This window comes from Trachypithecus francoisi, unplaced genomic scaffold, assembly GCF_009764315.1.
Source record: "Trachypithecus francoisi isolate TF-2019V2 unplaced genomic scaffold, Tfra_2.0 Lachesis_group18, whole genome shotgun sequence".
NCBI lineage: Eukaryota > Metazoa > Chordata > Mammalia > Primates > Cercopithecidae > Trachypithecus > Trachypithecus francoisi.
In genome coordinates this window covers 12,190,472-12,262,560 of record NW_022681463.1, presented here as the reverse complement: position 1 = coordinate 12,262,560, position 72,089 = coordinate 12,190,472, and the positions used below count along the sequence as shown (strand labels likewise).

The window sequence follows — 72,089 nt, the reverse complement described above, 5'->3', positions numbered from 1 at the left end:
GAAGAAACTGAAGCAAGCTGTTGAATTTACAGGTTGCTTTTTAAAATAAGTTTTACAGTACAGGGAATTGGAGTAGTTTGTCTGCTACTCATGACCACTGTTGAAACTTGGATACTTGTAAATGCTGGGAAAGGTGAGGAAATGAAGTAGTTTTTTAGGCTCAGATTCAGGAAAGAAACCTACCCAGACTCTGGATGTAATGTCTGATAGGAAACAGCATATTCCCCTGCTGCTTGTGGAAATGCCGCTTGATAATGAGTTTTGACCCAATTTCTTTCCTTTTTGCAGCATAATAATTTCAGTCGCTGGAGATACATTCTGATGCTTTAAAAAATATTCTCCTAGATTAAACAAAAATAGCCTCTTTAATCTGACCCCATCTTACACAGCACCCCATTCTCACAGTATATTTTACTCAAGATTACATAGTGGTCTGACTCACAAAATATGACACTGATCTTGAGACTAATTGTCTTTTATGGTTTTCTTGGGACTTTTTCCTGGATATATTATATGGTCATAACAATTCTATTTGCATATTATTTGTAGAATGTTTATATATGTTCACTTGGACTTATTTTTCTCCCTCAGGTTACTTTCAAATAAAACGTGATTAATATTTTTGATCAATGCTATTGTAAGGCATGATTGAAATTTGAAGTTTTCAGTCATTCATTCATTCATCTATTCTTTCTTTTTAGTCTTTTTCAAATAGAAGAAGGGAAAATAGGACAGAAACACAGCATTTACACAGCAAGAATAACTAAAAATCTTTACTGAGCTGGATTTTTCATAGGCTGCTTTCCAGAGTGTGCAATGAGGTTCCCATTTATGTGAGGGCTGAAAGGTCAAATTTCAAAAACCGTCTCCAGTTTTAATTTGGATCAATTTGGAAGAAAGAATTTGAAACTATTTTTTAAAAAGGGTGCAAATGAGGAATGTTATTAGTACCAGTAGAATATAGTGGACAATGATTCAATTTGAAGCCAGGTGAGAGTTTAATACTGGTGCTAATTCTTATTACCTGTGTGAGGGGCAAGTCTCAGCCTCTCTGAGCCTCCTTTTCCTTATTGGTAAACAAGAGGTAGTAATTAAGTAGGCCAGAAAGATCACAGAAGTCTTCTTCAGTTTGAAGATAGATTAGGGAGATGAATCAGATTGCTTTCACATCGGTTTGCTACCAAACCAGCAAAAAAGCAGAGCAAAGAATATATCAACAGTCAGGACATAAAAAGGTAGCGGTGGATCTCTGATGTTATGCCCTTGTCCCTCAGCAAGGCCTGCAAAAATCAAAGACCTCAGTTCCTACACAGAGGGAAGAATCCCTTCCTTTTCCTAAGGCTCACAATGGGACGGGTCACTTCCATGACACCATTTTTACCTTGATTCTCTGGCTTTTTTTCTGGATGGCTTCTCAACAGCTGCTGTATTCTTCTTCTATCTGCCCAGTGAATGTTGGAGTTGCCTAGAGATCTAGCATCTTTCTGCTCCCCTCCCTCTGTGGGATTTCCTTTGGATAATCTCACAGCATTTGGAAAACTTAGTGTTTCCACGGCCTCCGCTGCCACCATACATACAGAAAGTACTCACGTTTATGTCTAGCCTGTACTCATACCTAATGGACACTTCCACTATAGAAAACCTGAATCTGTTCAGCTCAAACTCAAGCAATAAACTCAATCCTCCTCAAACATATTTTAGTAAATGGAATCCTCACTGCCTCACTCTCTGAAGCCAGACATTTGGAAATCACTCTTGATTTCTCACCATTTCGGTCTTGGTTCAGATTCCCTCTGCTCCTGGACTAGCTCTTGCCTGAATTCATTCTGTATTTCTGGCTCAGTGATTTTTGTAATATTCAAATACATTACATGATTTCTTTGTCCAAAATGCGATGATGACTCTGCTTTACCTAAGGATAAAGTCCATATTTCTTGGTAGGACATATTAGACCCCCTACGGTTGGACTGGCACCTCCTCTCCTATCATTGTTTCCTGACACCTTCATGTGCAACACATGCCCCACCCACAGCAAATGAGCCTCAGTGCTCCAAACTCGCCACGTTGTCTCTTACCTATGAACCTTTTCACATTCCTCCCGCTCTTCCTCACTTAAATGCTCTTATCCCTTTTATGGCCATATCCGACTTTTTCTCCACTTCAAAATTCACTTCAGGATGTCTTTCCTAGGGAAGCTTTTCTAGACCCCCACATGGCTGGAATTTCTGTTTTTCTACAGCACTTTTGAAACGCTCCTTTTAAAACATTTGTCTCACTATCCTGTAGGGGCTTATTAATTTTTCCTTCTCCCTTGCTAGACAATAAGTGGACTCCTTGAAAGCAAGGGATCTTCTTTCATTCATTCACCGCTAGCCGCAAGCACGTTTACCTGGCACATGGTAGGAGTTAAAGAATGCTTTTTAGAAAACTGAATGCATTCTATAAAATCCAAGCAATATACCACAGGCACTGTTGTTTTGCCACTGTGTCATTATACTTTTTGTTTTTTTCTTGTGATAAGGTTTTGTACCCAACTACATTGAAAGTCTGGGTGAAAAATAACTACAGATTGTGATTATTGTGATTCTTCATATCTCCTTGTGTGATAATGTGAATTTTTCAGAGAAACAGAGTCAATAGGAGATATATATATATATATGAAGAAATGTATTGTGAGAATTGGCTCACATGCTTATGGAGACCAGGAAGTCCCATCATCTGCCACCTGCCAGGTGGAGAACCAGAAAAGCTGGTGGTGTAATTTAGTCTAAGTCTGAAGTCTTGAGTGTGAAGATATGAGAACCAGGGGGCCTGATGGTGAAAGTCCCAGTCTGAGTCCCAAGGCCCAAGAACCAGGAGTAGTGATGTCTGAGGGAAGGAGAAGATGAATGTCCCAGCTCAGAGAGTTAATTTGACCCTTTTCCACATTTTTCATCTATTCAGGCCCTCAGCAGATTGGATGGTGCAACCCACATGGGCGAGAGTGGATCTTCCTTAGTCTACTGATTCAAATGCTAATCTCTTCCGGAGACATCCTCACAGACACACCCAGACATCAGGTTTTACCAGCTGCCCTGGCATCCCTGAGCCGAGTCATGTTGGCACATAAAATTAACCATCATACCTTGTTATAAGCAAAGCAGGCCCTCAAGTTTTCTTTTCGACAAATGAATGAATGTTAGATGACTGAGAAGGAAGCAAATAGACACAATTATGAGCTTGTGGAAGCCTCACTGGGCCATTGTCCATTTTCCCTCCCATTGCCATTGCTAATGAGGCTGCTTTAGAAGGAATTTTGCCTCTATTTATTTTCTGGCTCATCTGCTGATGCTGCTGTAGTAGATGCAATAGGAGAGGGAGCATTGGAGAGGCTAACGAGGAGGATGACAAATTTAGGAGAAGGAGAAGCAAAAGTATAGGCTAGGAGAGGCTCTGGTTAATCCAGCATTGATTAACCATTGGAGCAATATCATTAACCATTGGAGCAATATCCTTTCAATAGGGTGAGCTGAGTGTAGATGAGGGGAGATGGGCCTTTGTGAGGTGTGTCAGTCGGGTTTACGAGGCTTGGTTTGAGCTAGTTGTGGAGAGGACTGTGATGGTGAGAAAAAACGCAGCCTGTTGGCGGGACCCCTGCAGGAAGCTGCTGGAGTCCTTACCCAGGGCACGGATAACACTGACAAGTCACACGGCAGGAATTGTTTTCATAGATCTTTTCAAACACAATTAAGTGGATCTAAAATAGAATTTTAAGCTCCCACAACACCTTGACATCAGAAAACCATGAATAAATAAAATTACAAAATCAAAATGCAATTCAAAGGGATTCCATGTGATAATGCCTTTTTCAATAAATGCTGCGGAAAAAAAATTGGGTGATAAAATCGTATCATTTCAATTTTCTCCTCAGGGATTTTATATCCGTATGCTTTTATGTATAAAAATGTGATTTTGTAAAAAGCCCTGCCACGGAGACTCCTGGGTCCCCAGTAGGTGTTCACAGTAGGAGCAGGCATGGAGGGGCTGGTGGCATACTGTGCCAGGCGGACTGCATTTCCTTATGACATTGCATGGGGCAGGAAAAACTCTGCTATTCACCTCCTTCAAGGGACTGCCATTTGTGTAAGATTCTCCCTCCAGGGATTGTTCCCTTGGGTTAAGGTATATTTCTAGGAAGTTCAAGTTAAATTACAAGTACATTAGCAAGGATGAGCAGCACATTAATCCAATTACAGGCATAAAGACCTTAATGCAAATTTTTCTAAAATACATTTTACAGAATATTATTTCTGAGACATATTAAGTAAACAAAGGGGGTCTGTGGACAGAATATTATTTCTGAGACATATTAAGTAAACAAAGGGGGTCTGTTGGCAAACCCTGGGTTAAATAGAAACAAAGGATTCTTTCCCTGCCTCTTCTCCTCCTCTTCTCTTTTTTCCTCTTCCTCCTCTTTCTCTTCCTTTCTCCCATCCTCCTCCTCTTTCTCTTCCTTTCTCCCATCCTCCTCCTCTTTCTCTTCCTCTCCCTCCCTGTAGCTCTTTCTTCCTTTCCTTCTCACTCTTCTTCTCCATCTCTTTCTTCTTCTTTTAACTAGAAATTTCCCAAAGGCTTTATTACGTGTGGAGTGAATTTCCAAGAAAAGAATATAGTCAACAGTTTTCAAAACTTACTTGAATATGGAAAGTGTTTTTGTTTGTGAGTTAAGAAGAGCACACTTTGGTAAATCTTGTGTTTGCAACAATTAGATCATCACACCTGAAACTTGAGAAACACGGTGTCAGAAACCCAGGCTCTGGATTTGGGTGCAGTGGGCAGCTGCATGCATGGGACGCTACAGGGGTCCAGGTGAACCAATGGCTGCAGGAAGAGCTCTCGGTAACTTAGGAGGGGAAGTAGCAGAGGTCAGAGGGCCCGGAAGGCAAGCCTTCCTTATCTCCCAGTCTCACCTTCTGGGGAAAGTCAGGTAGGAAGGACAAGTGGAAAGAAACAGGGGTGATGCATTGTCTCTGGGCTTCATTTTCAGATTTGATTTTGAGCTCAACTCAGTAACTGCATGAAAAATCTGATCTGAGAAGATGTGGTTAGGGATGAGTTTGGATCTTCCCCAAATCAACAGGTCCTCTTGGAGAGTGGATTATCCTTAGGCGTGTTAGGTATTTTGAGGACCAGGGTGGCTTCACGCAGCTCTCCTAAAATGACTCTGTGTTCCTAATGTTGCATTTGGACAGAGGACAGGCAGGTAGCATGACATGATGTAACGATCATGGGCTTTGGCATTAAAAAGGACAAGTTTGGAATTTCAGACACACATGTAAGTCTGAGCTCTGCCACTTGCCCCATTGATGACCTTGCTAAATTACTTTAACTCTCTACCTCAGTTCTTTTCTTTGGTGAAACGTGAGTATATAAACTTGGGTTGCAGTGGTTGAATCTGTCAAATAAGAGAATTACACCAGATCTTTAAAGTTATTTTTAGTTATAATGTTCTAAATTAGATTTATACACAACACATGAACACACACACACACACACACGCACACACACACACAGAAACAGTTCATCAAACCACTTTTAGTAACAAAGAACTGCCTAAACTAATTTCTGTGGTCTGATGAATATAATATATGTTTCTGCCCACATCTCTTGTGTATTTTTATCTCGATATATATAAACAGACTCTAGAAGGAAAGAAGTTCCTTTAGATATTGAGATAATATCTACTAAGATGATTTAATTAAGCAGAAAAATCTTAAATGTTTAAATTTAAATTTAAATATCTACATTTTCAGTGTATTCTTTGAATAACTAATGTATGCCCAGTAATGAGAGGCTGAGTCCTAATTTCTGATGCTCCTCATCAAAAAATTTTTCTGAAGGTTAGTTGTTCCACTGGCCATGAATAATTATTAATAATAGTTATTAGGCATAGTCATTTTTATATTTGCATGGCAATATTTTTGCAGGGCTCCAACTATTCACAAATGCTGTTTCACTATCTCACAAATAAACTTATGAGAGAAATAAGATTATGTTTGGCCACATATTCCTATTTTGCTAGATATGGAAGCAGCTTCCTTGGAAACTTTGAAGTTAGAGATATGACTTGGAATTAAGCCAAAAACTGAACATAGTTCTTCTCATTTCCAAGCCTTTGATTTGCCAACCCACGAGTAATGACTAAGCACTTTATATTAATAATGAGGATGATGATTATAATAATAGTTTTTGAGTTTCCTGTTTTGAGCAATTCAACCTGCTTACCCTAAGCCCTTCATCCATTTTTTAAAAATAGGCAAATGAGACCAGAGCCTAATTAGCAGTCAGGATGACTTTTTCCTCTTTTTTACTCACAATCACTGGATACTGTTGTGTCTTACAAATGTCCATTAGGTTCACCCTTCCCTCTCCAGTCTCTTTGCTGTTTCCAATCATTACTTCATCACACAATACATAGATTTTAGAAACAGCTTCCTGACTTGCTTCTCTGCCTTCAGCCTCGTTTCTTTTCATTTCACGCTGAGCACCATTACTGCAATACTATTCCAAAGACACCCCTTTCCTTTTGTCACCCTTTCCGGGAGCCTATAGTCCACGCATTAGCCCAATCCCTCTGTCTGACTTTTGAGGCTTTCCATACCTGGGACTTGTCTTAGCTCCAGCTGCCATGACAAAATCCCATAGACTGAATGGCTTCAACAACAGAGATTTATTTCTTACAGTTCTGGAGGCTGACAAGTACAAGATCAAGGTGAGGCCTCTTCTTCAGGATTGTAGGTGGCCACCATCTTGCTGTGTGCTCACATGACCTCTTTTTTGTGTACCCGTAATGAGAGAGAGAGAGAGAGAGACAGAAAGTGCATTCTCACTAGTGTCTCTTATTAAAATCATACTAATCCCATTGAACCAGAGCCCCACCCTCATGACTTTATCTAACCCTAATTATCTCCCTAAGACTCCATCTTTAAATACCATCATATTGAATACTAAGGATTCAGCTTATGAATTGGGTACTAAGAATTCAGCTTAATAGGGGCACATAAATGTTCAGTCCATACAGGGCTCCTTCAGTCACTCCCGTCCCTTTTCTGTTAGTCCTTGATGTACTGTTATCTCTCGTTTTCTCTTGACTAGTATCTCTCCTCTATACACAGTGATTTTTCTCTGTATGTATCTGTTTCTGCTACTCACCAGCCTTCTCCCTCTCCTGATTCCTTTCCTATCTCTCTTATTCAGAGGACTTTCTTCTTTCCTTGTATTCTCAAATTGAACATATCCTTTAAAGTCCACCTCAAATCGCACCTGTTCCAAAGCACACTTTCTAATCTCCAACTCATAGGACTATCCTTTCTCTGAACTCTCGCAGTTATAGTCACACTGTAATTCAACACTTAATCATTCTCTAATTCTTTTATAGTATTTGTGAATTATGTTATTAGAATTTATGCTCTACAGGGCACTTTCATGTTTGTAGTCTTGTGTGATTTTCTCAGTGAGGTAGAAATTATTATAATTTCTATTTAATACACAAGAAAATGGAGGTTCATGGAGGTTAAGTGACTTACTACTGGTTATAAAACTCGTAACTCAGTGTACAGATGCAGTTTTCTGACTCTAAGACTCATAGTTCATCTACTCATTGCTGACTCCATTTTATGAATCTTTATACAAATTTTCTTCTTTCCTATAACAATTTAGGTTATCTTGTGTCTTATGAATCTCTACAGGATTAAATTCTTTTTTTGTGTGTGTGCATTAGGGGGAAATGAATGCAGTTAATTTCTATGAGGGAGTTTAGAGGTTTATTCTAATTGTATTTCTTCATGCTAAATCATAAACTAGATAATTCTGTAATAAATTGTAGTCTATCTATTGAATAAATGGAGAAATAGAAATAATGACTTACTTTCTGCATTCTATCTACTAGATTAGGCAATTTCTCCTTATTTTTTTCTCAAGTTAGAAGTGTCAATCAGAAGCTCTTGGCAAAGACAATACTTTTATTCAACAAAGCAAGATATCAATTTTGTTTTATTGCAATTTCAATGTGCATACCTAAGTTCCCCAGTACCTGATATCAGGATAGTGTGGCCTCCCACTCAGAAGATGAACTCAGAGGGTGTAGCCATTAGGTGGGGATGAGCGAGCGTGGAATAATTTAATAGTGGAAACCCACCAGTCACACCTGACCCCAATCCATCCAGACATAGTGCAAAGAACCCACTTACAAATTCTTTTAGAGTGATACCAAATCAGAAATGTTTAATGTGCACTGAAAAAGCCAAGTTAAGAATCAAGTTCAGACTTTAGAGGTGTGATATCTACAACTAGAGCCAAGTTAGAAAAGGGTTAGCCCTTTATGCGGCCAACTTAAACAAGACACAATTGAGGCTAACTCATCCCTCTAGGCACTTATAAAACCTACACGTGGGAACTTTTGAAAATGAAGTTAGCACCGATTGTGTCTTATTTTTCTTGGCTGTTTAATGGGCTAACCCTTTAGGAATTTGGCTCTGACTGGAGATATCACACTTTTATGTGTCTGACCTCCTCCTTCAACTTTCCTTTTTTTGGTGTATATATAGAATTTAAAATATCAGATATGGTGTTACATTATGAAGTTTAATAATGGTAAAAGATAAAAACAAAATATGAAAAAGAACAGAATGTGCTTAAATAACAATGTAATTAGACTACCAGGGACATACTGCTTTCTTTGTGGTCTACTCACATTTAGGGGCGGAGTTGGATAGTACTGGTTAAGATCACCAATGAAGCTATTTGGGAGAATTCCCAAACCAAGCCTTGTTCACTCACTCCCATTGCATGCATAGGCAAACATGCTTAAAAGGGGGCTGCAGGGTATGTGGGCATAACAAGGCATGAGTTAAGAGGTGCACAGCAGACAGATAATGTACTTTAGTCCAAAGATAGCTCCTGTCCAACTGCCTCAGTATTTTAAGATCATAGATTGTGTGTCATTGCTGAAAGGCTGGCAGTTCCTGAGGTTACAGGCACAGGTGGGAAAGAGGATGTTGAGAACATAATAAATAATTGCTTTCAAGGGTGTTTTCCTACTGAGATGTTCTGTGTTGTACCTGTCAGCAAACTTCCACTGCTTTGAGGCTGTAAATTTAAACATCGACTCGTCAGTGCAGTGTTGGCTGCATAGATTATCCAAGACACATTTCATGGCATGTGATTAACTTGTAAATCTTTATCGCAATGCAATAATGAAAGCATCTCTACTGAAATCTCCTATTACCCAATTTTGGGCCACTATCCCAAGTGGCCTCTTTCTGAGACACATATATATAGAAAATTGTACTTTATTTTTGGTCCAATGACCAAGTAATTATACTTGACTGTTCCTTTAACAAGGCCTTCAGTTGAAAAGCACATACAGTTTAATAAGTAAGATGTATATTTATCCTTACATTTTCTAGACTTAGGTCCTACAAATTGGTGTTCTTTTTTTTTTTAAACGTTTATGTTTTTCAGCATGGGTGTGCCCATGTGGGAAATATCCTCAACTGTTCATCATGATCTAAGGTTTTATTCTTGATTCATAAGGTTGATTATAATGCAAAATTGATGAAAGGATACTTCCTGCTGTCAAACATTAGTCAAGAGTCTGTATACTGAGCTCAGGAAAGGGCATTGTAAATATATACATCTTAATTCTTACTCAGTCCTTTTCTTATTGTTGTGCAGCTAAGGGTAATTCTCTTAAAAATTTGTTGGCATTTTTTATTTGGCAGTTTCATGCTGAGGTAAATGTTGGCAAGTGAACAAACAGCTTCTGTTCCAGCTTCTCTATGGTTCCATTCCAGGTCAGTCCCAGGATCTTGGCATGATTTGAGAAGTTTCTGCTGGGCTCCACTATTTCTGGCCAAGGAGACCTCTGGGAAGCCAAGCTCAGGAATGTAGCCATTCCACTGAACCATTTCCATGGAATGACTCATTGGGAAATCTGTTTTTCCTCTATGAGATTTCCTGGATCTATCAGTTACTGAAATTCCTAAGCAAAAGATACCATTTCAGGACTTGACCATTGTTTTTTGTTTGCATGTGTATGATATTTTTTTCTTAGAAACCTGAGGATGGCTTAACTAAATATCTGTTGCCCGAGTCTATATTCTTCAGGACTCACTTCTGAAAATCTAAGATTCCTTTAAAGTGGTTTGTATTGTTAAATGACTGAATCTTTACTTTTCTGTTTCTGCAGACCTCATACAAATTATTTTATTTTCAAAATAGACAACTAAAAATTGTAGTATCTTGTACATGATGTTTTAGATTATGCATACATTGTGGAAAGGCTCAATGGAGCTAATTAACATATCCATTACCTCACATATTTATCCCTTTTTTGTGGTGAGAACACTTAAAATCTGTTCTCTGAGCAATTTTCAAAGTACAGTACTGTTATTAACTAGGGTCACTACATTGTACAATTGATTAGGAATATACTCTGCCTCTCGAACTGGAATTTTGTATCCTTTGACCAACCTCACCCCAAACCCCATGTATACAGCTCCTGTTAATCACTATTCTACTTTCTACTTAGATTAGTTCGACTTTTTAGATTCCACATATACATGAGATTATGTGGTATCTGTCTTTCTGTGCCTGGTTTATTTCACTTGATAGAACTTCATTCTTTTTAAAGGCTGAATAGTATTCCTTTGTATATGTTTAGCATATTTTCTTTATCCATTGATCCACTCATGAACACTTAGGTTGATTTGGTATCTTGGCTATTTGCCAGTAATGCTGCGATAAACACAGGAGTGCAAATATCTCTCTGACATACTACTGATTTCGTTTTCTTTGGATATACACCCAGTATTGGGATTGCTAGATCCAATGGTAGTTCAATTTTTAATATTTTTGAGAAACCTCCATACTGCTTTCTATAATGACTGTATAATGACCACCAACAATGTGAAAGGTTTCCTTTCCTCCATATCCTCACTAGCAATTATCTCTCATCTAATTGTTAATATCCATTCCAATAGGTGTGAGATGATATCTTATTATAGTTTTAATTTACATTTTCCTGATGATTAGTGATGTTGAGCATTTTGTTGTATACTTACTAGCCATTTGTATTTATTCTTTGGAGAAATGTCTAATCAGGTCCTTGAGCCATGTTTTAATTGGGTTATTTGTTTTCTTGCTACTGAATTGAATTCCTTGTATGTTTTGGATGTTAACTTATTATCAGATGTATGAATTTGCAAATATTTTCTCCCATCCGTAGGTTGTCTCTTCACTCTGTTGATTGTTTCTTTGGCTTACATGAGCTTTTTTATTTGATGTAATCTTATTTGTCTATTATTGCTTTAGTTAGTTTTGCTTTGGAGGTCGTATCCAAAAAAAAATCTTTGCCCAGATCAATGTCATGGAACTTTTCTCTTATGTGTTCTGGTAATTTTTTTTCTTTTTCCAATAATTTTATTAAGTTCAGGGGTACATGTGCAGGTTTGTTACATAGGTAAAGACGTGTCATGGAAGTTTTGGTACAGATTATTTCATTACTCAGGTATTAAGACTAGTAGCAGTAGTTACTTCCCCCCCACCAGCCGACAGTGTGTGTTGTTCCCCTCTATCTGTCCATGTGTTCTCAGCTTCCACTTGTAAGTGAGAACATGCAGTGTTTGATTTTCTGTTCATACCCTAGTTTGCTAAGGATGATGGCCTCCAGCTGCATCCATGTCCCTGCAAAGGACATAACATTGTTCATTTCTTTTTTTTTTCAATTATACTTTAAATTCTGGGATACAGTTACAGAACATGCAGTTTTGTTACATAGGTATACATGTGCCATGGTAGTTTGCTGCACCCATCAACACATCATCTACATTAGGTATTTCTCCTAAGGCTATCCCTCCCCTAGCCCCAAAACCCCTGACAGGCCCTGGTGTGTGATGTTCCCCTCCCTGTGTTCATCTGTTCTCATTGTTCAACTCCCACTTATTAGTGAGAACATGCAGTGTTTGGTTTTCTGTTCCTGTGTTAGTTTGCTAAGAATGATGGTTTCGAACTTCACCCATGTCCCTGCAAAGGACATGAACTCATCCTTTTTTATGACTGCACAGTATTCCATGGTGTATATATGCCACATTTTCTTTATGCAGTCTATCATTGATGGGCATTTGGGTTGGTTCCAAGTCTTTGCTATTGTGAACAGTGCTGCAATAAACATTCATGTGCATGTGTCTTTATAGTAGAATGACTTATAATCCTTTGGGTATACACCCAGTAATGGGATTACTGGGTCAAATGGCGTTTCTGGTTCTAGATCCTTGAGGAATCGTCACACTGTCCTCCACAAAGGTTTCACATTTAAATCTTTAAGCCATTTTGAGTTGGTTTTTGCATTCTTCTGCATGTGGATATCCAGTCGTTTCAGTGCCATTTATTGAAGAGACTGTACTTTTTCCATTGTGTGTTCTTGACATCTTGCTAAAAAGCAATTCACTGTAAATGTATGGTTTTTTTTCTTGAGTCCTGTCTTCTGTTCTATTGGTCTATGTATCTGTTTTATGCCAATACTATGTTGTTTTGATTACTGTAGCTTTGAAGTTTATTTTGAAGTCAGGTAGTGTAAAACCCCAGTGTTGTTTTTTTTGCTCAAGATTGCTTTGGCTATTTAGGGTCTTTTCTAGTTCCATATGAACTTTAGAATTGTTTTCTCTACTTGTGTGACAAATGCTGTTGGAATTTTGATAGGGATTACATTGAATCTGTAGATCACTTTGGGTAGTATGGAGATTTTAACAATATTAATGGTTCCAATCCATGAACACAGGATATCTTTTTATTTATTTTTGCCTTTCTGTATTTCTTTCATCGATGTTTTATAGTTTCCAGTGTATAGGTCTTTTGCCTCCTTCATTAAGTTTATTTCTAATCATTTTTAAAAAATTTTTTGGTAGCTATTGTGACTGGAATTGTTTTCTTGATTTCTTTTTCAGATAGTTTATTGTTAGTGTATAGAAATGCTACTGTTTTTGTATGTTAATTATGTATCCTGCAACTTTACTGAATTATTGGTTCTAATAGTTTTTGGGTGGAGTCTTAAGTTTTCTATATATGAGATCATGCTATCTGCAAACAGGAACAAATTAACTTCTTCCTTTTCAATTTGGATGATCTTTTCTTTTTTCCTTCCTTCCTTCCTTCCTTCCTTCCTTCCTTCCTTTCTTCCTTCCTTCCCTTCTTCCCTTCTTCCCTTCTGTTCTTCTTCTTCTTCTTCTTCTTCTTCTCCTCCTCCTCTTCCTCCTCCTCCTTCCCTTCTTTCTTTCTTTCTTTCTTTTCTTTTCTTTTCTTTTTTCTTTTCTTTTCTTTCTTCTCTCCCTCCCTCCCTCCTTTCCTCTCTCCCTCCCTCCCTCCTTTCTTTCCTTCCTTCCCTCCCTCCCTCCCCCCTTCCTTCCTTCCTTCCTTCCTTTCTTCCTTCCTTCTTTCCTTCCTTCTTTTTCTCTCTCTCTCTTTCTTCCTTTTTTTTTCCTTGAGATGAAATCTCACTCGGTCACCCAGGCTGGAGCGTAGTGGTGCAATCTTAGCTCACTGCAGCCTCTGGATTCCGGATTCAAGCAATTCTCATGCATCAGCCTCCCCAGTAGCTGGGATTACAGGTGTGAGACACCACACTCTCGGCCTCACAAAAATAAACTTTCTTTTTTCTTTTCTCCTTCCTTCCTTCCTTCTTCCTTCCTTCCTTCCTTCCTCTCTTTCTTTCTTTCTTTCTTTCTTTCTTTCTTTCTTTCTTCCTCTCTTTCTCTCTCTCTCTCTCTCTCTCTTTCTTTCTTTCTTTCTTCCATCCTCTCTCTCTCTCTTTCTTTTTCTCTTCCTGTCCTTCTTTTTCATTAGGTGATTTTCTCTACCTATATACGTTGATTGCTTATTTTTTATCTTTTGTGTATCTGCGATAGGTTTTTGCTTTGTGCTTACCGTGGGGCTCACATAAAACATCTTATAATAGGCCATTTTAAGCTGATAACAACTTAAATTTGATCACTTTGAAAAACTCAACCTTTTTATTCTATCTTCCCCATTTTATCTCTTGTGGGTCACAATCTATTTCTTTTCACATTGTGTATCCTTTAACAAATTATTATACTATTATCTTTTTTAATAATTTGGTCTTTTTGCCTTTATACTAAAGATAAAAGTGATTAACACACTACTATTATGGTATTACAATATTCTGATTTTGACTGTTTACTTACTTTTGCCAGTGTGTTTTATATTTTTATACATTTTCCTATTACTAATTAATTTCTTTCTCTTTTGACTGAAAAACTCTTTTTAGCATTTCCTGTAAGACAAGTCTGGTGTTGGTAAACTCCCTAAGCTTTTGTTTTTCGGGAAAGTCATTGTCTCTCCTTCATTTCTGAAGGATAAGTTTTCTAGATACAGTAATCTTGGTTAGTAGTTTATTTTTTTTCCCCCTTCAGCACCGCATATATATCATCTGACTCCCTCTTGGCCTACAAAGCTTTTGCTTAAAAATCTGCTGCTAGACTTATTGAAACTCCCTTATATGTGATTTGCTTCTTTTCTCTTTTTGCTTTTAGGATATTCTCGTTGTCTTTGATTTTAGGTAGTTTGATTATAATATGTATTGATGTAGCATTGTTTGGATTGAATCTGATTGGACACTTTTAATCTCCTATATATTTATATTTGGAAAGTTATCTGCTTTTATTTTGTAAAAATAAGCTTTCTACTACTTGTCCTCTCTCCCCTCCTTCTTAAACTCCTAAAACTCAAACATTTGGTCTTTTGATACTACCCCATAAATGCCATAATTTTTCTTCATTCCTTTTTATTTTTTTCTCCTCTGACTTTATATTTTTAAATAAGCTGTCTACAAGTTGACAGATTTTGTTTTCTGCTTGATCAGTTCTGCTGTTGATGCCCTCTACTGCATTTCTCATTTCTTTTATTATAATTTTCAGCTCTGGAATTTGTTTTTTAAAAAATAATTTTAATCTCTCCATTAAATTTCTAATTTTGGTCCTTTATTGTTTTCCTGATTTCATTGGTTTGTATTTTTTTGAAGTTCACTTATCATTCTTAAAACTATTATTTTGAATTCTTTATCAAGCAGTTCATATATCTTCATTTTTGGGTGGTCATTCCCTGGGAGATTATTGTGTTCTTTTGCTGTTATTACATATCCTTGGTCTTTCATACTTCTTGTTGCCTTACACTGATGTCTGTGCATTTGAAGAAAGAGAGAGGCATCCTAGTCTTTGCAGACTGGCTTTATTTGGGAAAGTCCTTTGGCTGTCAGCCTACTCAAAGATTTTGGGCAGGCTATTTGGCATGATCCACAGATGGGATTGCTGCTGGAGTTCTCTGGAAGTTCGCCTTGGTGCCTGGGCCCATAAGGTTGAGCCTGAGACTTGGATCCACTGGACCCACCTGTTGGTTGGGTCCACAGAGAGGATGTGCTTGCAGCCTGTGTCTGTGAAGCCTGGGTCCATAGAGGCTGCTCTGGTGGTTTGGGTTCTGAGCCTGAGTCTGCAAAGACTGGCCAGGTGCTGGGATTGGCTTGGTACCTGGGTCCACTGGGGTGGGTCTGGCACCTGAGTCCATGGGAATGGCCATGGACCCTGGATCTACTGAGGGGAATCTGGAGCCTTGGTCCATTGGAACTGGTCTGTCTACCAAGGCCTCCCAGACTCTAGCTGGGTCTGTTGAAGCATGGGGCTAGAGGCGCCGGCCTGGTGGGTGAGACTGCAGGGACCCACCTGGGACTAAGCAAGCCCAGAGCTTGTGTCCACAAGCTGCAGGCATAGGGCATGAGGCCAGGGGTGCCAGCCTGGAGCAGGTTCAAATCCTAGGACTCTGTGGGCCAACCTAGTTCTGGGCTGTTCTAAAATTTTGGGCAGGCCTGGAGTTTGAGCCACAGGGGCTTGCATGTTGCTAGGTGTGCCTGGTGCCTTTACCCACAGATGGGTCAATGATAATCTTGAAAGACACAATCTCAAATGCCATCATCTCAAATGTTTAAAATTTTGAAAGATCAAAATTCCAAAAATATAATTCTGAAAAAAATAATTAAAAAATTTTTTAAAAGACATTATTTACATTTTAAAAGGGGATTTACTTTACAAACACACAAAAACATGACAGAACACTTCATAGGCCATTTTACAGAATAAAATAGAAAATAATAACTTACATATTATTGCAAAAGACTTATTGCACATGCTTATTGCAATCATAAGCACTCAAGTATGCTGCTGACAGTAGCATGAGTAGAACAGGAGCAGAGAATCATATTCATAAAGAATTGGATCAAAAAGCAAAATGTATGAACACACATCACTATGGTTGGTAATTGTGTGCAACCAGCTTTATAACTGCAGTGATCTAAAATACCATGACGAACAATCTAAGTCTTTTGGCAAGATCAGTCAAAAACCACAATGGGTTACTACTGCATATGCAGTTGCCCAAAGAGCTGAGATCTTGAGAATTTTATATTTCACAAATGCAGATGTATAAAAAGGACATCTCTTCATTTATTGAAGGAAATTTCAATGATTTTACGTTGAGAGTCAGGGAAGCTGATGGTATTACTCTCAGTCCAAGCCTGAAAGCCTCAGGACCTAGGTGTCTGGTAGTGTAAGTCCTGGAGTCCAAAAGCTGGCAAGCCTGGAGTTCTGACGTCCAAGGAAGCAGAAGAAAAGTCTTTCCCAGCTCTCAGAGAGAGACCAGTTCACCTTCTGTATTTCTTCTCTCTGGGACCCTTGCTAATTTGATAGTGCCCATCAAAGCTGAGGACAGATCTTCCCCACCTGGCCCACACAGACTCACACACTAATCTACTCTGGAAACACTCTCACAAACACACCCCAGATAATTTTCTACTAGGTTTCTAGATATTCCTTAATTCAGTCAAGTTGACTCTAAAAGTAAGTCCACAAGGCTACCCTTTGTCAACTTGTACCCATACATAGCTCCTTAAACCATATTTAATTTTCAATCAAAGGCAAAAACAAGGTATATTTCATCTAAAATGACACAACTATCCTGTGGTTGTGATGTTTGAAATTTTATTTATTTATTTATTTTTGAGATGGAGTCTCACTCTGTCACCCAGGCTGGAGTGCAGTGGTATGATCTCGGCTCACTCCGCTTCCTGGGTTCAAGTGATTCTACTGCCTCAGTCTCCCGAGTAGCTGGGAGTAGAGGCATGTGCCGCCACAGCCAGCTAATTTTTGTGCTTTAGTAGAGATGGGGTTTCACTATGTTGTCCAGGATGGTCTTGAACTTCTGACCTCAGGCCATCCGTCCACCTTGGCCTCCCAAAGTGCTGGGATTACAGGAGTGAGCCAACACATCTGGCTTGATGTTTAAAATTTTAGATGTTAGGGATTTTTTACATTTCAGCATTTGGGATTATGGCATTAAGGATTGTATTTTTTGGGATTGTGGTCCAAACTTGCGGGGATCAGCCTGGAGGATGGGTCCAAGGGTGCTGGCCGGATGACTAGGGCTACAGGAACTGGCCTGGTGCATGGGTGGACCTGAAGCCTGGGTCTGTGGAGCCCAGCCCTGTGATACCTAGTCTATCAGACTGGCCTAGAACCTGGGGTTGCAAGATCTTATTTGTGGCTGGTGCAGACTTAAAGGCTCAGTCCATGGGTACTGTCCTGGAGCTTAGGGCCACAGGGTCTGGTCTGGTGCTGAGAAAGGCTGGTGCCTGTATCTCAACTGATGGGTCCCTGGCCTGCAGGTGCTGATTTGATGGCTTGGGCTCTGGGTGCCAGCCTGCTGCTGGGCCATGCCTGAAGTCTGGTGCTGTGGGGGTCAGCCTGGTGCTGGAGGTGGTCTAGAGACTGGGTTGGCTAGGGTTCGCTTAGTGGTGGGGCAGTTCAGAGACTGAGTCTACATTGCAGGCCTGGGGTTTGGGCCTATGGGATCCAGTCTGGTACCTGGGTGGGCCTGGAAGTTTAGTCTGTGGGTACTGAGCCTGAGTCTGTGTCCATCTGCACCTGCCCAGTGCTGGGTTTTACTGCAGTGGGCTGGGTATTGGAGTTCAAGGCAAAGTCCTATGCTCTCCTTCCTTTCCTTCCCCCAAGCAGAAGGTATCTCCTCTCCAGCCTGTGCTGCCTGGACTTGGGGGAGAGGTGACATGGGTAATGTGAAACTGTCTTTCTGACCCTTTTCAATGTGCCTTTTCTCATTTCTGTGCCACACCCAAGTGCTGTAATCTCTTACTTGGTTTCCTTACCTCTTGCAAAGGTATTTTCATGCATGGATAGTTGTTCAAATCAATGTTTCTGTGGGAGGCATGAGTGCTGGAAAATTCAGTTCCACCATCTTGCCAACACTTTTTCACATAATTTTTCTTAATATCGCTAATGGTCTTTACAACTTTGTAATTGATTTATTTTCCTGTTTGGAGTGTTAAAATGTACAGCGATAGAAAATGATGTTATATTGGAAAGACTTCATCTAAAGATGTGAGAAATTAAAGGGAATTTTATGCATTCACCAGATATTAATTATATAGCTGCTCTGTGCAAGGTGAATAATAAATGAATATTTACCAAGGACATTTATATTTTAGAATGATCTAGATATTGTATGACATTGATTGGAATGTCCTTTATTTGAATGAACATTGTTACTTGAGCCATGCGTAAAAGGATTTCCTGGGAGAAATGAATCTATTGCTTGAGTTTGAGAAAAGCAGTCTTGATTTAGTGGAGATATAGTGGAAAGAACCTTTTCTAAAAATGGGAAGAATGGCAACAAAATAGAGAAATAAAAGTTTTAAAAGAGCTAAATCAAGTATGCATTTCCAGCTTAGGAGCTTTGCCCTAATTGACTTTATGTAAGACAATATATTTAATGTCCTGAAAAATGGGGATAAGGAAATAATGATGTTAGGGAGGCACTGTTACTGAAAAGTTTTAAAGACCATGGCGAGGAAGCCAACTAGACAATAGTTGAGAGATTGATTTTTACACCCTTTTCTTTATGTTTAGCCCAACCTTCTGGAGTGGCAATGTTTTCCTCTTTGAGTTGTTAATTAGATCATCTTAATTAAGCATCAAAAATGTGAAAGAAAATATATAGTATTCTTTTTTTTTTTTTTTTGAGGCGGAGTCTCGCTCTGTCGCCCGGACTGGAGTGCAGTGGCCGGATCTCAGCTCACTGCAAGCTCCGCCTCCCGGGTTCACACCATTCTCCTGCCTCAGCCTCCCAAGTAGCTGGGACTACAGGCGCCCGCCACCTCGCCCGGCTAGTTTTTGTATTTTTAGTAGAGACGGGGTTTCACCGTGTTAGCCAGGATGGTCTCGATCTCCCGACCTTGTGATCCGCCCTTCTCGGCCTCCCAAAGTGCTGGGATTACAGGCTTGAGCCACCGCGCCCGGCCGTATAGTATTCTTAAGAAAAGCAATTGATCTACTCTCAGTGCCGAGTGAAGTGCCTGGAATGTGATATTTGCTCAATAAGCAAGGAATGTTCAGATGAATGACAGGTCCCAAGCAAGTTAAACTCTTCACTTCCCTGAGCATTTATAGCACATGCTCATTGTTGATCATAAATTCCTCTTTAACTGAATAATCATTACTCTTTATATGTTGAAATCTCACCCTTGACCAATTCACAGAAACTCAGAAACTTTACTAAATGGGAATAGTCCGTCTGAATGGTAGTAAACAAGATACTAAAGTTTGCATTATGGAAAACAAATGATGCATAAAAGTTGTGTGCAATGACTTAGAAAGAAAAAAATGACAATTTTTAACCTACATCTGCTTCTTTAATTGTTTTGGCATGTGAGAATCAGAGTCATGCAGGCATGCAAATATTAGCACATCAGAAGACTGCCACATGGCTGCTCAGATGCCTTTTTGGTATACTTCTATGCTGCAGAATAGATTCAAAATAGCAAAAAGCAAGTCAGTGTTGTCATATTTGAAATGACTGAAGGTAGTCTTGAACTTTCTCACTGGAGCAACTGTCATGGGGTTAACGACTTCTACCAAGGCTGCAACGAACCATAAAATCATCCCCACATCTGACATATATGGGTGTTCATAACAGGTTGAACACCCATCAAAGATTACAGAGTGATATTTGACAGCAAATACTTTTGTGGTATCATTTGTTTGGATTTTTAAGAGTGAATATATATATTATTAATATTTCCTTTCCTTTGTGTTTATTGCCTTCCCATACATGTTTTAGGAGTTTGAAAGAAAAACTTCAGAAAAATACCATGTGTCAATAAATTTTCTGAAGAGAGTTTAATGACATAGTTAAGATTTTTCTTTTTTTTTGATGGAGTCTCGCTCCGTCACCCAGATGGGAGTGTGGTGGCACGATCTCGGCTCATTGCAACCTCCACCTCCCAGGTTCAAGTGATTCTTCTGCCTCAGCCTCCCAAGTAGCTGGGATTACAAGCATGTGCCACCATACCTGGCTAATTGTTGTATTTTTAGTAGAGATGGGTTTGTTATGTTGGCCAGGCTGGTCTTGAACTCCTGACCTCAAGTGATCTGCCCGTCTTGGCCTCCCAAAGTGCTGGGATTATACCACCACGCCTGGCTGTGATATGATCTCGGCTCATTGCCTCCCTCCTGGTTTCCAGCCATTCTCCTGCCTCAGCCTCACGAGTAGCTGGGATTACAGGCATGCACTAGCACGCCCAGCCAATTTTTGTATTGTTAATAGAGACAGGGTTTCACTATGTTGGCCAGGCTGGTCTCGAACTACTGACCTCAGGTGATCTGCCTGCCTTGGTCTCCCAAAGTGCTGGGATTACAGATGTGAGCCACCACGCCTGGAAAGATTTCATAAATAAAAAATTGTCTCTTGTCACAGACATGAATGTTCTTCCAGTTATTGAGTGAAAGGAGACTGCCAACACTGCCACAACCACATCGACAATACTGACGATAGCAGAGAACAACCACATTTTACAGATGCAGCAAGTGAGGCTGGTGGAGGGTAAATAGCAAAACCAAGGTTACATCACTACAGCTAGTAAATGGCAAAGCTATGGTTTGATTCCAGGATTTTCCAACTGTCTAAACTACTGTTGAGTTCCCAATTATGTCTTATTACATATACAGTTGTATATCTATCAATACATGAGGTGGCTATACAAGATTGGTTCCAGAACCTTCCACGGATACCAAAATCCAAGGATACTAAAGTCCCTTATATAAAATGGTGTAGTATTTGCAAATAACCTATGTACATCCTCCTGTATACTTTAAATCACCTCTAGATTACTGAAAACACCTACTACAAAGCCTACATATGATTTCATTTGTGTGGATTCAAAGTAGTACTTGGCATGCAGCAAATTCAAGTTTTACTTTTTGGAACTTTCTAGAATTTTTTTTTCCATATACTTTCAATCTACAGTTGTTGAATCTACAGACATGGAACCCATTGATATGGAGAGCAGACTACCTATGATGGTGCTAGTCTTGATGGTTGAGTCATCCAGTATAAGACATATCCCTACTCTTTTGAGGATCATATTCTTGTCAGGAAGATAAGAAATGTTTAAACAGGCCAGGAACCGTGGCTCACACCTATAATCCCAGCACTTTGGGAGGCCGAGGTGAGCGGATCAGCTGAGGTCAGGAGTTTGAGACCAGCCTGGTCAACATGGAAAAATCTCGTCTCTACTAAAAATACAAAAAAACTAGCTGGGTGTATTGATGCGTGCCTGTAATCCTAGCCACTCAGGGGACTGAGGAAAGAGAATCGCTTGAACCAGGGAGGCAGAGGTTGCAGTGAGCTGAGATTATGCCACTGTACTCCAGCCTGGGTGACAGAGTGAGACTCCATCTCAAAAACAAAACAAAACAAAACACACACACACAAAAGAAAAAAATGTTTAAACAAGAACTCATCAAAATACAGGGCAATAAACAAGATGTGAAAACTTAACAGAACTCTACACAGGAAAACGGAGGAGAGAGTTAAAAGAATAGGTAATCGTTTTTTTCAAGAGAGATATGTGTTTTGGTCCAAATCGGTTGTTTTCTGTAATATAAAACATGCTTTTATTTACCAGGACATGATAATCTATTTGAGGAGAAAAGACATAGCATTTTCATGAATGTTACAGCTCTGTATAGTTTCAGAAGATACTGATGCGATCAGGGAGGGCTACGCAGAAAAAAGTGCGGCTTGAGTGGGGCCTTGAAAGGTGAGTGAGATCTGGATGGGAAGAGGAGAATGTTCCAGGCCCCTACAATGGTTCACACAACAGCATGGAGTTGAGTGTGTGTGAGGAGTGACTGTAACATACTGAGCAAATTGGCCTTTTTAGAAAATAGGTTTTCTGGGGAAGTGGTACAAGATAAGACTAGAAACTTATAATAACCAACAGAGACCACCTGGCAGGAAGAGGGAAGCTAACTGCAGGGGAAAAAGAAGATACACAATTCATCTCTCAAAATTGCCTCGGGGTTGGTTGTGTTCACATATTAATGTTTTAGCCTGAGATCTTTCCTCAAAAACTCTTATTTTACCATTAAGCAACAAAACCAGATGAATACTAAATAATCTGAAAAAGAGGAAGCAAAAGATGGGAAATTATTTCCGTAACAGCAGAGCATTTCCTTAGGTGAAAAAATGTGCGTTATATCTTTTATTATTTTTAATATTTTACTAAAAGTAAAGTCCTTGGAGGGTCAAAAATAAACTCTTATCTTCAGTCATTCTTCCTATCTTTGAAACTTGTCTGATAAGAGTATTTTCAACTTTTGAGTTGCAGGAACAAACATTCTTAATAAAATTATATGGTACTTTCTTTGATATCTGATTTCTAGCTCTGTTTATTGTCTTTCTTTTGGCATTACTATTACTATTACTATTACTGTGCTTTTAAAAACAGGTCATGCAGATTTGTTACTTTTAAGTACATAGAAAACCTTCGAATGAAATGTTTTTCTAGACATTTCTTTTATAAGAACAGGAGCAAGTCTATATGTTTTTTCTCATTTTAACTGACTACTAATATGCAGTATTAGCAAGTCAATTTTGGGCATTTCAGGAAACAATAATAAAAAAAGTAAGATGTTCTTATCCTGATATTTTACTTCTTTTTCTATTTCATGGTTATAAATGAAAACATTTAGGAAGTTCTACTTAGAAAGGTCCTCTTGAGTTATATACTCCTTGTTAATAAATTGATGTAGAGCATGATTTTCCTTTCAGGAACCTGTTAGGTGGAGATTTTGTTCTGCTTTAAAGTTAGCTTCCCTTTGTATTCTTCACAGGAAGTATACCAAGGCAAAATGAAGTATGTAGACATTAAAGAAATACCCAGTCCTTTAAATCATTGGAGTCAGTCAAGCAAAGACCTTAAGATGCAGTCTCAGGCCTCCTAGATTATGTAAATCTCTCTGAGGGAAAAAGACTTATGTGCAAGAAGTAGTGAAGTCACATTACAGATTAGAACATCAAAATTTATTACTATTATGTAGAGAATCTTAGAAGAATTCAGAGAAGATGAGAGGCCAATGAGCAGCACAAGTCATTCTTGACATCTATTCACGGAGGTAATAGGGCAAATTTTACATATATGAAAAGTGTGAGAGGTGCTCTTCAGAGCTAGAGAAACTTGAGTCTGGACTGATACGGGTAAACTACCTGGGACAGTGGGGGTCGTTTAGACGTGGTAGACAAAAGTTGGAGTCAAGTTATGAACAGATTTGAAGTCTGGGTTGAAATGTATGGGGGCAGACATCCCCTATGATAAATTCAGTATCTGAGGCATGTTATATGGTACAACATTTATCCATTAAATAATTCTTTCATTTTTTCATTGAACCAATAGTCCTTGACTCCTAATATTCGCTGAACATGCAGTAAGGTTTTAGAGAAAGGAGAGACTAGAATAAGAGAAACCAAGAGGCTGATGTAGTTGTCCAGATACGAGAAAATGAGAACTATTACTGGAATAAAGTAATGAAAACAAAGACGAAGGACTGGATTTAGGAGACTTTTTGAACTAGGATTAGACTGATCATTTTAACTGCTTGGCTATGGGGCATAAAGGAAAGGAAAGAGTAGAAGACAGCTTCAGATTTTCAGTGGGCTGACTGAGAGAATCCTATTGATAGAAAGAATGGAATTAAGTAAGTGGATTCTATTTTAGTGTGAAGAGGACAGGTATCACCTTAAAATAGCAGGGTCTTGTATGCAGTTAGAGATATAGGACTGAAGCTTAAATTAAAGATCAAGATTGGAAATAGATATTAGAGTCATTAACAGTATAAAGTTAAAGTTAATACATCTAAATTTAATAAGGCAAATTGCCTATTTTCTATGCTTGATATCACAGAGGCAAGAAATAAATATCACACATGTTCGCAGCTGCTAGGAGAGATCACAGAGAGATGAAGAGAAACTTATGAGGGGCAGAAAAATGGGAGGGAAATGGGAGCAGCCAAGTGTCACATGTGTTGAGGTTTTCAATATTAATTTTGATAGACTTCTTATTCACAAATATTGTTGCACGTCTACCATGAGCTAGGTATTATTTTTGTCACTAAGTTTCTGAGACTGAGTATAAAAGTCCCTGACTTCATGGAGGTCACCTGTCGGTGGGGTGAGTGCAAGAGAGGTTGAAATACCATAATATTGTGTGATACAATACACAGGCATTTTAACTAACTGACATAGATATGAAGATTCATACTATGAGCGTAACCCCCAAATAGTATAAAGTATATTTTAAAATGGAACGTTTTTCCTCTTAGGTTTATGATTCAGTAATCTCAATGACAATAAAATAGAGCCATAAAATAAAGATAAGATGAAATGTGGAATGAACAGAACCTGAGGTGTATGACTTACGCCCATCAGCATCATATATAATATAGCTTCTTTCCAAGTCTATACAATGTTCAAGTCCTTGAAAGAGGGAGTCGGTAAAGGGACAGGGCAGGACTAGGCACTGGAGATGTGTTTGTTACTCTGGGGAATGAAGTTGCTGAGTAGACCTTTTCTGCATTGTTAGAAAAGTGTGTCATAAACGGAAGAAGCTTCAGTAAGCTGGGCAACACACATGAGTGATAATCAGAAGGTCTCTCCTTTGCAAATACACATCTTGCTTTTGCAGGGATAGTGTTGTATCTTATGGAAAACATCTGCATAAATATCAGGATCCTGTTTATACTAGTTAGACACATAAAACATGCTTTCACATGCTCACATACATAAACACAAACACAGTCACACAGCTGGCCTTTGGGTAATTGTCATCATTTCTCATAAGTTTTTCCATGGAACTGATGATAATTCAGGTAACGGTTAAGTATGGCCCTACATAAATGCTTGCTTGTTTAGCCAGGAAACATTTGGTATGAACGGCAAGGTGCGACTGTAAATGGGTTGCTGATATGTATGTGTGGAGTCAATGCGTATTTTGTGAGTTATGAGATAATTTGTTGCAGGGCTATTGATATTTTGAAAGACGAGAATAAGAATGCCTTTGCTAGGTGGCATGGAAAAGAAATAAAGATATTTTGAAACTTTTAAAGACCTATGTGATAGGTCTCTGATATAGGTCATTAAAATAATCATTAATTTGCTGAATAGTCATCAAACCATAACTATTTATGAGGTTTGGAGAAGGTGAAAGAAAACTAACAAAATAAGACTTTGCAAAGTGCCAAATGATAGTGCAGAAAATAAAAATGATGGGAGTTTAGAAAGGGTGGAGAGTGATGAGATAACCAAATATGAAAAATAATTGACAGTATCTTAACAATTATGGTGGTGTGTGGCATGTAAGATAAAGTGAATCCTGTAGAGATAGCGGTTCGTGCTGGACAGGTGATTTTATTCTCACCTGCTTGGCCCTAGGGAGATGAGAGATTCTTTTGAAGGGAGGCTGGATTTAGGAGCAACTTTAAGCACAGGACCTTATTGAGTGGCCTGGGGGAGGTATCAGTGTTTGGCTTGAGGGAATTTTGGCTTGAGGGAATTTTTCGGTTCAACAGTAGATTTGTCAGGAGAAGAAGAAAGAAACCAAATTTCCTAGTATGAGCAGAGAGACGAGAGCTGAAAATGTTGGAAGAGACAACGTACGGGGATTTCGTGACCAAAGGCAGCAAACCCTGCAATGCTGGTGATTCATTCATGGTCCTTTATATCATAAGAATTAACACCCAGGTTATAAAGTTAATTATATTATATCACTTCAGCATTTGGGAGAACATAATTTGACACAGCACATTAAAAGTCCCCAGCATAATGAATATATTACTCTAGGATTCTAGCAAGGTCTAACGAATAAATATTTAAAGTTTAAGCACATTCTCAAGAACTTAGTCTAGATTCACTTGATAAACTAGATAAGCTTACAGTTAATGAATTTGTTCTGCTTGACTGAGTTAATAATGAGTGCTTAAAACTCACCTAATGCATATTTACTCAAAAGTCTTAGGATGGTATGAGTGATGACTCTGTGCAGTTGGAAGCCCAATGTAATAAATATGCATTCAAAAGCTTCAAAAACTATTACTACACATTAGAATTACATAATTTTTATTTTGCTTTCTGCCCTCTACCCCCACCTAATTGCTATATAGCAGGACTTTATTTTTATTACTGCAAATAAATAGTGTAATTATCCTTTAAAGAAATGTGTATGGTCTGCTGGAGAATTAATAAAATCATTATAATTGCACTGTGTACAAATGAAATATTTTTAACACATAGCTTGGCAGTAGCTATTTGGAAATTTAACAAATAATTTTGAATTCTCTACCTCTGCAACTTCTGTGTTTATTACTTTTAAATTTAAGTCTGTGGGGAAGATTCTTTCGGTTTGGAAATGAGCAGCATTTTAAATATTTGGATTCAGGGCTAATATGAATATAAGTATGCAATAAGTTTCCTTTGTGATAATGAGAGATATGGCAAATCAAATGTTATAGTCATAATCTTTATGGAACTTTCCACCTTGTTGTGCCCCAAGCCAAATGCTGTTGGGAGAGACTACCTTGATATTCCTCTTAGCCTTTTAAGTTTTCTGTTGTTCACTGACTCCTCAGGCATTTTTGTGGGTATCTTATACCTAAGGCAACTCCAGTGACAGGGATCAACAGGTCTGTAAATTAGGAATCCTCCTACCTGCAAGTGATAACATATCTGGGTAACAACAGATTAAGTAAGTAGGTGTTTGTTTTGCTTAGGTGTCAAGTCTACAGGCTGGCAGCTGTTGGCTTTGCTTCGGTGGCTCAACACTGCTAGAGCTGGTTCCGTGCTGTTCTATAGTTGCAGTTGCAGCACCAGGCAACCCTTTGTCTTTATGGCAGGAGGAGGTGGGAGAAGGGTCAATGGCAGGTGTCTCTATTACCTCGATAGCAACATCAACACAAAATGACCAAAGGCTTTGCTAGAATCTTCTTGAAGAGATTTCTGCTTCTATGTAATTGTCTAAAAATGTGTCACATGGCTACCTAGCTGCAAATGAAAGTGACATGTGTGTTTTTAGTTGAGGTGGGAATCGGAGAGGGGGTTGGAAATGAGTGCTGGGTTAACCAGACAATAATGTCTGCCACACTTGAAAAGCCTATGCCTTACTGGTGAGGGGCAGAGATTCCTAGGGCCAGTGGGAAGGAAGAAGGTACAGATGGCAAAAACTGCAAGACCAATGGAGACAGTCATTTCTCTCCACTCCTTCCATACTCAACAGACCCATACATTGACCCCAAGGGAGCCATGTTAACCCTTGAAGCCACTTTTAATATTTCTTTCTCTTGATTTTATTGTCACATATATCATATGATAGTAAAGAAAAATATTGGAAAAGCAACCTCAAGGTCTCATTTCCTTAAGAAAAAAAACCATTAATGTTTCCCCTCCTTTTTATTTCCTATCATTTGCATGGATTGCAATATAAATATAATTAACTACCAGTTTGCTTTCTTCACTTAACATGATTTCATAACCCTTTTCCTTCTCTGTCTCATTTTGTTCTTAATGAATGTCTGTATTATCTTCACTGACTGCTTTAAAGGATTGACATGAGCAATACAGCTTAGAAGGCTTAGCCTTATGTTTCTTATGCCACGAGGCATAAAAGAGTCATTATGTCCTAGTAGCCAAAGGACAGAATCGTATTTGTTATTTTTCAAAGCTATTCTTTTAAAATTCTTCTGATTTGAGAACAGTAACCAGAATGACTTAAGAATTCACTTATATTGTATAAATCAATCAAGCAGCTGAAAACCCTGCCGGTTTGGCATGCAGGTAATCTTTGTATTTAAACATCCTAAACTACTATTTTTAATTTTAAATGATGATACTGTCTCTCTTATTACTTATTGGTGTATTTGTTGGTATGTCCTTATTCCCAGCAAAGGCAATGATCATTTCTTAGAATTAGTTTTTCCCTACCAGCTTTATAACACTGAACAGGTTTTACATGTACGACTTAGCAAATTAATAGAAGGTCAAACCACTGGAATTTAGAAAATAGAAGAAACTTGGTTACATAACTCCAAAACAATTTTTAAAGCTGATGTATACTTTGTACATTCTTAGCTGATGTTTAACATTTGTTATTATAAGGTTAAATAATTACAAGTTCAATTTCTGACAAAAGCTGAAAATACAATTTGGTAAAAATGGAAATTTAAAACTAAAGTGATACATCACTTTTAAATATATCCATTGAAATCTACACACCTCATAGATATGATACTTATTACCTGTTTTTTAAAAATGAGAAGCTCTGCCTTCATTTTTGAGAATTTTACATTGTTTTTCTTTTGACTTGAATTTATGTTAATCCATTTTCCATTATAGAATTTTATTCTAATGTAATGTATTTATGAAAATTTTGACACTTTGTGTGTTTTTGGATAAATATTATGTAGTTTAGTGCTGTGGTCAACAGTACAGAATATACAGCTAAACTTTGGAGTTCAAGTTGCGGCCGTTGAAAGCTGAGAGACATTGGGAAATTTATTTAACAATTCTGTGCCTAAGTTCCCTCAATTATAAAAGTGGGAGAAATATTACATATCCTGTAGAGTTACTGTGAGGACTAAATGAGTTCACGTATATAAATAACTTAGACAGAAGCCTGGAATGCAATATACACTATCCTGTTATTGTTAGACTGAGACAGAGTTCAACCACCATTGTGTGCCTCTTTTTTATGGATTTCAGTGCTTATAAACCTTGTGCACGTAAAGAGGAAGATGATAACGAGAGGATTTTTGGTATATATTGTCCCTCAAATTTCCAAGTTACACGCAAAAACAATATCACATAGTGGTCTATCATCAAAACTTTTTTAAAATATAAGGATTAACAACTTGATGGGATCCTCTTTCAGTTTTCTTGAAAGTAAATAATTGGAATTACCCATCTTTCAAAATGTTTCTTGAACTGAAGTCATTTGTTGTCTCAATTTCTGGAAACTGTGCCACCAAAGGCTTTCCTAGATGTATTGAAGAGCTCTAGACTCTTCTTCTTCCACTTAGAGTCTGCAAATTTAACTTTATTCTCAAAAAAGGACTGGGAAGATAAAAGTGTTCGATACATTTCCTGCTACATCTTGGGCAATAAAATATTTGATCAGCTTTATTATAATAATGTTTACATAGAATAAGATTCACTAATTTTAAATGTACAGTTCTGTGAATTTTGACAAGTATATAAAGTTGTGGATCCACCACCAAATTTATAATATAGAACATTTCTGTCACTCCCAAATGGTGTGTCATGTCTTTTTGCTGTAATTGCCTCCCCAGATGCTTGATGCCTGATTGGCTTTCTGTCACCATTTTACTTCTGGTTACCTTGAGTAAATACCTAGGAGGGAGACTGCTGGGTTTCGTGGTCAGTGTATATTTATAAGAAGCTGCAACATGTTTTTGAAAGTGGTTGTACCACTCAGCAATTTACATTCTTGTGAACACTTGTTATTATCAGCACTTTTTTCTTTTTAGTTATTTTACTGGGCGTGCAGTGGTACCTTATTGTGGCTTTAATTTGGATTTATCTAATATTAAGTCATGTTGAGTATCTTCTCATGAATGTACCTCCCATTGCCATGTGCTTGTTTGCTTTTAGTACCATTTTTTGCTGAAGTGTCTATTCAAATTCTTCTGCTCATTTTTCAGTTGGGTTCCTTGACTTCTTATTATTGAGTTTCAAGAGTTCTTTATGTATTTTAGGTCAATTATATTATAATGTGCTTTCGTATGTTTTAAATATATTTTTTAAACCTTAGAGCTGTAGATTGAGCTCATGTAATTTACAAGAAATGTCTTTTATATTTCTTAGTTAGCAGAGAAACCAGTCAACTACATCAGACTTTTTGTCAGAAAAAAATGTTTGACTTCTCTTTTCAATCTTAACAATATATCAACATGGGCCTCTGTGTTGACCATTTCACATCTGAATTCCAACTTAACATAAATAGATAGGCTCAAACATTTGTCATAGTTTGGTATCTCTTGGAGGAAAAAACCCCTGTGTCCTCTTCCAATGTCTCTAACCAATGCTACTTTATTTGCTCTCAGAGTATTACTCTCAAGGGTGATGGCTTTTGTGGGTAAATATTGGGATGGAAGTGCTGGCATGTTAAGGGAAAATTGTCTTCAATCCTAGACCACTTTATAGTATTTATATATCAAAATGTTTGAACACAAGCCCAAATACTTCATTTCTCAATCGTGAGATACATTCCTATACAAATATTCCAACACGGGCCCAAATACTTCATTTCTAAGTCATTGAGTACATATCTATACAATAGGGAAAAATAAGCTTTTCTCAGGTATCAATATTTTGAGTTGTTTGTTTGGTGTTAAAAAAAATGTTCCTACCCTTGACCAATGTACCATAGTAAGATTAGGCCTGAGAATAAGGCCTGGCCGTGAAAGAGGAGGTGGAAATGGAGAACCCAGGACAACTCAGACACTGGGCATTTCAGGCAGGGCAGTTTCTGGAAGGCATACATCTGGAAGTTGAAGAAATGGAAACTTACTCCCTATCTATGCCTGCATACCCTTTGAACAATTGCATGAACTCCCAGAGGTAACCATACCACAGTTTGAAGTTTGCAATTTGAAGACTGTTGTTCTAAACTTATGTGGTTTTTGAAAAGGTGAAGGATTGAGAAGCAATGGGATACCAAATATTCCAAGGAGATAAATTGTTTCCTGCTGGAAGAGAGTGAGAGTTTCCTAGATGGAAAAGAGAATGATGTCTTTGAGGAGGAGTCAAATGAGGTTGATAACCTGAATTTCTTCAAGTCTCGTTTATGAGAGATTTTAATGCAAGAGCTCCATAATTCTTTGTGTATGTGTATATTATATATATGACATATATATAATATATACATATATTATCTACCACCATTTTGTAGGAGGTGAAAGCTTTATTTATAAGTTCATGAAATACTTTTATTATTTTAAATAGGCTATCATTGTATATATATATATACACACACATATGTATATGTATATACATCACCATTTTGTAGAAGATGGTGACTTCATATGTAAGTTCATAAAATACTTTCATTATTATTTTAAATCAGCTATCACTGTCAAACTATTTTTAAGAGTCTTTAATTAATGTTCCCCCAGATGATTTCTGGAGGAAAATCCCAGTCAGTATCAGTGGGAGACCGAGTTACGAGAGTGTTTAATTAAGAGTTTCTTTCAGGCACTTTTCAAAGAACTATTTAATATCTGAGAAACTCCACCTTATTTGTATCTCTAGAACTGAGCAGTGAGAAAATCTTGACACAAGTCACAAAGATTCAACTAGACCAAACATTACAAAAATCATTTTCATTTATTTAAGCCTTTAAAATAAAATATTCATTTAATATGATACTCACAGAAGCAATAAAATACATAATTTAATTGACTTTTCAAATTCTTTTAAAAATAGAGAGCTATTGTTTTAGAAAGCTCGGCTATTTTTCTTCCCACTAGCATGGTAGGGAAAAAGACACAAGTCACAAGATACCGCATCATGTAAGAAAGCCAAGTTCTGTCTCATTCACCTGTCTGGATCAACAGGGAGGAGAAACCTGCTTGCTGCAGTTGCTGGCATCCGGCACCTTGATTTTGGGTATGTCGAAATTACAATATGAGTTCTCAGGGTCCCTTTAGTTCACCTGTCTATTTTCTGATGGGATGAGAAATGTGTAGGAGGTACTTAGCCGCTAGACTGAAAATCTTCCTTTCCATCATTGGGAGCATATTCTTTGACACTCTCTAAGAAGGAAATCTGTACTCCCTCTCCTCCACTATCTCTTAAAATTATTTAGTGCATTTTGTATTTGTCTAATGATGGAAAAACATGAAGTATTTATTCAACTGTAAATGGAAACCTAGCATAAAAAGATAAATGCTATGAAATTTAAAAGCAGAATCCCTCATCCCTCTACTGGAAGAGCTAAGTTGAGTTCCTGTTTCCATAATGCATGGGTGTGCCAGCAGGATCTGAACTCAGAACATGCAAATGCAAAAAGCCCTTTTAGCCAAAACACTTGAAATGGACTCTATGAGGCAGTGAAAATATCCGATGCAAAATGAAACCAAACTACTAAGGACTGAGTGGTTAAGATTGTGTACTCTGATTGCTGCAGAAAGAGGGAAAGGAAATTACATTTGATCTTATAATTGAAAGCTCAACACTTAACAAGTTATTTTCCCCTGGCAACCAGAAACCCCTGCTGTCATCAGATGCTCATGGCTTCCCTTGGCTACACCTACTTACAGCATCCAAACAACTTGCCTGGCTGGTGGGGCCCTTCTGACTTTAGGGCCCTGGGACATGTTCTCTGTTTCAAATACTGTTGAATACTCATTTCCTGATCACTCCCAGACTTGATTCTTCTTATGCTACTTACTCCTGCACATCTAATTGGCTCTAATTAAGCATTTCAACCGGGTTTCTGTTACTTGTGTTTTCTATGTATTTTATACTATCACCCATTGAATTAATTCCTACAGTAGACTCATGCTGTTTCTCCCAATACTTCTGTCTTTGCACCTCCTGCCACCTCCCTGACCATGTTGCTTACTGTGGGTGGTCACTGTGAACTGAATAGTTGTCATATTAGCTATGTGGACCCGCTGCACACAGGAAAACCTTGAGGAAGTCCCTCTTCCAGGTTTGAAGAGCTCTTTGCCAAATACAAACCATTTGAAAGAATTGTGTTTTTCCTTGAAAGATCTAGTGGGTATCGCTGGACCCCTGAGGTAGAGCAACAGATGTGCAATATTCCTGCTGAGTTAAGAGCCTGCATCCAATATGGTTATTGAATTCTACTTCGTAATAATTTCCTCTCAGTTCTGCTTTTGGACTGTCACTGGAGAAGGCAATTTTTTAAAAATACAGAAGTCAGATATTTGTCCATGGTATATTACATAGTTATATAACATAGTTATATAAATAAATGGGTTGCAAAGCTTTCAAAATAATGATTAAAATGTCAGTGAATGATGTTCGTGTCAATTTTTATAATCATAAACACTGAAGAAAATCTTGACCACTATAACAATAATAATTCATTACATCTACTTTAACATACAGAAAGTCAGGTCCTCATCTCTGGGCTAGGAGATTCTGTGTAAGAATTCAGTTTTGGTGTGACGAAGTTCTCATTCTCAGTGTTCCCTATGTCAGGTTTAGCTTGAGAATATTATGGGGGAATATTTCAATGATAATATATCTATATGAGTATACATACATATATAAAACATACGTATATATATATATGAAACAATATTTGTCCCTTTAAAGAATTGGGCCACCAGTCACTTGATACTGAAACCAATACATGAATTCAAATGAAATTCAGATTTCCACTTTAACTCTTTTCTGCCAACTGTCCTACCAAAACAAATAATTAAATATAGTTATGGTTTAAGAATGTAATTTAGAACTCGTCTTTTTTGTCCACTTGATGTCTACTTTTCATCGGGTTTAAATCCTCCATTTATCTTATAAAACGATGGCTCCGGCTCCGTTTCATTTTCTTTGCTCTCTGGAACTTCTGCCTTGTTTTTTCCATGATATTTCTTGTATGCCACATAAGCTAGAAAACAATACACAGGAGGTTCAGTAAATTTTATAACAATAAACTGCAAAATTACTTTGCATAGAGATTATAACCTATGATTCACATGGCAGATCACATTTTCTGTAGACTGGAGGCTGCTTAGAGAAAGGAATCACCATTCTTAGTTCTATGGTTACTCATGGTGAGAGGGATGACTGCACTTCAGGAAGACCTAGCGTAAATCTTTATGAGACATTTGCTCAGGGCAGCCACAAGCCTTCTTCAGGCATTCAGCCCTGCACGTGGTACTTGACAATGATGAGAACAATAGCGAGGATTTATTGTGTACCACCATATCCCAGTTAATGTGCTAGTTCTTAATAAATATACACACGGTGCAGTGCAACCTCCGGACTTTGGTTCGATGGTCTGCTGTAGAAGGACTTGAACTAGAACAACATTCCAGTTCCCTCTCTGCCTTCATTCAATCTTCATTCCTGGAGAGAAGACTCGGCTGATGGGTGATCAGCCTTCCTCTTTTCTGTTTAGCTCCTGGTCTCTGGTAGCAAGCATTTCTTGGCTTATTTTTAAGGGCAGCTCATCAGGGTAGGCTCTGCCCTGTGAGGCAAGACCTGTGGTGTCTATGTATGTGTGAGTACATGTCTGCACATGTGTGAGGCAGTGGAGGAAAGGGCGGTTTCAACAAGCCCATTTGGTTGCAGATTCAAGTCATGTTTTTCAATTAAGTTTTATCCATAGTAAAAGGGCTATTTTGTTATCTGAATATCTGATTTTTCTTCTGCTTCTCAATTGGTCACAAAGGCAAGAGGAGGACAGAAAATACTAGTTATAGGGCTCCTCAAATTCTAATGCCTCACATATAAAATGGCCATAATAATATTATCTACCTCATAGGGCAATTGTGGACATTAAATGAGATAAAATTAAATGCCTAGCATGGTCTGTGAAGAATAGTAAATGCTCAATAAATGTTAACTTTCCTTATGATACACAGCTGAGAGAGACAATGACTTGCTTCAAAGATCTTATTAACCCAAGATCAATATCTCCTTTAGGTTGGTCCCTGAACTTCTGGTAATATATTATTTTCGAAGCCAGTGAACCACACTATTGAATTTAATAGAGCTTGTGGTCAATTTGAAGATCCGCCACTTATTATAAACTGTTTTGAGCTGAGAGTCCCTCGGCTTAAACTTATGCCAATGATTTCATTTAACCAAACTATACCTCTTATTTGTCCCTTTTTCTTTCCCCTCCTTCTCTCCCTGCCTTCCTCCCTCCTTCCCTCCCCCATCCTTCCTTTTTTCCCTTTTCTTTTTTTCCTCTCCTTTATCCAAAAAATATTTAGAATCCTAGTCTTATCACCAAAATATGTTTCCAGGCATTGTATACACTTAACAAAGATTCCTCCCTTAATTTTATAGTTACTGATATAACTGTGGGAAATTTCAAGACCGAGTTGAGTGCTCCCTTTTCCTCATTCCTTCAGCTTGATTTTTTATTAATCAATCTCTTTGGAGTTAGTTTTCAACTAGTGCATTTACTTAATTGTTCTATCAACCAGTCCACTTTCTTTGGCTTATCTATTAGACACCATTCAGTAATTATTTGGAAAAATCCCACTGTGTGCCAAATTGGCAGAGCTCTGTACAATCAAACAACGTTATTATACAGAAAACAAGGTAATTAGGCCTGGACTCCTGCTTCCTGGAGCAGCCATAAATCTGTGGAATGTTTTCAGTGGATCCAGAGTATTCTATTCCAGAAAGGAAGCCTTTGCTTTGAGAATGACATTCAAGACAGTAGTGCAGAGGAGATCCACATCCGAGGGCAGGTTGAAGAGCTGATGAAGTTAAGTAGAAAAGTCGGGCGTGGTGGCACAAGCCTGTAATCCCAGCACTTTGGGAGGCCGAGACGGGCGGATCACGAGGTCAGGAGATCGAGACCATCCTGGCTAACACGGTGAAACCCCGTCTCTACTTAAAAAATACAAAAAACTAGCCGGGCGAGGTGGCGGGCACCTGTAGTCCCAGCTACTCAGGAGGCTGAGGCAGGAGAATGGCGGGAACCCGGGAGGCGGAGCTTGCAGTGAGCTGAGATCCGGTCACTGCACTCCAGCCTGGGCGGCAGAGCGAGACTCCGTCTCAAAAAAAAAAAAAAAGAAAAGTAAAGCAAAACCATATTTTTAGTAGAGACGGGGTTTCACCATGTTAGCCAGGATGGTCTTGATCTCCTGACCTCCCAATCCGCCCGCCTCGGATCCCGGTCTCTACTAAAAATACAAACACAAAATTAGCCGGGCGTGGTGGCGGGCGCCTGTAGTCCTAGCTACTCGAGAGGCTGAGGTGGGAGAATGGTCTGAACCTGCTAGGCGGAGGTTGCAGTGAGCCAAGATCTTCAAAGAAGATCATTATGAAATGGTGCACTCCACTGCACTCCAGCCTGGGTGACGGAACAAGACTCCATCTCAAAAAAAAAAAAAAGGTAAAGTAAAGCAAAACCACACAAAACCAAACTGGATCTCTGGACATTTAGTGACTTAACATTTACATTAGTTTTGTTGTGTGCTTTCACTTTATATTCCCCATTAAAATGTCATGAGGCTTTAAAAACTAGCTTTTTAATTAAAAAAATAGAATGTAAAAATAGAGGTTAGATATTATCAGCCCTTGGAAAGGAAAATGTAGAAAGAATTTTCAACTAGGTGAAGGCCAGTGGGTGGTGGGGCCTGATGGGAGACCCTGGGAGCTTCATGTCACAGGGCAGGAGAAGTAAGAATTACTTAAACTACACCTAGCACTTTACGTGAAGAATATTTTTGCTTCAACCACTTCAATTATATGGGTATTTAAATATATATATATATGTGTGTGTGTGTGTGTGTATACACATATGCACACACACATATCTGCCTTGTAAGTTAGCCTGTTAAATTTTCTTTGCATACCAGTTTTCTGATAAATATCCTATATTTGTAAAGCATATCAAGAGAATGTTTTGTAAAAGATCCCAAATCCTGAGTTCCTGGGTGCACGATAAAATGGTGCACAATAAAACGGTCCGGACAGGTTCCTCTGCCTTCCTAATTACTCAGGAAAAGAAAGTCAATGGAGAGAATTGACCTCCATTACTTTTCACTTAAAATAATCTTTGCTAGAATCTTTTGGTAAAACTGCCATCTTCTCATCAGCAATTGGAAAGTCATGATAACATGACGGTGGCTTTTTCCTCTCATATTGTACAATTCACCACCAGGAATAGGGAGTTTTTAAACAATGTTGTTTTAGCAACTCCAGGATTTTTCACAGATCATCATGAAATGGGATCGGCATGATTCCTTACCTCCTACGAATATTGCAGCAAATGCGATCTGGAAAATGCTGTAGATGAGCGGGAAGGTGAATACGACATTGAGTTCCTCAGGAGTGAAGGAAAGCTGAACGATGGTGGAACATAGCTGCGTGTTCTGCATCCCTGTTTCAAAAGCAACCGTTCGGCACCTAAAGAAGACGTTAAGAGAGCATATGTTTTAGTTGTTGTTTTGTTATTGTGAAACATTACAAGCAAATATAATAATACGTACCTAAATGTGCATCTTGTCTCTGCTTTTAATGCATATATTTAAGATAGGCTTATTCAATATATAACTTTCTATGGAATAAATATAATACTTATTAATGTATATTATACATCATATCACCTATTGTATATAATATAAATAAATATATTTAATATGTACATATGAAGAGTTGGCTCCTTTACCACAGTGTTCAGTAAGTGGCCAAGAGGTTTCATTTCACCCTTTTCAATTATGATTTTGGTAACAGTGTAGAGCACAGGGTAGCAGCTCAGAAAATGCTCAAGATACGGTATTTGTTGTGGCTGTTTTATTGTTTAATTTGTTTTGTTTAGGCTGGGCTACAGGTGGCTCACACCAGTAATCCCAGCACTTTGGGAGGCTGAAGTGGGAGGATTTCTTGAGCCCAAGTGTCCAGGAGTTCAAGATCACCCTGGGCTGCATAATGAGACCCTGTTTCTAAAAAAACAAGACAAAACAAAAAATTAGCCAGGCAAGGTGGTGTGCGCTTGTAGTCCCAGCTTCTCCGGAGGCTGAGGCAGGAGAATCACTGGAGCTGAGGCTTCAGGGAGCTATGATTGTGTCACTGGACTCCATCCTGAGTGACACAGTGAGACCCTGTCTCAAAAAAAAAATGTTTAAATCTTGACAAAAAGTCTATAAGGTAGAAATTATTGTCCCCACTCTACAGATGATAAAACTCAGAGAAAGAGAGAGTGCTGGGCCTGAGGTCCCCACGGGTGCTGTGTGGTAGGATTGGCAGGCAAGCCCAGGTCTGCCTGACTCAAACACTGCACCCTTCTCGCTGCCCGTTGCCATCCTTTCTTTCCCAACTTCATACGTGCATCTGTCCCTACACCTGTGTTCTCTCTGCCTGTGGATTCGATGGATTAGTCAAAAAGAATTGTTCTTGCCCAGTGTCAAATCCAGAAGTGCAAAACCCAGTCTAATATTTGGCGCCTTTGGAGGATGAGCTCACCCTGCTGCCAGCTGGAGGAACACTTGTCTGTTCCAGGGCAGCCCAACTGCTTTCATTAATGTCACTCCACTCAGAGAATAAGAATGCTTAGCAGTGGAAGAGCCTCATCTGCACGGAAAGTGGAATGGTCCAGAATACTTTGAGCAAAAAAGAGGCAGTCAGTGTTTTCTTTCTGGGGACTTGCGTGACTTTGGAATGAATGGGCCTGTTTAGAATGACATATTCAGAAATAGGATGAATGTGATTGATGAAAGGCTTAGGATTTTGATCCTGTCTTCAGTGTTCGCAGCTGTTTTGGGTTGATTATGTCTCCCTCTCTGCCAAATGCATATGTTGAAGTCCTAACACTCCGCACTTCAGGATGTGACCTTATGTGGAAACAGGGTCATTGCAGACATAATTAGTTAAGATGAGTTCATTAGAGGGGGCCTTCATCCAGGGACTGATGTCCGTATCAAAAGGGGAGTCTGGCCACAGAGACGTGCACTGAGGGAAGACAGAGGAAGAAGACGGCTCTCTGCAAACCACGAGGGAGGCCAACAAGGGATCCCTCCATCATAACCCTCAGAAAGAATCAATCCAGTGACACCTTCATTTTCACTTCTAGTCTCTGAAACTGCCAGACAATAACAGTCTCTTGTTTAAGTCACTGAGTTTGTGGTTCTGTCTTATGGCAACTCTGGCAAAGGAATACAACAGCTATTACAGATTAAAATTCCCAATGTGATTTACTAAAGTGCCATACCTGTGCCAGGATAGACCAGCGATTCTAGCTAGAACAAGCCCCAGGGAGTAACCTGCCACAGGAAATATTGTCCCTATAATCCACAATTTGGGAGCGATGATCCAGGCACTTTGGTACAATATTCCTCCAACTACAGCTATGAGCACAATAAGGATGGCGCCCGCAATGGACCCGATCTGAAAAAAAGGGAACAAGTGAACCCAGCAATCATGAGTCAAAGCAAATCCAAGTATGTTTGTTAGAGACGAAACCTCAGCAGTCTCCTTGCCCTTGGGGAAAGTGATGGTAAAGTTGTCTTTCTATGTGCTTCTAGCCCGGAGGCTGCAATCAGGCCACTGGAAATCCTGGTGCTTGTCCCATGCTTTAAGCTTTAATTACACAACAGGACAAGTAGCATCCATTTGCAATTAGCCTGAATATTTTCTGGCTTGCAAATTATCCTTGTCAGAACAAAAAGACAACCCATTTCTATGAGAACCTGGAAGACTTGGCCTCTGGATTCAACTACTCCTATTCTGTTTCCTTCAGTAAATCAGGAACTTTCTGAACTGTAGTTCAGATAAAATCTCGCCCCAGCTTCCTTTTATGATTGTTATGATAATGAGAAAATGGGTATAGAACTCTATACAACTTTAAAAAAGGTATAAGCAAATGAAAAGCACTGTTGTTATTTTTTTTCTCCTTTTCACATTTAAAACAAAATTTGGAGATTATAAACATATTTTTTTGTCAAGAGAAGTAAGGAATACAATGGACTTACTTTGCCCCCTGAGCAGCAGAATTTATCTATATTATCTACAACCACATCCAGATCATCTAGCTAGAATATAGTTAGTGAAGGGGAGTGAATGGTTACTATATAAATAGCATTTACTGATTGCCAGCAATGAAATGGCCATATGGATACAGATATAAGAAAGATAAGTTCTATTTTCTAAGAAAGCCATTTAGATATATTGTATAACACAAATTCACATAACAGAGATAACAGTAATATGTGGTGAGGACAGAATAGAGTAAAATCAGGAGGTGATAGTTCAGTTGAGTGTCTTAAAGAATGGGTAGAAATTTTTCCTGTGACTGCAATAAAGAAGGGCATGCTAGGCTGGGTGCAGTGTCTCCTACCTGTAATCCCAGCACTTTGGGAGGATCAATTGAGCACAGGAGTTCAAGAACAGCATTAGCAACACAGTGAGATCCCAGCTCTCTCCTCTACACACATACAAAGAAGGGCATTCTAAAAGAGAAGACTGCATGGCTGGTGACTTCAGGCCTCCACTCAACAGTAATCATATAATGAGAATAAAAGCATTTCCTGGATGGAAAACCCTATCGTTCTGATTGTCATCGTGGAACACTTAACGGTGTGAACTAGGATACTTACTTTAAGTATGATCTTTGCTTTTTGGGGCCATTTGTGATTAACAAACATTCCAATGGAAACAGGAACAACAAGAGCAACCAGAGACGTACCTAAAGATGACAGAAGGGCAATGTCATCAGCAGAACAGGTGACACAGGAAAGAGAAACACAGAAGAACAAACAGCCTGAAGAAGGCCTAAGTAGTATTTCAGTCTTCCTTCTTGAATACACAAAACAGTATACAGAATTACACACACACACACACACACACACACACATTCACTCTACTTCTTCACCCACTCCAGTAAATAATTTAATATTATTGGTAGATAATTGATAATATCAATGCTGTAAATTCTTTCACTAAATTCTGCATTAATTTTTTAGAGTTTCTTATATTGCCAGTATACGTTAATTTCAGTTTGTCAGAATCTTGGCTTCTTTAGTCTTTGGATCTTTATAGCTCTAGGAAGAATAGCTCACCAAGGTTTGTGTGTGTGTGTGTGTGTGTATGTATATGTGTGTGTGTGTGTGTGTGTATGGCATACAAAGATGATATTTTACATTTGTTTGCTAGTTCATGGTAGTAGAAATAAAAAGTAAATTTAAAATATTGTAGAATGAAAGAAAATGTCCAAAATTAGCTCAAGATCACCAGGTATTCTGACCTCTCATGACTTCTGGTTAAAAATAGCTTTAGTTATTCAAATTTACAGCAGAGAGGTGAGAATATAAGTTGAGAAAGCATGCTTTAAATTTTCCATGAGATAATATATCTGACGACCTCTCATGTAATTATAGTTCTTTGCAGTAACATGCTCATCCGGCCAGATAAAAGAGTCATACTTCAATTTCACTACGTTAAATTTACTGCTGTTCTTGCATCATATGGTTTGTTTCTCCATGTTATTTAACACTCATTTGTCCAATAGCTGATTTCATATAATTTAGCACCAACAACTTCTAACTTTTCCTAGGTTGTTTCTTTTTCAAACATCCTTTTAAAGCAGTATAAGAAGGTGATATTGAACAGTGACATTCTGAGAGTGGATGTTGCATAGTATTGATTGAACTAAGTAGAGTGAGCTAGGACTGGAAAACAGATTCTAGAACCCAAAGCAATAGATATTCATTTAAAGTGAATGCAATAATGATGAAAACATAATTTCCTTGTAGTCTTCTAGCCCTCCTGGCAATATAAGGGGCAGTGATGACTTTTGCACAGAAATTAGTCAGCAGAATTAAATAATGACTAAGGGTACTAAGAGTAGGAAAAAAGATAAATGCGGGGGAGTAAGGAGGGAATAATGGGAAAAAGGATGTGAAAGAGAAGCATTGGCACACACACTGCTGAGATGCCCCAGAAAACCCACTCTTGGGTATCCTTGCATCCTGCTGTTTTGGGAGTGATATGGTTTGACTCTCTGTCCCTACCCATATCTCCTGTTGAATTATTATCCCCAGCTGGAGGATTACAATTAGAGGAGGGCTCTGTTGGAGGAGGGGCCTGGTGGGAGGTGATTGAATTGTGGCAGCAAACTTCCCCCTTATTGTTCTTGTGATAGTGAGTTCTCATGTGATCTGGTTGTCTACAAGTGTGCACACATCCCTCTTTACTCTCTTTCTCCTGCTCCAGCCATGTAGAGAGTGCCTGCTTCCCCTTCACCTTCTGCCACGATTGTAAGTTTCCTGCGGCCTCCCCTGCCGTGCTTCCTGTACAGTCTGTGGAACTGTGAGCCAACTAAACTTCTTTCCTTTATAAATTACCCAGTCTCAGGTAATTCTTTATAGCAATAAGAGGACAGGTGAATACAAGGAGGAAACACCCTGCCCTGGATCTTTAGACCATTGCCTAAATTTTTGAAGTTTGTAGGTCTTAAAACCTTCTGGATATATGACTTGTTTGTGATGTGGTAGTTTAAATCTAGGTGCAAGTCCTGTGCTAGGAATGTTAGTGTGGTTAGGTTTTCGTCCTATATTTTAATGTGCTGATTCTGTTTGGCCCCTCCTGCTAAGAGTCTTCATCTCTTTGAGGCAGCCCAAGCCAATGGGATAACACAAAAGCAGCACCACCTGCCGAAATCCATGGCAGAATTGCTTCTCCTGTCCTGACCAGATGAGGCCAGGTGAGGTTTTTCAGGGACCTGGGGTTGACTGGGAAAGGGACTCTGTTTTTCTTTACACCCACAGTGTGTGGCTCCTGCTTGTAGAGGTGGATGTTTTAACTTTGGTCTCCAGTGGGCCAGTAATCTTGTTCTTTTATTTCCCCAGGCTCTGTTTGTTTTATGTATGCCTCATATGCTGATGCTCTCTCTGTAAAATGCCTGTCTATGTAGATGAAAAAGCATCCACTCCTGGTTACACATTGAATCCATAACTTGGTCTTTAATCAGGTTTACACAGTAGATATCAGAGGAAGGAAAGGTAGAAAGAAGAATGAGAATGAAAAAGGGTGGTGGTGAACGGATTCATGTGGGGGGACTGGGAGTCAGATAGATTTGGAGCTGAACATTTCTGTCTTCCCAAACTGTGGGAACTGTGTAAGACGTTGAACCCCTCTAAGCTTTGGTTTCCTTATTTGTAAAATGGGCGGAGTTATGTCTGCCTCACAGTGCTGTTGTGATCATTAAATGATGAAATGGCTATAAACTTCTTGGCACAAGACACTTACAAATGTGGAGTAGAGAGGAGTAAGTACAACAATTTGCAGCAGTAGTTTTATTTTAGTGGTACCAGCTGCATGGTCTGCCTCCTCCCCATCCAGATGTCAGCATCTGAGGAGGCTCGCAGGTGTTTACTAGATCACTGGAGCATGAAGTTATACCAAATACGTCTGCCCATAGAGCTGTGTAGAGAATAGACTGCGGGCTATTCCAGCTTCCTAGTGACCCTGGGCAAATAATTACCCTGAGCCACAATTTAGAAAGCAGTGATAACATCTTGTGAAGCAGTCAGTTCATTTATTTTCTGTGTTAAATAACTAGAAAAACCAACAGCAAAAAGGTGAGCTTGGAGGCCTGGGCACAGGGTTAATATCTGTAGAAAGTAAAAAGTTTCCTCTTCCAAGTTTCCCTTCTTGTTAAAGGAAAATAATAATAATAATAATGAACATTAGAGATAATTTCTTTTAAAGACTAACTTCCTTTAAGCCTCCTTGCTTTGTGCTAATAACTCTTTGTTAAGCCCTATTCTATGTAGCTGTTAGATATAAAGGAATAAGTACATTCTGTGTCCTTGTACTTTAACCAAGTTATTTGTGCTGAACATGCTCACAGGCATGTTCCAGCTCACAGCATATGCCCCTTCCTTATTTGGAAATATTATTACTTTTCTAAGTCCTTTCACAAGCGACTTCCTCTTTTCCTTTGTTCTCCATTGCCTATACCTATTTAGAAAAGTTTTAAATTATTAGCCAGTCGAGTTTTAGCCTAGACTGTGAGGTCTGGCTCCAGCCAATGGAGAGAGGAGACAGTAGTTGGGACAAGCTGCATAAAGCATACAAATTGCTTCCCTCCATTGTTCAGGTGTGCTCTTGCCATTGTTTCATCTGTGAGGAGCACTCTTGCTGCAGAAAGTAAAATTGCCTTGCTGTGAAAACTTCTGGTCTGAATGCTGATTTTTCCTTGCAGTACCGAGGAACAAGCATTCTGTTTCTGAATAAACATTTTACATATAACAATATGTTTGTTTTTGAAACTTCTTTCTTTTTCCCTTTTCTTTTCTCTCTTCCTATTTTTCTTTTCTTTTCACTCTTGACCTCTTTTATGATGACCTTTTCCTCCATTGAGGTGCTAATTGATTTTTCATTTTCTCCTTATTTCAAAATTTATTCACATTACAGAATGTGGTATAAGTCTTTCACACTGTAGTTAGAATTATTCAGTATTTCCATGAGCCATTTTCCAGAAGGGAATGTATATCAAGAGGAGAATATTTTATGGCTTAAATTATTAAATTATTATAGTGAGTAATATGGAATCAAAATTCCTCACTCAGCAGGCAGATTCTTTGAGAGGGATATAATAGTTCCACTCACGTTAATTATGGTTTTTAGCTCTGTGGAAGGCGTCGACTGAGAGAGAGGCTAGAGAGTCAAGCGGCGTGAAGGCCAAGGCAGGTGGTCGTGGAGGGTCACCCTAAAGTCTGTTGTCAGGAGGTTATATATGATATGAAGGTTCTCTCCAGGGGTCAGAAGAATCTTGTGTATCAAAAAACCACACTGAATAGGGCATATCAAGGAGGACAATTCTTTTTTATGGTCTAATGGTAATGGTAAGAGTAGGAGAGAGAGAAAAGGCTACAAACATTGTAATACAGATCATCCCCAATTAGTATTCACAAAGTTTGTTCTAATTCAGTTGTATATTTCCTCAATCACACTAAATCATGGAAGCAGTCTTTCTTGGAAATGGAAGGCATTTCAGCTCAGCTTCTCATCCCAATAGGAGTCCCTCTTACAAGCATCCAGGTGGCTCACCATTTAGCCTTTGCTTGGATGCTTTCTTCAATGGGAAACCCACACCTTTTTGAGGCAGCTCATTGGGATTTGTTTCCAAGATCAGTGGGGAAAAAAAATCCAGGTATTTAGCGTGTAGTGTACCTGGTGATTGTTACTGATGTACTATTTGGCTACATCTTGTCTTTTATTCATGATAGTTCTATGGGAAATGCCTATTCCTGGTATACCAGGAATTCTCTTGTTCTTCTCTTGACCCTTGTCCCTAAGTTACAACAATAACTTAATCTCCCACTATAATTTGTTTCCCCAGAAACAGAAAATAAGTTTTTTGGGATGGGGGTGAAATGAGACATAATCATTACTAGTAAATTTGACTCCTGGAGCATGAAATACAAACTTTGCCATTAAATCAACTTTTGCATCAAGGTGTGGCTCACAGTCGAGTGTTAGAAACAGTGTGTTTCGTCTAGTGGTTTTCTATTGTGATGCTCTGGACTGTTTACTCAGTGCTCTACTTTGAAACCATTATGTGATTTTAAAAAATTTCTTCAGGCTGGGCGCGGTGGCTCATGTCTGTAATCCCACTTTGGGAGGCTGAGGTGGGTGGATCACTTGAGGTCAGGAGTTCGAGACCAGCCTGGCCAACATGGCAAAACCCCATCCCCACTAAAAATACAAAAATTAGCCAGGCGTGGTAGTGCATGCTTGTAATCCCAGCTACTAGGGAGGCTGAGGCAGGAGAATTGCTTGAACCCAGGGGGTGGAGGTTGCAGTGAGCCGAGATCATGCCACTGCACTCCAGCCTGGGTGGCAGAGCGAGACTCAGTCTCAAAGGAAAACAAAATTTATTCAATTCAAGTGTCTGGATGCAAAATCCTATGACCATGAACTAGTGCCACTGTGGGTTAAGGAATAGGTGGAGGCTCCCACGTCCCCAAAGCTTAAGCCTCCTCAGTCCAGACTGACAGGGCTGGGGAGGAGGCTCCTCTCCCTCGTGACTCAAATTGAAGAAAAAACAGGTTATCCCATAAGGTCAAGGTTTGGAATTTACATTCTGCCAACACTCTTCAAACGCAGGGGTGACTTTATAATGAAATCGGGCAGAAACTCCTGCTAGGGCAATAACAGTCGGGTGTGAGCCTGGTCTGAGAGCCTAGCAGGGGGTAAGCGGAGAATTTGAGGGTAACAGTCAACAGTCTTGCAGAGGGACGACTTACCTATGTTATCATAGGGAATTACGATGCTCCCAGAGTCGACCCACATTTTGGTATAGATAAGGAGGCACAGAGGCATCATTCCGAGGGCAAGAAGTGTGGAGCATGTGGTCATGCTGACGCTGAAAGGCAACGGGCAGATTGATACACCCACCTATGTGTTCTAGGAAAGACACTGTTTTAGTGCTATTTTTTAATTTAACTTTTATTTTAAGTTTAGGGGTAGGTGTGCACGTTTGTTATATCGGTAAACTTGTGTCATGGGGTTTGTCATACAGATTATTTCATCGCCTAGGTATGAAGCCTAGTACCCATTATTATGTTTTCTGACCCTCTCCCTCCTCCCATCCTTTACCCTCTAATAGGCCCCAGTGTGTGTTGTGCCCCTCTGTGTGTCCATGTGTTCCCATCATTTAGCTCCCACTTGTAAGTCAGAGCATGCTGTATTTGGTTTTCTGTCCTTGTGTTACTTTGCTAAGGATAATGGCCTCCAGCTCCATCCATGTTCCTGCAAAAGACATGATCTCGTCCATTTTTATGGCTGCATAGTATTCCATGGTGTGTATGTACCACATTTTCTTTATCCAGTCTACCATTGATGGGCATTTAGGTTGATTCTATGCGTATACTATTGTAAATAGTGCTGCAATGGACATATGTGTGCGTGTGTCTTTATAACAGAACGATTTGTATTCTTTTGGGTATATACCCAGTAATGGGATTGATGGATTGAGTGGTATTTCTGTTTTTAGGTCTTTGAGGAATTGCCACAGTGCTTTCCACAATTGATGAACTAATTTACACTCCCACCAACAGAAGAAAAGTGTTCCTTTTTCTCGGTAACCTTGCCAGCATCTGTTAATTTTTGCCTTTTTAATAATAGCCATTCTGACTCATGTGATATGGCATCTCATTGTGGTTTTGATTTCCATTTCTCTAATGATCAGTGATGATGAACTTTTTTTCATGTGATTGTTGGCTGCATGTGTGACTTCTTTTTAAAAGCACCCGTTCCTGTCCTTTGCCCGCTTTTTAATGGGTTTGTTCGTTGTTTTGTTGGAATATAATTAAACTAAAGAGCTTCTGCACAGCAAAGGAAACTATCAACAGAGTAGACAAACAACCTCCAGAATTGGAGACAATTTTTATTTTTGATTCATGATAAGGAAGTCCTGCAAGAATCTGTCTCAACCTATAGCATCATCTGGTGTGCTGAACAGAAATACACATGTGCTGGAGTGTATTCAGGGCCTGGCCTTGAGCACAATGGGTCATATTTGGTGTCTTTCCACTTTGCCTTGTGCTATCCTTCCCTCCCCTTTTATTCTTTTTTTTTTTTTTTTTTTTTTTTGAGACGGAGTCTCGCTCTGTCGCCCAGGCTGGAGTGCAGTGGCACGATCTGGGCTCACTGCAAGCTCCGCCTCCTGGGTTCACGCCATTCTCCTGCCTCAGCCTCCCGAGTAGCTGGGACTACAGGCGCCTGCCACCTCGCCCGGCTAGTTTTTTGTATTCTTTTTAGTAGAGACGGAGTTTCACCGTGTTAGCCGGGATGGTCTCGATCTCCTGACCTCGTGATCCGCCCGTCTCGGCCTCCCAAAGTGCTAGGATTACAGGCTTGAGCCACCGCGCCCGGCCTCCCCTTTTATTCTTAAGGGTCAGAAACAGTATTAAACGGTGGGTTAAAAAGTCATCATTAAACAATGTATAAGGTTCGCTGGGTGTGCCATCCTTCAAACATTCAATCAAAGAAAAGCAAACACATTGAAAGCAGCCGACACCATCAGCGCTGCACGTGTCTGACCACGCTGAGATGGAACAGGCCTCCCTGTGCCCCTGGAGTAGAATGCATGTCCGAGGGAGGAGGCCTCGATGTGTTGCCATAAAGCAGAAAAATTACTGCCCAAGTGACCCTAGCTTGAGAAAAGAAGAGGAAACTGACTTAAAAATCAAAAGAAAGCATGCAAGCAGGCAGGGTAGACCTAAATTCTTAACACTGAGTAAGTCACTGACAATTTAGCAAATGTGTGTTCAGAAGAACTAGTGTCTGGTATGATCCCTGCTCAGAGTGTTTTATTTCAGTAAGAGGGTCTGGCTGAGTAGGCTTTCTACATGGAGAAATTAATGCCAAATCATACTATCTCTAGCACTAAGACAGTGGGTCAAAGAAAGATTTCTGGGGAGTGAGTCTTCCTGGTCCTCTTCGAGGTGATCTGTACACAGCATACATTCTCTGCCTTTAAAGCCTGAGCTCGAAAGCCACACAGTGTCTGGGCTGAAAGCAGGCGGTGCCGTGCCACTTAGTGTGTTAATTTGAGTAATTTAGTTGACTTCTCTTGACCAGTTTCCTTATTTAAAATGACTGTAAGGATAGGATGAGCCAACGGTGTCCAGCACTTAGAACAATGCAAAGCACTCTATTAAGAGCTGGTTGCTACTACCATTTTTTTTTTTTTTTTTTAAATAGGGTCTATCTCTGTCACCCAGGCTAGAGTACAGGGTCACTATCTTGGCTCACTGAAGCCTGGGCTCAAGTGATCTTTGCACCTCAGCCTCCCGAGTAGCTGGGATTACAGGCACGAGTCACCATGCCACGCTAATTTTTAAATTTTTTGTAGACATGGGGTTTCACCGTGTTGTTCAGCCTGGTCTCAAACTCCTGGGCTCAGGTCATCTGCTTGCCTAGGCCTTCCAAAGTTCTGGGATTACAGGCAGGAGCCTCTGCACCCTGCATCTCTCTGCTGTGATCATTTATGTTACCATGTTTGTGGTATTTTGTGTTCCACCAAATAGAATCAGGAAACTTAGAGAAATGAGAAATTTCTCTGAAAGGCCCTTCTCCCAACAGGTTGTCATTGAGGTTGTCAAGAGTAGTAATTTCTTAAGGGTATTATGTGTGTACTTGAAAGAAAATGCTAAATATTTATATTACCTGCCCCCCAAAACAACAACACCACCACCACACTATACTAAGAAAGGAGCTAACAATGAGAAATTTTGTTTCGAGGCTTGGAGATAAATTTGCACAGTTTGGCAAAATACAGGGTGGTACAAAGTTCATCAGAGCTTAACTTCTCTAACAATATATTTATTTTTAACCAGAAAGACCTCATTTAAAATAGGTTTAAATAATTTAGATAAAAATACTTGTTTTAGTAGAGCTAAAATATTATAACAGTAACAAATGCTGTGGATGTATTTAAAACTCTAAGCAGTTCAGTCTATTCTGGTTATAGGTTAACTTAATTTAGGTGTAAAATAGATGCTAAGGCAGAATTGTACACCAGACAAACAAGTTAATTTGTTATTAACAGTACTTTGTCCTACTTATAACGAAAGTACTGTAGTTTGAAGGTGATTTTTTTTCTCTCTTCCTTCCTCCCTTCTTTCAGTGTTCTCTTTTTTATCTTTTATTTTTAAAAATATATTAGAATGGATTTAAAGTTGTCCCTATAATAAAATCACTTTTGTTTTTGTGCATCCAATATTTTTTTCTAGAGCGTGGTGGGATTCTGGTGGGGAAGTGAGGAGGGTTTATTAACTGGATCCCAGTGAAGAGAATTCTGAGAATTTTTGTTTTAAAATGTAAGAAAATATTAAAGAAGGAAGTCTTTTTCTGTCTTTGTTTTTCTTTCGAAGATCCTTGACAAAGCTTTAATTCTGAATATTGCTACGACAATCTATGACGTTGTATCATAATTTTGAGTTTGTTGAGAGCAGTTTCTTAAGGATTGTGGTGAGGGACAAAAGAGGATTTGGAGAAGGAAAGGTTTAGACTTGTGAGCAGCCTTGATGAAGAGACCTTGCAGATGAACAGACGAATAGGTGGCTGGAAGTTGATGCTATTTGAATGAATACAAGAACAAAATCAAATCGCTCAAAATGAGATTCGAAACAATTCACAGATAACGAATTTTAAGAAATAATATAGGAGCCTAAATTAGCAAAAGAAAATATCATCTTACACAAAAAATATCTGAAGTTCTATAAAAGGCATGGATATAAAAAATACATATACTACCTTGAACTTATATTAGAATGAGAGAAAAGAGTAAAGTATAAGAGAACTAAAAAAAAAAGACTTGGCCTTAATTTTGACTTCAGTTCTATTAACTGCCAGGGAGATTTTCTTTTGTGTGTATGGAAATAAAAGAAAGAATAAATGTAAATTTAGTGAATGTTGAGGAATTCAGCGAAATCAGTGTTAAGCAATGTAAAAGACTATAATCATATTAGAAGTAAAATACCTAGTGTGAAGGATCTAACATAGTGTATATAAGCAGTGCTAGAAATTGAAGAAATGAAAAGTGATGGAAAGAGCGTAGAGAAAGCTTGTGAGCCTGCATAGGGGTAGTGGGTAGATCTGGGTGATTCCAGTTCTGACTCAGGCACACATTGACTCAATGACCTTGGTCAAGGTTATGAATCTTAACTTTATTATCTGCCAAATGCAGAAAATAATAGTACTAACTTTAGAGGATTCTTGGGAGGATGAAATACATCAACATATTTTGAGTACTTAGCACTGTGTATGGCATATACTTGTGTTTAGTAAATATTAGCTAGTAAAATAAATGCTACTGGAGAGAAACAATTTTTGGTTACTTTGAGGGAAAATAAAGGAAAAAGGCAAACGGTTTGGGGTTAGGTCTCCCAGAGTAGACAGGAGACATTTAGGGGTTGACATAGGAAGGACTGATTGCTGTGAATTTGTGATTAGCCAGAGGGTCGGGTTTCTTGAATATCTAAAATATCAGTGAATGCTCCACTAGAAGCTGAAAAATCTAACAGCATTTGACCAAAGAACAAAGGATGTGGTAGGAAAGTCTATAAAATAATAAAAAGGAATGTAGAAAGTAGGTGGCAGGGAAGGAATTGGGGGCAACTGGGAGAAGGACGCATAAGAATGGATTCCCCAAAGAGGAAGCCAAAGACAGGAAATGAGAAGTCCTTGCAGGGTGTGGCCATTTGCCTGTGTCTGGGTAGAGAGCAGACACAAAGGAGATAAGAAGTTTCTGTGTCCCCTCAACTATGGGTTTTAGCCACCAGCAGATTCACCTGAAATGTTACCTTCTCTTCTCCCTGATGCTTTTTGTGCATGTGATGTCCATGGCGCAGCTGCAACTTAGGTGAAAATATATGTGTACCAATCAGATTCACAAACAACTTTCCAGGCTGGGAGTGGTCAGAAAAGGAGCTGAAATGGTACTTGCTGAATTCCAATGATCAAGTATTATTGTCTATTATTTTTTATTTTTCAAAGTCACTAGAGATTGCAAAATGCAGTGGCTTTCCAGGTTCATAAGAGATGATAGGGTGAGAGGGAAATGTTTTGGTTTCTTCTCCCAAGAACCATAACCAAAAGAGTTAAAACCAGGTGGAATGGTTTTGCTGGCATTGTGTGGCATTAGCTCAATTAGTGGAGCTGCCTGTTAACATAAATAGTCATATCTTCATGCCATTGCTAGAGTTCAAGTGGAGATAGAGAAGGTAAAATTCTAAGTGTACACAATTGGAAATACGAATGTTAGATAGGATTGTATCTAAATAAATTATCAGAAGACTTTGGTTATCCAATTCTTAATCCAGAAGAATAAAAAGTTTTGGAAAACTGTTACCCAATAACTCAGGTTCTACTCTTTTAATTAATTTGTATTAAAGAAATATTGGAATATTGTTTTCCTAACACACAATGCATAATATTATCATCTTACATAGCAGTATAATTTAACCTCTTCTCAATGATTAATACCCATCCTGACAAACATGATTATCGGTTATTCTAAAATACAGTGACAACTTCTTATGTTTGTAGAATAAGTGATATAGAGACTAGAGACTAAATAAGTGCTACAGAAACCAGAGAGAATAATTGATAATTAAGAGAGAATATGTGATAGAGAGATTAAGTGATAGAGAATAAGCAGTAGAGAGATGGCTGTGTGTTGTCAGTGTCTGCTTTACTTTGTAGGTATTTTGATCTGCTCTTTCGCCCTTCCTAACACTCTGCTTCCTTCCTCGCTTCTCATTTCTGGAAAATAGCACAACAGAGCTTTAGAATAAAAATAGTTATGTAGGTCCTGCATAAGCAGCGTTTATGAGATTAATTGAAATTTATTTTGGGTGTGCAGTGTCTTTTATTGGGTCTTGTTGAGCTCTGGATAGGTGAGGTTGATCCATGTTGCATTATAGGGCTTATTCTGACTTGCTGGAAGAATTCATTTGCACAGATTTAGCTGGAGGTTTCTACCAAGGCTTCATATTCTACTTTTCGTTCTTATTAAAAAAATAATTTATAGGAATTGTTATGATAGGTAGACAGGATTACATAATCATCTCCTGCTTCAGGAGAAATAAGATTTCCTTAAAACCACAGAAAAATGTAACTTGGAGCTTTTAGGTTAGATCTTACTGTTTTTAGCTCACAGAAGAGAATTCATTTCAATGACCTAATAGTCAGCACCACACACATTTTTTTCTGTCTTATAAAAGGGTTCCATGTGTGGCATTATATTGAGGTACAAAACTCCTCTGCATTAAAAGTTACAAATAGTATGAGAAAGCTGTTTATTGGAGGTCAAGGCCCAGTGTTCCATGTAGCTTGGTTTTCTCAGTGTAATAGTTGCTGGCATTTACAATTCTCACTTCTGTGTACCTGTGTCCAGGTCAAACTAAATCGAAGTCTAAAAAGACCTTATTGTGGTTCACAGATCAACTAAATCTGAATAGCACTTGCCATCCTTTGTTGTTTTATAAGGCTTTCCTTAAAAAAAAAAAAAAAAAAAGCAATTGCACGGTGGATATCATATTAAAAGACTAAGCCATGTGAAGGTATAGGGTTTGTATGACTTTTCTAAAGCTTCTGGAAAAACCAGCACCAGTTGAAATGAGACAGGTTCCTAACTGCTCACTGGGTACTCTATCAATCCAGTGGTTACATTTCTACACTTTGTGCTTCTCTCCTCTGCCTGTAGTAGCTGGGGATGAACAGAGCTAGTCGCCTACTGTACAGTATTTAATAAGCACATGTTGCGTTAGCACCTGGATGGTTTGCAGAAGGAAATGCATACCTTTTAAGGGAAGTGAGGAATTGTGAGCTAAGAAAAAAGACATTTGTCTATTCAACTTTCAGCATTAAATTTCTCAGTCTCGTCACATTAATGCTTCATCTTATTTCTATTAGTTTTTTTTTTTCTTTTCCAGTGCTAGTTCAGACTGGCACAGGATGAATTGGGCAAACATTGCAATTTAGATTACTTTGTGGGAAGTGGAGAAACCATTTTCTGTTTATTTCATAGTAAGGTAAGCATAATTTTTTTAAAAAAGCTACTGTAGGCTTTTCCCCCACTTTTAATGCCAGTAGAGGTGAAACAAATATATGAACTCTTCCTTAGGTTTTATACCAGGAAAATGTTTGCCCAAAGAACTGGCTATATTTGATGGAGTTGATCACTGTCTCACTAGAGGTTCTAATGTTTGACAAACAGTTTTATTTTCTGATTGCACCCAGAGCTCGTCATCATTACAAAGAAAGTGCATTTTGCTTTTTTTTTTTTTCCCTGTTACCAACAGAATAAACCTCCTCAGCTGCAGCTTGTGGTTTGGAAAAGATTACTTTTTTAAAAAAAGCTTTTAATCTTTTCCTAGAGATCAACAGCAATTATGCAACTCCCTGTTAACTGAGTTAGATGTAAAAACACAAACACAAAATATAAATCCCCCAATTCTAATAGCTAAACAGCTGTGCTAGAAGGCATGTGAATGCATTTATTCTGTCCTGTTTAATTCCTTAGTCATACTTTAGATGGGTAGCAAATCAGTTGAACATTCAGTATGCCATAGGCTTCTGGAAGGATTACTCCAAGGTGATTGAGTAGTTAGAGGTGTAGATAATCTTACCTCAGGTCCATATCGCCATCAACCCAATAGGCCAAGATATTGGAGGAAGTTCCGCCAGGGCAGCATCCCATAATGAGCACCACCACGGCCTGGATGGGGAGGATGTCAAAGGCCACAGACAGGATGAATCCTGCGAGGGGCATGATTCCAAACTGACAGAGGAAGCCAACACAAATGCCCCACGGCCGCTTTATGTGCCCTAGAAATTTCTTGATTTCCACGTTGCATCCCATGGAGAACATCACCAAGGCCAGCAGGATGGTCAGCACCACACTTAGGACCACACTTAGGATGTTATTGAAATTGCTGTCAGGTACCACACAGGATGCACCAGAGCAAACTGTTGCATTGTCCACACAGCTGTTCGGATCATTCATTGCTGGGTCTGCTGCTCAAAAGGCCAAGTCCACAGAAGTGCTGGTCCCTGGGCCCTGGCTCTGCTGCCAGTTGAGATAAGCAACGTTTACTTCTACCCCATCAAACTTTTAAACGCCTTCTAAAAATATGTCACTTGGTGTCTCTTTTGAAAGCCACCTTAGGGAAGTAATAAAAAACAATAAATGCTAGGATGTCAGTTTCAAGAGGTAACATTACAACACAGAGCACGTTGTGAATCATGAAATCCCGGCAAAATTATTGGTCAAGACAGAGAGTTATGATTAATCATTTATTGGCATGATAATGAACCATGCCGTATAAAAAGAGCGGCGTTAATGTTTAATGCCACGAAGGTTTGTTGGATAATTTCAGTTAAGTGACACTTAAAATCAACTCCAAATAGTACAGAATCTTATAGGGATTGAGCCATAGGAACCATGCCATATAAAAAGAGCCGTGCTAATGTTTAATGACTGAAGGTTTGTTGGATAATTTCAGTTAAGTGACACTTAAAATCAACTCTGAATAGTACAGAATCTTAGAAGGACTGAGCCATAGGAACACATATTGTTCTCTCATTTTCCTTTCAATAGAAGGGTTTAAGGTCCGGAATAGTTGAGTGCCCTGTGCCAAATTATGTTGCAAATTAGGTGTCAGACTCTGAACTGGGACCCAGATCTCCATCCAATTTCCTCTCCCAATAGTTTTGCTACTGTATCACTGTTTCCTGGAATTGCTCTATAGTGTCCATAAAGCATATGGAAGTTTAAGAAACTTCTAGGGTCTTGGTGCAAATCTGAGAGAGTAACATTTGGGAAGAGAGAATGTGTTCTGGTGGAAAGGAGTCTGACTTGTACAGCCACCCTCAACCACTTACACATGCAATTATGTGTGCGTTGTCATAGTAACAGAGTGCTTTATAGACGGAGACAATACAATTATTTAGAGGGATGAACCTCAGAGAATTAGGTCAAAGTGACAGGATCTCTTTGTGCTTGGAGTCATAAATTGAAATTCGATCTTTTTTTTTTTTTTTGGCAGGGGGATTCCAAGGGAGATTTTTGTAAATGTCAAATAGTTGACCTCACTATGGGCAAAATGCTGTCTTTCAGTACATAGGGAAGATAAAGAGGTAGAGAAGAGATTGTCCTGTTTTCAGGAGTGTATAACCCAGTTATTGAGTCAGGACAGAGTAATAATAAAATTGAATATTCCAATCATGATTCACAATTTGTAGGACAAATTCTAATTTAATATTCAACTTAATCATCTTAAATTAAGCGGGATTATCTCTCCCATTTTACAGATGAGGACTTAAGGGTTGAGGAAATTGAGTGCTTTAGATAAGGTTAAAGGGAAATGAGAGAACGACGTGCTTTCCTATGGCTGGTATCTGGAATATTGGAACCGAGCGTTCTGATTATGCAAAGAAAATGATCGGTTTGGCTTGCTGGGGATTGGAGTAATATCTTAGAACAGAGCTTCTCAAAACTCTGTGTGAACAGGATTCCCTGGGGGGCCTTGTTAAAATGCAGATTCTGATTCTGGAAGTCTAGGGCGAGTTTTCTTTCTAGCAAACTTGTAGTTGATGGCAATGACACTGATCTGCGGTCACACTTCTAGTATCATGGCCTCAGGATATCAGGGTGACAACAGTTGTACCCATATTGGTAACAACAGAACTTACTGGTCACAATTGAAAGCAGCTTTTGCAGAGAAACTCAGTATGGGAAAATTAACCTTTTTCATAACTTGAGTAAATGTGAGCTGTGGCTAGCAGAATGGGCCACTGAGCAGAAGAGCTAATAGAGTGAAATGTCCAAACCACTGGTGGGGGTGCCTAGGCATTGAGCTACTGGGAAAAACCTGAGCCATTTCCTTCCAGGGCAACGGCGATTTGTACTTGTTGATGTGGTTCCCGGCCCAGGAGAGAATCTCTGAGCTATCAAGTCCTGCCTGCCTTTCTAGCACAAGTGGGCTGCCATTACTTCTGTCCTGGCTGCCTGCCAATTCCTGGGAGAGCCTTCTGTCTTTCCCACCTCTTCCCCACCCCAACAGCTAAATGATAAACCAGGTAATTCCCAAAGAGGCCTCCCCTCCCACTCCTAGATGTATCATGACTTGGCCCTACCCTGCTGGCCGCTCCAAGCATTTCCTGAGACTGACCTCTGGCCTGCTTCTGTCGGGAGCTGGCCCTCCGCAGGGCAGATGGGCCAAGTGCACTCCCTGCTGCCACACCTGAGCATCTGCACCTGGCCGCTCACACCTGGGCACCTGCACCTGAGCACCTGTGGCTGGCTCTCCCCCCACTCCCAAAGCTGGGTGAGGCAGATGCCCATGCAGTGTTGATCAGTTTACAGTCTCTCTTTTCTGCTTTCTCTTAACCTCAAACATTAGGTGAAAGGCAGAAAGCTAGCCTAGGATTGAACAGCAAATAGCCTCTTCACCAGGTCTGATCTGCAAAAGAAAATTTGAGCCCTGCAGATGGGAAGGATTTGGATTCTGAACTTTCTTTTAAAGTTGGAAGGCTGCAGTGCAAGGCCCAATGCACAGGGCTCAAGACAAGCATATTTATACACCCTCCTTTGAACTCAAATGGGTTTCCCAGGGCAGGCCTCCTGTTTTGGGCCATGGCTGTTGCTGGGTTGGCCAGGTGTAATCCAACCTTAGGCTTTTTGCCCACAGTGCTGGAAGCAGGGAAGAAAAGTGAAGAGAGCAGAAAGCAGGTTCAGAACAAAGCTCTTCTCAGATTTCAGATGACTTGCTAAGGAGATTTTAGGCTCCCAGGGGCAGAATGCTTTGCATATAGACAACTTGCAAATGAGCAGTCTGTTCGACTAGACAGGGTGCTACAGTTCTGCTTAAAAAAAAGTGCCAATGCATTTCTAATTTTCACAATGTTTTTACATACATTTGCACATTAGGCTTGAGAGGTTTTATATTCAAGTATTGCAATGATTCACAATTAATTAGTACCCTTAACTTCAGCTGTATTCAAATCCAGACACTGAAAGTATCTAAATGTATAAAAAGAATTCTCTTTAATTGTAATACGGAATTTGGAACAGATGCCACCTGAGAGGGGCAAGTCAGGAGGTTGGAGCTTCATTTTCAGTGTCATCCTTCTCAGTCTTTTCTGCTACATTTTGTCACATCATGGGCTCACATGCAGGCCACCCTCAAGAAACCAGGAGCCGATTCCTGCTTCTGGTCGCCTGGGTGCAGACATGGGAATTGTGGTTTAATTTGACATCTGAGACTTCCCTTTGGTTCCTGTGTGTCAATTTGAGGAGGCCAGGGTTTAATAGCTTTCTAGCATGTTTGCCCTGAAGTTCACGTGATAAAAGATGAGCTTCCTATCTTCTATTGTGTTTCATCAGAAATGGCTCTATTCAGATCAATGATCCTCTGGGATCTGAGTGATTGTGTTAAGTACTTTCCTATGACTGAAGTTATCTCCCTCTCTCTCCTCTCTAGGTCCTTCCTACAGATTGATCTTTTATAGAACCTGGAAGTCCCACAATTAGAGCTCTTTGAAGTTACCACTGACCCTCTTTAAGACAAAAAGTACCCTGGGGAGAATGTCCCGTGAATGACTAGCTATTCATTCTTGAGTCTTTAGAGGAAAAGGGCAGCACAGTATTGAGGAGAAGAAAGTAGGATAGAAGAACCTGGAATCTACTGGATGGAAAAGGTACTAGGCTTGGAATCAGAACTGAGTTCTTGATCTGCTTCTTTTGAAAATACTGTGCAGACTATTCAGGTTTTTATGAATGAATGCAAATCCTTATTAAACGTCTGTAGCATGGTCCCACCACTTTGGAAAATGATTATAGCTAAATGTCCATATGTCCTCCAACCCAGTCATTCCAGTCCTAGGTTTCAATCTAAAGAAATCTATAAATGAAGTTCCCCAAGAGACATGAACTAGAATGTTCACAGTAACTCCATTCATAATAGTGCCAAACTAGAAACTATCCAAATGTCCATGATAGGTAGAATAGGTAAATATATTATGGTATATTCACACGATGGACTTCTATATATCAGCTGGATGAGTAATCTACTACCACAAATCTAATGTGGAGTGAAAGAAACCAGAAACTACTGAACACATACAAAAACAGGAAAGTGAATCTATGGTGTTAGAAGTTAGGATAGTTGTTACCTTGGAAGTGTGGAAGGTCAGAGACTAGGAAGGATCACAAGTACCAATACTTCAGTATAAACAAAAACAAAAACAAAAGCAAAAGTCAACCTGACACATTTGATGAGAAGAGATCGGGGAGCAGTCTGTGCCCAGGTCTAGAGAAGGCAGAAAATGACACTAAACTTGAGCAGAAGTCAGGAGAGAATAAGACTGGGAGCAGAGATGGGAGGAGAAGTTGGGGGATAGGGCTAGGAGGTGTGTAGGTGGATGGCTAGTTCACCTTCATCATTTTGGCAAGGGTTGGCTCTATTCATTATCCTATGTCTCACTCATTTTGTTGTTGTTAGCAGTCAATCATTTTCTAAGTATCTGAAAACATTAGTTCTCTGAACCTATAATTAAATACTTTTTGGTTAATCAGTCCTAGATAAACCTCCAAGCAAATCCTCTTCGTAGACAGCAACTTTTGCATGCTTTCTGGTTCACTAGAAACACGTAATCTTAAAGTAGAAAAGTAATCGATGTATTTTGCTAACAGCTCCTGTTGTCCCTTGCAAGCATGACAAACATTTTGTTACTCACGTTTTTGTCTTTGCTTTTATAACGTGAATGAATAGCAAATTCTTGTAAATCCACGACCTTGCGACCTTGCGGTGGCTGATTGTGATTGCTGCTCTCAGTTCATTGCTTCCTGCCTCTCTGTAACGGGATTCTATAGCCACAGCTGTTGAAACTGGCTTGCAGCGCTTCCCTGTTGAAGGAATAGCCAATTTTTTTTTTTTTTTTTGTCTTTTTGTGCAGGGTAGGGGGACAGAGTCGCCCTGTCGCCCAGATCGGAGTGCAGTGGTGTGATCACAGTTCACTGTAGCCTCCCTTGCCCAGGCTCAAGCTGTTCTCCCACCTCACCCTCTCTACTAGTTGGGACCAGAGGCATGCATTACCATGCCTGGCTAACTTTTAAATTTTTTGTAAAGATGGGGGTGGGTGGGCTGGGGCCAGGGGTTGGGCTGGAGGGAGTCTCACTATGTTGCCCAGAGTGGTCTCAAACCCCTGGGCTCGAGCAATCCTTCCATCTCGGCTTCCTAATGTTCTGGGATTACAGGCATGAGCCACCACACCTGCCCAGAATAGCCAATTGTTAAGGGTTAGTGTTGAGCCATGGGATTGCTTCGGCCAAGTAAGCAATAGTGATAGTGATAGGTATGCTACCTCCAAGCAGAAACTCCTAAAATCACTGTATGTTTGCACCACATTTTCCCCACTCTTTTGCCTTTGCATGGGAATTGCAAATCCCTGCTAAAAGCTCTTCCTTCATCTATTCCTAGAATGAGAAGACACGTGGAGCAGAGCCATGGAAGCCACAGAAACACGAGGTTGTGCTATAAACAACAGGGAGCGTGGGGCCGTTTGTCATGTCATATAAAATAGTAAAAACTGACTGTTACTTGTCTGCTGTGATTTTCAAGCTAATCAGATCAGCATTTTTTGTGAGTTACTATAATTACACATTAGAGGTTGATTGTGTCCCCACAAAATTCATGAATCGGAAGCCTTAATCCCTGGTACTTCAGAATGTAATAATGTTTGGAGATAGGGTCTTTAAAGTGGTGGTTAAGTTATAATGTGGCCATTAGGGTGGTGTCCTCAGAAAAAGAGGGAATTTGGACATGTTGAGTGACACCGGGAATGCCTGCCAATCTATCTACCTCTGGTGATGCTTTTTGTCTTAAAGTAAATTTTATCAGTTTTAAAAAATATGACTGTACTAGTCTGTTCTCCTGCTGCTAATAAAGGTATATCTGAGACTGGATAATTTATAAAGGAAAGAGGTTTAATGGACTCACAGTTCCCCATGGCTGGGGGGTCTCATAATCATGGCATAAGAGCAAGGGATGTCTTACATGGCGGCAGACAAGAAAGCATGTACAGAGGAACTCTCATTTATAAAACCATCAGATCTCATGAGACTTATTCACTATTACGAGAATATTATGGGGGAAACTGCCTGCATGATCCAATAATCTCCACCTGGCACCACCCTTGACACATGGTGATTATTATTCAAAGTGAGATTATTATTAATTCAAAGTGAGATTTGGGTGGGGACACAGGGCCAAACCATATCAATGACTACAGCAGATTTCTCCTTGTCATGCTTGTGTGGCATATTTTTTTGTATCCTTTCGTTTGTAATCTTTCTTTTTCTTTAAATTTAAGATGTGTTTTTTTAAAATAGCAATGCAGAGTTTGTTTATTCTGAAAATTCCTTTCACTTACATTTAATATGATATATTCTATATTTGGGTTTAAATCTTTAGTTTTACCAAATACTTTCTATTTGAATATATATTTTATATTCCCCTTTTCTTTCTTGCCTTGTTTTTAATTTATTATTTTCTATTATTGCATTTGTCTTATGTGTTAGATTGGGAGTTTTAAACAGTGTTGCTATTATTATTTTAGTGGTGGCATTAGACATTAAACCATGCCTCCTTTCGTTTTCAAGCCATTGTTTTTGTATTTTTGTCTCATTCTCAGATAATGCAAGAACCCTTATGGACACATGTCATTGAAGCTGTGAATTTTATGTCTCTCTAGCTTAAATTAAGAAAAAGACCCATTATTTTCATTTACAAGTTAATATTCATTACATTTATCCAAATACTTCTTATTTTGTTGCTCCTCATTTTTTTTTTTTTTTCGTTTCTGAACAACTGTCTGATTTTTTCTTCCTGAAGACAACACTTAGCATTTTCTTTAGGGAGGGGCTTCTAGCAGCAATTGTTTTTTCAGTTATGATTTGCTATCTCCATTCTTGCAGGATATTTTAACTAAGTATGAAATTATATTTTAGGAGTCATTTACCTTCAGCACTTTGAAGTTATAACTACATTTTATTCTGAATTCCATTGTGTCTATTGAGTGATTATCTATAAGGCTTATTGTTGTTCCTTTGAAAATAACTTATCCTTTTTTTCCCTTCTGGCTGATTTTAATATTTTCTCTTTGTCTTTGTTTTTCAGCATTTTATACAATGTACTTATATATACTTTTTTTTATTTATCTTGCCTGAGCTTCATAATGATTTTAAATATATTACTAAACATCTTGTCTCAATTTTGGCAAGTTGTCAGTCACCATCTTAGCAAACATTACTTCTTTTTTTCCTCAGACACAAATTGCCCATACTTTAGGCTTTCTCAGTGTGCCTTCTGAGTTGCTCACTCTTTCTTATATATCATCTATAATATTTTTTCCATCCTTTTTTTTGAACCTATTCTTCTGGTCTACATCAGTTCACCAATTCTCTCTTCATTCAACTGTGTTTATTCTGCTGCTAAGCTGATCTATATGTTTCTAATTTCAATTATTGTACCTTTTATTTTCAGTTTTTTAAGTTATCTAGTTCTATGATGAGAATTTTGTTTGTGACATTCTTGAACACAGTAAGCAGACTTCCTTAAAAACATAGACTCTCTAGTATCTGGAACCACCATGGATCTGATTCCGTTGCCTTTTTTCTTTTTTCTTTTTCATACTGGGTTTCATTTATGTTGGCCTGTCTCCCTGAGGATTTTAAAAAGTTATGTACCAGACTCCAATCACTGTCTTCTATTCTTAAAACATTGTCAGCTGTGCAGCTAATTCTCTTTATTGTCTCTTCTAGTATTCCAAGAACAATCCTTTGGGAAAAATGGCCTCCGCCATTTGTTTAACCTCCTTGGATCTCTATTTCCTATCTTATTAGCTATCTGTTATCTTCAAGCAGATTATTTTTAAGGTTTTTACACCTATTTTCGTCTCATGAAAATGTTGGTCAAAAATGCTTACTCTGCTTTAACTTGGGTACTTTTATTTTGAAGAATTATCAAATGTTTGTCTTTAGTGTTACTTTCCTTTTGTCTTTTTATTGATTGACATTCATATGTGAATTTATTTCTGTCAATGAGTTAGTCAGTCAGAATTTGCAATTAATGTGGAAGCTTTATTTTGAGAAAAATGTGGTATTAAGTCATACTAGTAAGCACCATCTTAAACCTTACCATATAGTTTATTGCTGGCTGCTGTCTGTCTTTGATCCTTACCATTGTATTTTGTTTTATGCTCAAATAGTCACTAAACATTGTAGGTATGACTATACTTAGAATTTATTTTAGTCTATTCCCCTTACTTGATAGAAGTGGGGGTTACTATTGCATATCTTGAGGAATATTCTATTTCTTCTTCTCAAACTACCGTTTTCTCATCTTCAAAGATAATCTCTTTCACGAAGCCTGATTTCAACCAGCCAATTGACAGGAAAGAGGGGCCAGGGATGGAAACTTCTCACTCTTATTATAAGCTGATAGTTTAATCTTCATACTATGTGGTCTTCCAGTAAACTTGCCTTTAAAATATGTTGATATGTACAAACTACCACAAGAAAACTTAATTCCCAGGGTTCTAAGAAGAGACATTAGAGGTGTAAAGAGGAATGTGATATGTAACTAAATGCAATAAAGAACAAACTTTTTAATTTTTATACATCGATTATACTAAATATTGTCACTATTGATAATTCCTTTGGTATTTGGGACATATTGATTGAACTTAATTATGGAATGAGTGAAGCTGATGATACTATGTGGGAAAGCCTTGTTTAAAAACATCTGAGCCTTGTCTCTACTAAAAATACAAAAATTAGCCAGGTGTGGTGGCACACATCTGTAGTCCCAGCTACTCAGGAAGCTGAAGCAGGAGAGTTTCTTGAGGCTGGGGGGCAGAGGTTGCAGTGAGCTGAGATCGTGCCACTGCACTCCAGCCTGAGTGACAGAGTGATACTCTGTCTCAAAAAACAAACAAACAAAAATCTGAGTTCTGGTAAAATGTATATTTTGAAAAATAAATGGGTGTCAATTCCCATCAAGCATCATAAGGCCCCACAATTTACTCACATATGGGCTTGATTTTCCTGTGGCATATCTCATTTTCATAAACAGAAAATCTTATTGATTTGGAAATTATTAATCAGAACACCCTTCTCTGTTACTGAGTGCTGAAAAGGAAGAGCAGAGCTTCTCAAATGTGGTCGGAACTCCAAAAATCTCCACTACATCTTGAGGAATACTGCTCTGGAATTTTGGACTGTCTGCAAGTTTGCTGCAGCCCCAATAAATGTTTAAAAATTTAACTACAATTTGTTCCATTTGTTTCATTGAAGGTTTTCTTGACATTGGATAATTACTGAAGAGAACATTTTGAATTTTTGCTGCATGTGTGGTAACAATAATTCTTTGAATATTATTATTATTATTATTGCTGTAAGAATTTCTTTTTATTCCAAGGAGTTGGTCACTTTTTGGGTTTCTATCATTCAGGAGGTTGTAGACGGATTGCATAGCTAATCAGGAACCAGGACAGGGCCTCCTTATGTCTTAGCTTCTGGTTTGCTGGTGCAGAGTGGTTGGAGTCTATCAACTTTCCAATGACTGGTTCCTTAAATCAACTCACAAGACAGTGATATTTGAACCAAAATGCCAAATAATTATTAATTGCAATGGGGAAAATTTATTTCTGGTGGTCTCTATTCACATACCTCCTTTGCAGTCTCAGGGTACCTTAGGGCTACTCAGAATTTTGCTTGCTAAAAAGAACGAAGGGAGAAAGATAATCTTAACATCTGTTTTTTTTCCAGGCTATGTAAAATCCAGAGAGCTCTCCCTGCCTTCCAGATTTCCCAACTCTAGTGAGTTTCAGAGAGAACAGCATTTCTGTCCCCAATTCAGTCTTGCTTTCTTCTGAATATTTGATAAAGAGACAGGAATTTCTTTGATTTGTACTTGCCTTTATTTGACCTCTGCTGAACATTGCCTTGATGTTTACACATTCTTTTTTCAGAGTAATAATCCCATTGAACATTTTCTGGATAATTAGTTAAGTTTTTTCTTGGCTAGTCTGTTCTCCTGCTGCTAATAAAGACAAACCTGAGACTGAGTAATTTATAAAGGAAAGAGGTTTAATTGACTCACAGTTCCACACGACTGGGGAGGCCTCACAATCATGGTGGAAGAGCAAGGGATGTCTTACATAGTGGCAGGCAAGAAAGAGCTTGTGCAGGAGAACTTCTCTTTTTAAAACCATCAGATCTTGTGAGACTTATTTACTATCATGAGAACAGCATGGGAAAGACTTATCCCCATGATTCAGTTACCTCCCACCAGGTCCCTCTCACAACACATGGCAACTGTGGAAGCTACAATTCAAGATGAGATTTGGGTGGGGACACAGCCAAACCATATCACAGGCTCTGCTTTTAGAGAATTTTACCTAAAAACATTGCCTTTCTGAAGACTTTTGCAATAAATTATCTTTTCCTTGACATGTTTATTTTACTAATTTAATTTGCAGAAGATAACCATCTTAGCTATTTGATGGGCATTATCTAGTTTATAAAATATGTTCATAAGTTAATATACACAAACATATTTACATGTTTCATATCAAGTCTCTCAAAATAATTCTTTTTACCCCTAAAAACATCTGAATTTTTTTCTCAGATAAAGAAAGGAAGAAGATCATTCCTTCAAAATAAAAATTGCATTTGTGTAGTTGGGAACCTTTCTTGAATGATATCTTGAAACTAAAATGGGAAATAATTACTAAAAGGAATCAACATGTATTTCCTGTCCAAATGTAGTAAGTAAAGAATGATTGGACTGTGTTTCATCTTTGGAGCAATGTGTGAAAGGTGGTACAGAAAGGCTTGGTTTGGTCCCAGTAATAGTGTGAATCTGTGTAGGAGAAGCCAGTGGCAGGTTGTCCCCAGGTGTCCCTGGATTGATTTAATAGCCTCTACTGGGAAGCAAGAATTGGAAGAACAGGCAATTGAAAAGAATAAGTAGCGAAAAAGAATAAGCAATAACAAGTCTTGAGGTCCTCAAAAAATGAAAAATGGAATTACCATATGATCCAGCATTCCCACTTGTGGGTATATATCCAAAAGGACTGAAAACAATAACTCGATTGTTATTTGCACATTTATGTTTTATTGCACAATTGTTCACAATAGCCAAGAGGTGGGAACAACTTAAATAAACATGGACAGATGGATGGCTGACAAGATGTGTTGTATATATGGAATATTATGGAGCCTTGAAACAGAAGGAAGTCCCGTCATATGCTACAGCATGGATTAACCTTGAAAATATTCTGCTAAATGAAAAAAGCCAGTCACAAAAAGACAAATACTGCCTACTTCCACTTACAGGAGATATCTAGAGTAGTCAGACTCTTAGAAACAGAAAGTAGAAAAGTGGTCACCAGGGGCTATGGGAGGGGAAAATGGGGAGTTGTTGTTCAGTGGGCACAGAGTTTTGGTTTTACAGGATGGAAAGTTCTAGAGATCGGTTGCACAACAATGTGAATATGGTTAATACTATGTACTTAAAAATGGTTAAGATTGCAACTTTTATGTTACTTATTTTTTCAACCACAATTTAAGCATGAAAGGATAGTCTTGGATCATATGGCTTTTTCTCAGCTTCAGACCAATACCAGGACACTTGCTACCTCCATCAGAGTTTTGCACTGTCCCATGGACTTTCACACTTTTCCTGGCCTTGCTTTCATTGCACATGAATTTTCCTGTCCATGGTTCTTGGTTCACCCAATGGTGCTTCCTCAAGCACCCACACTCTCCAAGGGTTAGGAGGCAAAGTGCTGAGAGGTTCAGAGGGAGACAAAAGCACTGCTTGTTGTGGGAGAGGGGGAAAATAGTTGCTTTCAAAGTCCTTCCTGATCTTGGCCTCATTTTTTTGTTCTTTACCAATAAGTCCCAGGGATAATGTTTGGGTGGACACAGAGTCTGTGAACTCCTAGGAGATACTGTACAAGCACCCAGGCTCAGGTTTCTGGAGGAGATGATATAGAGTGTATGAGAGTGGGGTGGGTGAACTAGTTAAACTTTAAAGTTCTTTCAACCTCTGAGATTCCTTTATTCCTTCCCAATCTTTTTGTCTTTTATTGTTATAAACACAGGCTTTTGTGATGTGTTTATTCAAGATGTGTTTATTCAAGATGACATTTTATATTTTTCTAAATGTCGCTCTCCTATCAATTATATATAAAATTCACATTAGTTTCTATATGGGACAATTTATGCAAAATAAGAGGGCTTTGTATGGTTTTGAGATTCTGAAACTTTTGATTTATATAAGATATTACACAGAATTTTCTACAATAACTTCCCATTTCTGCATTATTTTCTGACTTTGAAAGTGAAGGAGGCCATAAACTATATTTTACAGTTAACAGACCTTTAAAAAATATCAATAGAGTCTTAGCTTTGGTATCAGTATGCCATCTAGGGACAAACAGGTCTGTCCCAACAATTTTATTTATTTTACTTATCTTAACACATAATTTATTATCAAAGATTCCACGAAGCTAGCCTTCTCCTAATACAATGCATTAATCGAAGTGGGACATAAACACTGAGGCCAAACCACAACCACCTGCTCTATTCAAAGCAGGACAATTATTTCCTGAAGATGAAAGTCTCTTTACGAGTGCTGTCAATTCTTCATCTTTTTCCATAGTAAAAATGCTTTTTAACTGGTTCCTATTGGTATTCCAGGTAGCTAACATTTAAATCATGACTTATTTGCGAGAAATCCCATCTATCAAGAAGTGGGAAAAGGCAGTACTGTGTTGAGAGAAAGGGGACTTGTAGTGCATCCAAATTAATCTGTTTATGTTTTAAGTATCCTCATTCTATACACATGGAAAATGGATATTTTTAACATTCATCAATAGCTTCACACAGAACACATTTTGGAAGTCCCTTAGACTTTATAACATTCAGGATACTTAAATTTGCATTTTCTTAGATCAGGCAATAAATTAACAACCCTCAATACCTAGGACTTCTCTCTCTCCTGTGTTACATTTCCTTAACATTTCTTAGTGAATGTTTATGAATGTTTTGATTTATTTTAACTCCGTAGTGACCAACTTTAAGTTAAACAGTCACTTTTAAAAGGTTTCATGACTCTACTTTCCCAGTGACATCAGAATTGCTATTGTCTGTACTATGCCGTATGGGTGAGTATGGAGCTGACCCTTGGAATCAGACATTAGACTGCAGCACAGACCAGAATGATTTGCACTGGCTGCAACGAAGGAAAATGCAATGAACAAACAAATGTTTTCGTTATGTTAGATGGCACAGTTTTGGCTTCCTTCTCCTTAACATTTCTTCCTTTTGAAGTAGAGAGGAGTCTATCTGGTTCATTTGCGTATCATCAGAAATATAATAAGGATAGCTCTTTTAAAATATAAAATTAAAAAGGAAGCTATTAAGTGCCTACAGAAAATTCCAGAAGCTTATTAGTTTTGATTTTTAAAGTCACCTCTGTTACTTACTACAGAGTGGCAACAGAACATTCTGGAGCCAGACCGCTGGGTCTGAATCTCAGCCCCTCCTTTCCTACTCATCTGACCTGGGGCAAATTAACGGAAGCATTTTGTGTCTTTGTTTCCTCTTTAGTAAAATGGGTTATAAATAGTACCTAGTTCATGATGACAGCATGAGGATTAAATGACTGTTCAAAGAACATGGAGCAAAACTTGTCACATTTAGCTTATTGGAAAAGGCAGTTTCTTACTTTGATTAAAGAGAAACAAACCAAACCCAATCCTGCGGTTAGCTTTCTAATAACTCCAGTGAAGGGGAAGTGAATGGAAAAAGCCCTTCATTATATGAAAACAAATAAATATTAAGTTCCTACCATAAGCAAAGTAGTACACTAGGGAGAGGCTTAGAAGTGAAAGGTATAGCTCCAAGTGCCGAAGTGTGATGCAGTTAGACAGGAGACAAGAGGCAGAGGCTCACTGAGGGTCTCCCATGGTGCACCTCTCTCATAGCTCTTGTTACCCTGTATCATTCTTGCTGGTTTCAAGGGTACCCTCTGCCTTCTAACAACAGGATCTTTGTTTTAGCCTTAATGCCTAACAGTTCCTGGAGGACATTAAATGTTCAACCCATATTTGTTGATTGAATGAATAAATGCATGAATCCTTTTGAAATAAAATGGCTATGAAACTATTCACTAAAGAAATGAGATTTGATATGGGCTTTGAATGATGGAAGAATTTACATGAGCGTTGCCAGATCAAATGCACGATGTCCAGTTAAATAAGAATTTCAGATAAACATCAAATATTTTTTTCAGTGTGAATATGTTTCATGCAATATTTGGGACATACTTACACTAAAAATGATTCACTGTTTACATTTCAGACAATCTTTTTTTTGTATAAGTATATACAAAATATTGCATGGAATATACTTTTACTAAAATTTATTCATTTTTTTCTGAAATTCAAACTTCGTTTGATGTCCTGTATTTTTATTTGCTAAATCTTGCAACCCCAATAACAGAAATAGGGAATAGAAGGAATTTTAATTTAGGGAAATGGCAAGAGAAATAGATGTAGACATTTTGTTTTTGAGAAAATTGGGTTTTGAGTAGAAATATCTGAACGAAGAATTGGGGTGGGAATAATCCCTGGAATAGTGCTCTTTCTTTCCATTTTTTTCTTTTCTTTTTTTTTTAACTGTATATTTCTGAGCACCCTCCCCTGACCCTACCTTGATCTTCCTTGATCCTCCAGCATAGATGTTCTGTATAAGGTAAAGAGGAAAGGGTTTCCAAGACATGTAGCCTTTCGGTCATTCAACCTATAAAGTTACCTTAAATGCTACCGCCTGTATAAGAGACAGGTACATGACTGTGTGTTTAGGAAAACAGTGACTCACAATAAGCATACATTTAGACATTTCAAACAGATTTATTGTAGCTCTTTAATGTAAATAGAAACTGACCATATTGTTTTCTTTAGATAGACTCAACCTTGGATTTTGACAGGTGCTTCGGTAAGTTAGCTGAAAGCCTTCCCTTTGCTCTTTCAATGTTCTTATTATGAAAGACAGCCTGGGCTCACTCTCCCAATATCAGTGTTCCTTTTTCTTTTTTCTTTCCTTCTTTCCTTCCTCTCTTCCTTCTTTCTATTTCTCTGTCTTTCTTTTTACTAGTTCCGTGATTCAGTACCTTTTAAAAAAATCTGGAAACAAACAAACTGTATTGGGAGTTTTTATGTTTATCATATTGTATTAAATACCTAGTGTTCATCATAATTCGCTGGGCTGTGAGAGCCTTATAAATATCTAATAAATAAAAACAACATATTCTTCCAGGTGCTCCTGTTGAAAAACAAGACAAAACAGTTGACCTATCTCTTAAATTAACACTCTTTTCCATAAACTACTTAAAATATTGACTATAAAGACATAGGACCCAATTGTGCTCATTAACAGTAAATCTTCTCATCTTTTCCACCTTTCAACTTTTAGACTTTAAGGCATTTAAAAGGCATGGATCCAGAAAGGCAAAACCACAGAGACCAAGCAGCAAAATGAAAGGAAGATAAAAAGATATTTATTTTCTATCAGCATTCATAACTTTTTATTATTCAACCTAATTTCATTCTTCTGCCTATGTGAAGTGAATTGTTTATAATGAGAAAAGGGAAAGAATACTGAATTTCATGGGATGAAAGACTCTTTTAAAGATAAACCAAAGGGCAATTGAGAAGTATGGTCCCAAAGAATAATAATAGAATCTTGCCTTTTAAACTTTATTTTATTTCAGTGGCTCCATGGCCTGGTGCATTATGCGGTCACCTGAGAATGTGAAGTACTGGTGGGCTTTCATCTGGAAACATTAAATAAAATGCCTGGTTCTCTCTTCTCTCTCTCTCTCTCTTTCTGGCTTTCAGTATATAGATACAGCTATGGAAAATATTGTTCACTGCCAGTAACAGGAACAGAAGGGAAAAATAAATGGTAGGTTGATATAATTACTAATATTTGCAAAATAAAACAAATTTAAATAAATATAAGGTGAATAGAGGATATTTCTCCATGATACAGTATTCAATTCAATTTGAAAAATATTTGCTCAGTGCTTTCAGCAGGCCAAGCTCTGTTTTAGGCGTCGGAGGAAATGTAACGATACAGTCTTTATGCTCAGGCTGATTGTGGTTTGATGGTGGCAAGGAAAAAATTCAATATACAAGTGATTATCATATAGAACAGAATGTAGTAAGAGCCTAAGGAGGGCTATACCCACAGCACCAAGACATGTTTGATGCAGACGAGATTACATCTTGTTGTGAGAGCAGGAGGATAGGGTGATTGTGGTCAGGAAGGAAGTAAAATTTGAAATGGAAACTGACTGGGGGAGAAATGGGAGAATAAGTTTCTGGTGGAAATAAAGTTGCAAATCATTAAAAGGATCGCTGAAAAAGATCTGGCCCTACTGGAGAGTATGGTGTTTATAGGCAATGAAAGGAGATCAGGCTAGAAAATGAGGTTGGGGCTAAACTTCTGAAGGGCTTTGAGTACCAGAATCCGTCTTTTCTACCTAATGTGGCTGGCTATAAGAAACCATTGAAGATCAGAGTGCAATAATCCGATTAATTTGGCATCCATTTGAAAAGTGCTGTGGATCAGAAGGAATTTGCCAGTAAGAACAAGAAAGACTTGGAAGCAATTTAGAATCCATGTGAGAGGTGATAAGACTCTAAAGAAAGTTGGTGGCAGTAACGGTGAATCTGAGGAGAGCCGAGATCGTCACCTGTGTTCTAGCCTGCTTCTGTGTTTCAAAGAGGCTTGGTTGGACCAAATCAATCAGCTCCCTGCTACTTCTGGAATTAGATGTGTCTCACTTTCCTTCCTAAGTCCTGGGCTTTCTAGGCTTGCCCAGGAAAAGGGAACGGGGGATAGCATGTGCAAAGGTTGCTATCTAGTTTATGGCAAATTTTCTTTCCACTTGAGTGTCACGAAAGCAACGTTTAAAAATGTTATTTATCACTCTTTAAACCACAAACTGATGGAAGAAAGGGTGAGCTGAAACAAGCTCCAAAAGTGCACTTATACTGATTTACCCAGTGCTTGCTCAAGATGCTGTTTTCCAGTTCATGCACTTGAGCAGCTCCCTCTCACTGCACAGGTGCTTGTTTCTCAGTGTTCAGTTACCTTGGGAAGGGTGTTGGGAGGAAGGCACTGGAGGACAGGTATTGCATCTTTACTCAATACAGCCAGGAAAGATTGGAGCCAGAAGACAAATACAAAGCCTGCCTACTTAAAAGAGAGAAAGTCTGAAGTCAAAAGTCAGCTTGTGATGAGAACAATGTTGATGAAAAAG

The 72,089-nt window shown here is 38.7% G+C and overlaps 1 protein-coding gene across 1 annotated transcript; it reads right to left on the bottom strand.

Annotated features, from left to right (window-relative positions):
* Positions 1 to 31,820: 31,820 nt before the first annotated feature.
* Positions 31,821 to 55,287, bottom strand: SLC10A2 (solute carrier family 10 member 2). Its single transcript, XM_033177303.1, has 6 exons — positions 54,315 to 55,287; positions 46,422 to 46,540; positions 40,767 to 40,855; positions 39,383 to 39,558; positions 37,424 to 37,581; positions 31,821 to 34,096 (listed from the first exon to the last, which is right to left on the bottom strand). Exons 1-6 carry the CDS (start codon positions 54,689 to 54,691, stop codon positions 33,969 to 33,971), a joined length of 1,047 nt encoding a protein of 348 aa, XP_033033194.1. The 5' UTR covers positions 54,692 to 55,287; the 3' UTR covers positions 31,821 to 33,968.
* Positions 55,288 to 72,089: the final 16,802 nt, after the last annotated feature.

Bases quoted from the DNA above. Each gene is read 5' to 3' on its own strand.
- SLC10A2 (XM_033177303.1), bottom strand. From the start codon at position 54,691: ATGAATGATCCGAACAGCTGTGTGGACAATGCAACAGTTTGCTCTGGT. The intron at 46,541-54,314 runs GTAAGATTATCT...GTTGCCTTTCAG, and splicing joins GATGGCGATATGGACCTGAG to CGTCAGCATGACCACATGCT. The intron at 39,559-40,766 runs GTAAGTATCCTA...CCTTTTTTTCAG, and splicing joins AAGCAAAGATCATACTTAAA to ATCGGGTCCATTGCGGGCGC.